This window comes from Lissotriton helveticus, chromosome 2_2, assembly GCF_964261635.1.
Source record: "Lissotriton helveticus chromosome 2_2, aLisHel1.1, whole genome shotgun sequence".
Taxonomy (NCBI): Eukaryota; Metazoa; Chordata; class Amphibia; order Caudata; family Salamandridae; genus Lissotriton; species Lissotriton helveticus.
The window spans coordinates 360,740,913-360,813,001 of NC_136060.1; the positions used below are offsets into that span (position 1 = coordinate 360,740,913).

The 72,089-nt window shown below is 42.3% G+C and overlaps 3 pseudogenes; all 3 read right to left on the reverse strand.

Annotated features, from left to right (window-relative positions):
- Positions 1-17,533: 17,533 nt before the first annotated feature.
- On the reverse strand, positions 17,534-21,560 carry LOC144821837 (uncharacterized; annotated as a pseudogene).
- A 7,867-nt stretch (positions 21,561-29,427) lies between these two features.
- Positions 29,428-33,418, reverse strand: LOC144821668 (uncharacterized; annotated as a pseudogene).
- A 7,887-nt stretch (positions 33,419-41,305) lies between these two features.
- Positions 41,306-45,031, reverse strand: LOC144821838 (uncharacterized; annotated as a pseudogene).
- Positions 45,032-72,089: the final 27,058 nt, after the last annotated feature.

The window sequence follows — 72,089 nt, forward strand, 5'->3', positions numbered from 1 at the left end:
GCAGATTCCGTAACACATCCTCAATACTAGTATTAGCCCTATAGGCTCTGTCCTTAATGTCATAAAGAACCTGGGGCGCCGTTCCACCATAACCCTGCTCCCACAACACTATCAGCGTCGTTGACATATGCCATAAAGCATGCTGCTGCTTTAGAGGCTCATAATCCTTCATTGTGGACCAGATGTCTTCCAGTACGTAAATAGGACTCCTAGCCCACTGGCTAGCCTGATTAGCCACTATCGTTTTTTCATGCAACCCAACAGTAGAGCGTGTAAGCAATTTACGTACTTGGGTAAGTATCCCCCTTCCGGCACCCCGAGTCGGGGTCGTCAACTCACCTTTGGGGGTAGCGCTAGCAGAAACAGTGGGAAGCGCAGAAGAGATGACAGAGGGGGCAGGTGGGCTCGCCGCAAAGAAAGGAACCAAGGGCGCGGTCACGGAAGAGGTGACCGAAGATAATGCTTGTTCAACATCTCTCAACAAAGTAGGGGCCGAAACAGAGGAAGTGGGGGTGCCAAACAAGGGAAGAGCAACCGTTTGTGGAACTGAAACCACCGCAGGGGAAGCAGAACCGGTCAACACGGGGTACAATGATTGCGGAGCATACAGGGGAGGGGGCCGAACATTCAAAATGTCCTCCATCTCATATTGCTCTTCCTCTCTTACTACATAGCTTTTATCCATCTGTAACCTATGAAGTCTGTCTGCGCGCTCAATCTGTTTCTCATTCTCTTTCTTAGTATGTTTTCTCGCCTTTTGTGCCATCGTCTGCGCTGCTCTCTTCTGAGCCACCTTCTCCTCTCTCATCTGTCGTTCCCTTACTTCTTTTTGCCACATCCTCAAGGAATCAAACATACTCTGCCGGCTACGCTTAGCAAATAATCTGTCCTGCAAATAATCTAGTTTTGCCACATCGAAAGAACCAATCAACGGCCATTGCAAGTCAACATTATCCTTGGTATACTTGTGCCACAAAGTATTAAACAAAATTGGAGTCAATCCATGTTTAACATACATCTCGAAATTAGGTGAGCCCTCCACTAGGACGGGTTCGCTTTGAGCCAATCTAGTGTCCGAGACGCGGCAGCAGCACCCGAGGCACCGTAGCTTACTGAAACACTGCATCTTCACCCACTCAATCACACACCAACACACAATTCACACTCACCCTCTCACGAACGCCCAGACCACACAATCACTACTAAACACACACACATATATTCACGCTTCCTATGCATCAAATCCCTGCCAAACACGTGTTACCAAAATGGGACAAGGCCCGTCGACCAAGTCCTGGGGAACCTGGACCCTACCGCAGACCGAACAGTACACTCACTGTTCTGAGATTGGGGAACACATCCGCCACCCGGACCGCACTACAGATCGCTGCGCACTTTACCACGGGAGACCTGGGACCCACTCCCAACAAACCACACTCACTAGGGGTTCGGGTGAGTCCCAGAATCCGCCCGCAATGTGCCAAGCCTCGACCGCTGTACCACCCGGTCAGATGACCACAAACAAACGTCCACCCAACCTCCGTCAAGTCTGTCAGAGCACCACTCGCACTCTGAGTTCCCCGGAGCACACTAGCCCCAGGAGCACACGGGCTCCTCCAACCACTAGAGACACGCTGGTCTCGGAGACACACCAGCCTCTTGGAGCATCCCAGCTCCCTCAATCAACACTCAGACCACTCACCTTCTATACGCAGTACCGACCTCTACCGTTCTCCACCACCGGATGCTGGGACCAACACGGTCAGCTCCAAAGTTCCGCCTTCCGGACCCCGGCGCAGGATCATGAACCGGGACCTCTCCCGATCAGCAGGGTGGGGCAGCGCTGCGAGAACCAAGCTCGGCATCAAATGGGTACACGGACCCACCGTGCCGACCAGAGGGTCCCTGGCCTTCTGCTACCCACTTATGGGTGAGAAAGATCCTTATCGCGGGGTCCCTGTTCGGGCGCCATCTGATAAGCGTGGCTCAAATCCACCCGAGTGACTTACTGCACTCACCTATAATTACCAAGTAAGAAGTCAGCCGGACAGTGGAGAAGAATAAACAAAGTATTTTATTAGGCCACAAACTCCCATATGAGAGGGCCCTGTCCGACCTCACCGCTAGGAGTGCGCCGAGAGGACTGACTCATCTCATCACAGCAATAAATTATAACATGGTATAGCAAAGTAAAACACGTCCATACTGGAAAAATACTGGACCCCGGAGAGGGTGAATAATGGCCTCACACAAGAGGCATCTGCACCTGCAATAGCAACATTTGGTTATCTCTGCCCAAGGCCACGGAGCCGGGCCTCAGCATCTTCAGCGCATGAGAACATTAATGATTAGGGGTTTTGTTATTAGTTTCGGTCACAGTTAGCTAAGAAATGAAAACTGCGGCGTTCAGGGTTTTTCCTATTCCTACGGGAGGGGGAATGAGCGAGTGCGACTCACACACAGAGAGAAGCACCCCAAAATGGTGGCACACAAGCTAAGCTAAGAAAACTGAATAACATCACACGCATAAATGAATAATGAGAAGGAGAATATAAACGTAAATGCATAAATGAATACATCATTAGTTAGACACATTATGCTAACTCATAAATGTAAATGTAGTGGCCGGGGCATCGGAAAATGAAACTTATCATGGTCTAAATGTTTCTTTGTTGTACGGATTTAGATCAGTCTGGTTCAAAATGTCTTTAATTTCAGCATCCAACCTCAGAGTCTCATTTTTCCTTTTATCCCATGCATTGTCTGTAGATGGACCCAAATGTTCCAACTACTGTCTGTTTATCTTTGATTATATTTGTTGCTTGTCATGGGTGCTTTTAAATAAAATCAGATATGAGGCATTGAGAGCTATAGAACGACTGTTCTTACCCTTGTAAAACAGGTTCTGCACGTTGTAGCATATGTTTAGATTGCGATGCTGTGAATATTGAATAATAGCTTACTCTAGCTTGGGATGATCCCCACCATCACGCATAAGGAAATCTACAATTACAAAGTTTACAAGGTTTGGTGGCAGCAGCTCATCATCGTTGAGAATATTAGGTATACCTTCTATAAACCTGATATGTAGGAAACTTTTGGCTAGTTCGGTATAAATATCTTGCAAGCAAGAATAAAGCCACACATTGTTGTTGAGTGTTTGGGATAAAGCGCCAGCAGCATTTTCTAAGAGATTTTTTTATATAGTAGCTTTTACCGCAGTTGAGGGCCCTGCTAAAACACTGGAAAATGGATGGTGTAATCGTGTGCCCATAGTATACAAGTCAGTTGCTCTAATACATCTAATAACCACACAAGTGTTTTATTGTCCTCAGTCCGGACCCTTTAATCAAAAACAACGCATAACATTTTATGTAGGTGAGTTGTAATTTCCCACTTTTCGGATCGGACTATGCATGGTTGATTAACAACCATGGTTTTATCATTTTCAGGGTCGTCCGATGCCGCGTATTCATGCACCAGATCCTTCAGAATTTCAGAATTGATTTTTAGGCTGGTGTTGACATTTAATGTTATACCTTTGACCTTCATACATACTTTGTTGGTGTTTGTTTTGTAAGAATAGGTCTTAGGTCCGGATGAGGAGAAGTCGACTATATATTCATCCTTATCAAGTTCACTGGTCAAATTGCCTAGATAATCACCAAGAGGGAGGTCTTCATCCCTGGTTTTACTCAAAAAAATAACTGAGTCATGATACAAACAACAGTCCAGGAGTTTATCCATCACCCCATAAAGCTCTAAAGGCACGTGAGGGGTCATGCAGCATGCTATGAAGATACTTGTTACACGTTGTGGGGTACTCTTGTGTATTTCCAGCACAAAGCCGCAGACTCGTCATCAATAAACTCTCAGCTGGACACTTCATAACAAGGGACAAAAAGGTACCTAAACAGCTCATATGGATCTGTTATAATGGTTGTATTTGACATGCTTGTATGCTGAGTGAATTTTTCCTACAAGTTCAGAATAAGGGTGGGCGTAGTTCGCGAAGTAGCGCTACGTGAAGCTACGCGAAGTGCACTTCGCACTACGCGAACTTCACGTAGCGCTACGCGAGCTGCGTAGTTGCATGTTCGCACTGTGCAAGATGCATTTTCAATGATTGCACAGTGCCGGATGCTTGTTCGCAGTGTGCAATCATTGAAAACGGCATCTTGCACAGTGCGAGCTGTAGTTTTCTGCCGCTCGAGTAGATTTTTACTCGAGCAGCAGCTTTCTCAACGCGAACTGGTAGTTTCTCACGGCGAGCGGTCACGAGCATGCATGACCACTTGCAATGAGAAACCTGAACTCCCCGCATTGAGAGTCTCGCCGTGATGTCATTTTGCTTGCTCGCGGTCGCGAACATGACGTTGAGGACCGCGAACAAGCAAAAAATGACTGCTGCACTATGCTACGCTACGCTACGCTACGCTGCGCTATGCGTGTTCGCACTGTGCTACGTGCGCTTGCGTAGTGCGAAGTTGCGCAAACTTCGCAAACTACGCGAGCGTAGCGTAGTGCTTCGCCGAAGGGTTAGTTCAGAAGTAGTTTGGCTAACTGTCGTCTGGCGGAGTTGACCTCTATGAGAGGGGGTTGTAGGCGTATGCCCTTGTGAGCGTATTAGCCTTTAGAATATTTTTGCTTTGCATCCCGGCTAGTACACCGTTTGGAATATCCTGAGGCCTCCTATTTGTCTCTGAGAAACAAATTAATATACAGAGAAAAGAGGTGTGTTCTGGTCCTCTTAAAATGCCACACTTTGTGTACTCTGCCAAGCCTGTAGACTTTCTCTAAGGCCGCCTAGACCTCTCAGCTGCACCATGTCCCTGTGAGCATCCTTTGTTCTTCAGTGTCTCTACACACACTACCCTCTTTACTCACAACGCATGTTCGACAGAGGGGAAACATTAGCTTACCATTGACTCTGTATGGTAGCACCAGACAATAAAGATGCCTTGGAGGAGACATTTTTGGCATTTAACTAAACCAAAGTATTCAAATATGGGTTTAAAATCTTTATATTTGATGGTGGGATGCCCTAAGAGGTATACCTTCATCGTGTTCACAAACTAGTACAGACTAGTGAAATCATAGTAGAGTATTTTCTCACCCTCACCAGCGGCCCTATACAGCTGTATAGCGTTTATAAGTCCCCCAAATAAGGCATCGCAGGGCTCCAGAGGCTCTGGTAAATCACACCTTTTAAGGAAAGAGCAGAGTTCTGTATTGGATGCTAGCATATCTAACCACTCATGCTCCCAAAGAGACCTCATAGCCAAGCCAAATTTTTCAACATACTGGGTCTTCAACAGAGTACGTCTGTTGTAAGTGTTCAAATTTGGTACCCATCAGTTTGTTAAACTCGTGGGGTTTGTGACATTAAGGGCAGCCGTGGTAAAAGCAGTCAAGGACAGCCGTGGGGAAAGCGGCCATTATACTCAAAGGCTGTTGGCACGTTCTTAATTACAGCGTAGCCATCCAGGTAATAAGGTCCCAGGTGGTATTTACCACCCTGTAAGGCCTGTTGAATATGTATGTCTTCCTTCTTGGAGACGTACAGGGGCCATTTGATAGAGGAGTTTGAATAACGTTTCTGTTTATCGTTAGAGAGGTCTGGCGGGTCTAGAGCGATACTTTTAGGTCTCAAAAACATGTGTTTGTAGATAAACATACACATGGAAGCCAAAGTGGTTTTTTAAAAAGGGTCTATGTATTCAACGGTTTTTGTCATTTGAGGGGTCTTTGACTTCAAAACCTTACTTTCTTAGTCATAGATACCAAAACATATCTGAAGAGGTTGTAGGCTTTTCATAGGATCATCATGAAATCAGCCTGACAATAAACTTTCAACTCTGTTTGAACAATGAAAAGAGGGAGGTCTTCATCCATGGTTTTACTCACAAAAATAACTGAGTTGGTATCATGATGCAAACAACAGTCCTGGAGTATATCCATAACCCCATAAAGCTCTAAAGGCACTTGAGGGGTCATGCAGCATGCTATGAAAATGTTTGTTACACGTTGTGGGGTACTCTTGTGTATTTCCAGCACAAAGCCGCGGACTCGTCATCAATAAACTTGCAGCTGGACGCTTCATAACCAGGGACAAAAAGGTACTTAAACAGCTCATCAGGATTTGTTATAATGGTTGTATTTGACATGCTTGTATGCTGAGCGAATTGTACCCATAAGTTCAGAAATAGTTTGGCTAACTGTCATCTGGCAGAGTTGACCTCTATGAGAGGGGGTTGTAGGCGTATGCCCTTGTGAGCGTAGTAGTCTTCAGAATATTATTGCTTTGCATCGCAGCTAGTACACCGTTTGGAATATCCTGAGGCCTCCTGTTTGTCTCTGAGAAACAAATTAATATACTGAGAAAAGAGGCGTGTTCTAGTCCTCTTAAAATGCCACACTTTGTGTACTCTGCCAAGCCTGTAGCCTTTCTTTAAGGCTGCCTGGACCTCTGAGCTGCACATTGTCACAGAGACATGCACCATGTCTCTGTGAGCATCCTTTGTTCTTCAGTGTGTCTACACATATTACCCTCTTTACTCACAACGCATGTTCGACAGAGGGGAAACATTAGCTTACCGTTGACTCTGTATGGTAGCACCGGCCAGTAAAGATGCCTTGGAGGAGACATTTTTGGCATTTAACTAAACCAAAGTATTCAAATATGGGTTTAAAATCTCTATATTTGATGGTGGGATGCCCTAAGAGGTACTCCTTCATCACAAACTGGTACAGACTAGTGAAATCATAGTAGTGTGTTTTCTCACCCTCACCAGCGGCCCTATACAGGTGTATAGCATTTATAAGTCCCCCAAATAAGGCATCACAGGGCTCCAGAGGCTCTGGTAACTCACACCTTTTAAGGAAACAGCTCAGTTCTGTATTGGATGCTAGCATAGCTAACCACTCATATTCCACAAAAATGTAAAGATCCAAAAGTAACCAGAATAACCTTCCATGGAAGCAAATCTAACTCGCAGGAATGAAGAGTACCGAGATAAGAAGCAACAGCTTAAATAGAGACTAAAACAGCAATACAAAAATAAATATTTAGCGTGTGGACTGGACAAACCTGTTGCAGCACACAAAAGCCATCCAGTAATAGGCAAAGAATGCAGGAAGGGTGACAAATGGGGCACTTCTCCAGAAATTGTCAAACTGTCAACACCAAGGCAGCTTAAACAAGTGAAGTGAAGTGGAGGAAGGAGTGCAAGAGTAGAGGAACATATCAAATAAATTAAAACATGTTAAAATGCGCGCAGCCTTCAAACAACAAGCATTGGGGGGTGAGGGGAGCCAGCCGAGTAAAGGTGCCAGCGGGAGATGACCCTAGTTCCTATGTGCATTTTCTGCTCACCATAAAGACGTACATTTATGTAGGATTCGGCACCAGGATGGGAGATACACATTTATAGAGGACTACTTAAGGAGAGGGAAGACCGTGGATTGTAAGCAGGAACAACATGGTTTACTTAACGCACTTAAACTGGTCGGCAGTGCAGGAATCCAAGGCTGATACATGCTCAGACAAGCGTGATGGTCACTTATTTTCACTTAAGAATGTATGCTGCTTCCAGCCTTTCCAGGCAGTCTGGCAAAATCTGTTGATATCCCTTCCTGTGGCATCGATGGGCGAGTGAGGGGGAAACAATGGCACAAGGAGGAAGTGTCCACATATTTCTTTAATCAACACAATGCCCACTTCATGAACCACGAAGCCCAGCATGCGCGCGGGGGTGGGGGTCACAGAGCATATTTAAAAGAGTTAGTAAAACACGCAAAGAAGAAATGGAAGGTGTGGCGGCGCTGGTTAAAAAAACAAGAGAGATAAAGGAATGCGACCCTCACCGGGGCTTGATTGCTAAGAAAGAAAACAAGCACATTTACCTGGTCTGTCTCCTGCGGCGGGCTCCGGCTGCTCCCTGGACCTCAGGCCCTACAGCGCACCCTTGGACTTCAAGAGAGCCGCGCCACCCGGGAGATCTCCGGCAGGTCCCAGGACCACGCGGCAAGGTTGCCAGCTGGAAAAAGCAGCGGCTTAAACGAAATAGTACATGCTCCGTGTAACAAGCAAGTAAAGGGTCCAGTAACCATGGAAGGATACACATGACGACATGGCTGTACTAAGGAGGGACTAACAAGCCTCATAATAAATCAGAAGACATCATTTACAAAGGACAAACATACAAGCCAATGAAAATTAGGGCTGGGGAGCGGGCGAAGCTTCTCTTAGTACTGAACTACCACAGCTCTTCGCAGAGCAGTGCTTGCGGGCTGGCTCATGCTCGACCTAAAAACACACCTGTTATAGGTCCTTTCACTGCTCCTTTTTCATCAGAGATCCCTATTTAGATGCTAAAGCCTTCCTTTTGAGTGGCCCTTTTTTGGCTCGCTGAGCTGCCTCCTGCACATCCCCGCCGACCTTGCATGCCTCCATGGGACCTGCAAAAAAGTCACATTTACAGTATAAGCCAAGCCTTAGCAGTCCCTTCTGAGAAGCCCTCCTACAGTTCACCACTATGGTTTTTAGACTAGCACAGCATAAGTCTTAGACAGTTTTTAGAGTCTAGTACTTTTTTATTTACCTGTAAGTGCCGGCTTGTTTTGCGTGTTGTGTGCCGCATTTTGACCCTCCCAGAATTGCTGTAGAGCGTCAACTGCTAGTTGTACTTTGGCGTCATCATAACCTGTCAAATCATAGATACACAGGATTACAATTTGAAAAGCAGAGTTTCTGAGACACCATTGTACAAAACCTACTCAGAACTATAGAACTCTAAATACCTATACCTTGCTGAAAGCTAAGAAAATCTTCCACGCTGATAGTTATTTCCTGGAGATCCAGAGGGGTAGATCCAACATGGGGCTGTTTTAAAACTAACTCTCAAACATAGCATTACTGCTTGTTATGTTCACCTTAGAAAATGTAAAAACATATTACATAGAGACAATCATCCTCACGTGACATGCGTAAATCAGCGTATAGGAAATTCAACATAGGCCTGTGAGATGTAGGAACCTAGTTAAAGTTTGGAGAAGCATAAAGTCACAATTGAAAACGGTACTATGTTGTTGTTATTTTTTAATAATAAACTATGATTTCTACCCTGCATGACCATCATTGTACCATGTTAATTTATGCTCGGTTTACACTTTCAGCCTCCATTTAACAACCTCAGCTCTGTCAGGGCTTTTAACTTATAAAATGCATGTAACAAGCTGATGTCTGAAACCAGTAACCCCACTGTGGCATCCTGGTTATGCAACCTGTTGCCAGGTTGCCACATGCATTGGAATACTCTGTACAGATTCTGTGGTTGTGATGTTTAGAGTATCCAGGCAGTTGATCTTAGACCTGACTACTGATAACTGCTTATCCTGTGGATGGGATCCTATACTATAATAAATATTTATTTCACCCATAATTCACCTTTGGACTTCTTTACATTGGCGACGGGACGGGATTTGTGAAGAATAGAAGAAAGGATCTCAACAAGGATACAAGGATATCTCCTTTACCTCATTTTGAAACTTATAAAAGGTACTGTTATTTTAAATGTTCAACTCTGAATGGATATGGGAGTTTTATTTCCTTTTGATCTATATTGTGTCCGATTTCCTGGACACACTTTCATATAGAAAGCTGCTTAGGGCTGATTGCGTACTTTGAAAAGCACTTTGCTTCTTTTAACAATTTTAACACTGATTGATTGTTGTTTGGCAGTCTGCACGGCGCTGTTGAGGATTTTTGTCTTGGAGGCACTCTTTTCCCACTGCTGTACATCGTGCACAACCTTGTTGGTGATGATCTTTACTTTGAAAGCGCTCCTTTCATCACATCTTACTTTGTGAGCGCAGCGCATTTCTGACTTATCCAGCGTAGCGCACTTCAACCTGCCAGCGTTTTATTTCTACATTCAACCTGCCTTTAAACAACAACCTCAGCCCAACATAGGCAACCGCTCGGCAGCCGCATCTTTTAAAAGGCTCACCGTGATTTCTTCTTGAGCGCAACATTCGCTCACTCACGAACGCCTCAGTTCCACCGCAACACTTCAGACATCAACAATTACTTTCACGAAGGAGCATCATAACACGCTCGCCAAGAAGGAGCGTCATGACGCGGTTGCCATAACGACACGGCGGCCACATTTTTTCTTCGAGACCACAGATTCATTATAAACAACTTTCACTTATTTCAAGAAACAGCAGATTCGTCAAATTTTTCATTTATCTCGTTTTCAAGCGTTTCAACTGTTTTTCCCTCAGGAAAATTTGCGCAACAACAGGTATTGAACTGGATATTTTATCATATTTTTAATCAACAAAAGAGACACTGAGACTGTAATTATTTTATTTAAAAAAAGGAGGAAAAATAGAACATTTTGTTTTTCTAACTCAAATGTGATAATCTTCTTTTAAAAATACATTCTTAAATCTTCTTTTAAAAATACATTCTTAATTCTACATTTTATTTCCAGGTTTAAAGTTGCTGTAGCAATTCATTGTTTTGGTCTGAGAAAACGTTTCTTAATGCTAACTTAATCTGCTTACATTCTCTTTCTTGTATATTTTCTGTACCATTGTTTCTGTACACATAATGCAGAATGTCACTGCTCCACCGTTCTTTTTGCAAAATCCAGGTGATCCTCCCATAAGGTGGAAAAAGTGGTGCAAAGTTTTTGAAAGATATGCAAAAGTTTGTGGGGCCAACTTAAGTGCAGAAAGGAAAACAGCTTTGTTATTACACTGTTTAGGGACAGAGGGCCAGGAAGTATTCGATCACCTCCCAGAGATACAAGATAGGAATCTTAATGAATATGAAATTTGTATAGCTATGTTAGATAAACATTACCTTCCGAAAGTTTCTACTATCTTAGAAAGGTATCATTTTGGTCGCAGATTACAACTTGAAGAAGAAAGCATAGAGAATTATATAACTGCGCTAAGAAAATTAGCATCATCCTGCAAGTTTGCTGCCTCTACTGATGAAAGAATAAGGGATCAGTTCATGCTAGGTTGTAGCATTGAACGTGTTAGAGAGGAATTATGGCAAAAAGATGAACCTGATTTAGATGATGTGATTACCATAGCCAAAAGAATTGAACATTCTATTAAATGTGTAGAAGTCATAAAGAAGAATGGTGAAAGTAAGAACAGTAGTACTATTAATCTTGTCAAGACTCCGAATACAACTAAAGAAAATGCTAGCCAGAGAAGTAATATGAGAGATATAACCACTAGCAAACCTCTCAATGCTAAACCAGATAAGAAATTTGATTTTACGCAAGTGAAATGCTTTAGATGTGGCAAAATAGGAAATTTTGCAAATGATAGACAATGCCCTGGATGGAAAGCTACCTGTGGCAAGTGCAAAAGAAAGGGACATTTTACTACTGTTTGCAAAGGGAAGGAGTACAAAGGCAAAGTTAATGAAATTTATTATGATTTTGATGACACAAATGATTATGATGAGAATGTTGATTGTGGCCAAGTTTTGGTTCAAGTAGTTTTCGGTCCACAACCAAAGAATTGTCCTATTGATGAGATTTTGGTCAATGGTCACCCTGTTAAAGTATTGTTTGATTCAGGTGCCAAAATCACCATTGTTGCAAAAGAATTTTATCTAAAGTATTTACAAGGTAAAATTAAGATGTTTCGTCCAGATATAAAACCACTTGCATATGGTAGGAAACCTATAGAAATTTTAGGATACTTCCTGGGAAACATTAATTATAAAGAGAGACATACCAACTCAAAAATCTATATTTCACAAATAGGGGACAATATTTTGAGTTGGTTTGTTCAAAAAGATTTGGGAGTAATGTTGGATCCGAATTCCTCTCCCCCCATCATCTTAAAGGATTTGCCCTTTATTAACACTGATTCGATCAATATAAACTAGAATTGTGATGAGTCCTTTTCAGATAACTTAAAAAAGAATTTTCCCACTGTCTTTACTGAAAAGTTAGGTTGTTTGAAGAATTATGATCATCACATTAAGTTGAAGAAGGACGCTGTACCTGTTTGTTGTAAAGTACGTAGTGTCCCCATTACTGTTAAGGATCAAGTTAAAATGGAGTTGGAGAGGAGGGTATCATAGAAGAAGTTGAAGCTACCCAATGGGTCGCTCCAATTGTAGCCGCCAAGAAATCGGATGGCTCTCTTCGTTTATGCATAGACCTTAGAGAGTTGAATAAAAATGTGGTGGTAGATCACTACCCTTTACCTAAAATTGCAGACATGTTAATGTTATTAAAAGGGGCGAAGGTCTTTAGCACGGTGGATTTAAGATCTGCCTACCACCAAATAAGACTTGATGAAGACTCCAAAGATCTAACTGCATTTGTAACACCATTTGGGACTTTTCGCTTTGTGAGGCTTCCATTTGGGCTAGTATCAGCTGCCTCAGTTTTTCAAAGAGCGTTGGAGGGTGTCTTGAAGAGTTTGGAAGGTGTGAGAGTGTATCAGGATGACATCCTGATTTTTGGAAGTTGTGATAAGGAGCATGATCTGAGACTGACTGGTGTTTTGCAACGTTTGTGTGAATGTGGTCTAACAGTAAAATTGGAAAAATGCAAATTTAAGAAAAACTCCATAGATTATCCGGGGCACACAATCTCAGAAGATGGTATTTCACCGAAAGCTGGTCTGATTAACACTATGATGAAGATGTCTTCCCCTAAGAACAAGGAGGAATTGATTAGCTTTCTAGGTATGGCGGAGTACTATAACAAGTTTATATGTGGTTTTGCTTCGTTGTGTGTTAGCATGAGATCGTTATTAAAAAAAGGATCTGACTTTGTATGGAGTGATGAATGTGAAAAAGAATTCATTACACTTAAAGGAAAATTGAACAATGCCCCTAAGTTGAATAGTTTTGACCCTGAGAGGAAATCTATTCTAATAACAGATGCAAGTCAAAAAGGGTTAGGGGCAGTCTTAACACAGAAGATTGAAGGGAGCGAGGTATTCATTTTGTTTTTGTCAAGAAGTTTGAGGGGTCCAGAACTAAGATATTCTGTAGTAGAGCGTGAAGCGCTAGCGGTCTTTTGGGCCGTAAAGAAATTGAAAAACTTTTTGTGGGGTAGTACTTTTGAAGTGAGGACTGACCACAAACCGTTATGTGAGATCTTAAAAACCAAAGGGATTGATGCTGTTTGCAGTAGAATCACAAGATGGGTTGTAGGTTTACAAGATTATAACTTTGAGGTTAAATATCTACCGGGTATTGAAAATAAAGTAGCTGATGCCTTATCTCGTCTTGTCTCTCAGGAAGATTTAGATCTGGAGGATGATTTGGAAGGTGAGGATGAAATGGTTTGTTCAGTTAGTGATAGTATCATTGATAAGTGCAAATGGTTGGAGGCTTCACGGGAAGATTTAGCCCTTATGGAAATTTGGAGATTGATCAAGATTGGATGGAAGGTCAAGCCAAAAGATGGTGACGTTTTGGAAAAACTTTGGCATGTTAAGGATCAATTATCTGAACATGACGGTTTACTTGTAAGAGGTACTAGGTTGGTTCCTCCAGCATCTATTAGGAGTGAGCTCATTTCTCTGGCTCATAGTGGGCATATGGGTATTTCAAAGACAAAAGAAAATCTGAGGATGTCGTACTGGTGGCCCAGCATGGATTTGGAAATCGAGAGAAAAGTTAGAGACTGCATGGAGTGTGCTTTGAGTGAGAAGGTAGCGAAACCAAAAATCCAGCCCATGATTATTAGAACACTTCCAAACAGCCCTTGGGAAGAAGTTGGCCTGGACATCCTTGGGCATATATACTCTGCAGGGTCTGAATGGTATGTTCTAGTTTTGGTAGATTTCTTTTCTAGGTGGCCAGAGATTGCCATCACTCGTGGCATAGAATCCATGCATGTGATACTCTTTTTGCAGAAACTTTTTGCTAGGGAAGGTATTCCCAGCATCATTTTGACGGACAATGGAAGTCAACTTGTCTCTAGGGAGATGGAATTATTCTTGTCTAAACATGGTGTGAAACAAAAAAAATCTTCTCTGTACCACCCAGAGACGAATGGCACCGTGGAGAGATTTAACCGTGTGCTCAAGGAGACAATTAGAATGTCTAAATCTGCAGGTTCAGATTGGAGATCAGATGTTTTTGAAAAGGTTAGGCTTTACAGGTTATCACCACATGCCACTACAGGGAAAACACCCTTTGAACTCTTCAGATGTAGGTGTCCCAACACTATAGTTACCCCGCCTTGGGTTAATGATTTACATCTGAAAGGTTCAACTGATAATGGGGAGTGGAAAGCGGCTCAAAAAAAAAAATACAAGCTAGGAAAAGGATTCATGATTTGAGGAATTCTGTGAAACACACAGTGGTACATGTGGGTGATTGGGTTCTCATAAGAAATCCATGTAAAAAGAACAAGATGTTATCTGCTTCATTTTTGAAACCTATTCAAGTCATCAAGGTTTTAGACAATGCTGTCAAAACAACAGATCATTGCATTTGGAACTTGAACAGGGTTGTAGTGATCAAGAAAGACTTTGTTGACAATTCCAAATCTCCTATGTCAAGTTCTTCACCTACAGATACATCATCTCATCGCCCCGGGATTGTCCCTCTCATCTCAAGGAAACCTTCAACAGCTACTTCATCTCATCGGGCTGTGGTTGGTCTTGTCATCGTGAGGAGATCTTCAAGAATTACACGTATACCTACTCGTTTTAATGACTTTGTAAAGTAATGTTTTCTGTTTATTCTTATTTGTTATAAGGAGGGAGATGTGTGGCATCCTGGTTATGCAACCTGTTGCCAGGTTGCCACATGCATTGGAATACTCTGTACAGATTCTGTGGTTGTGATGTTTAGAGTATCCAGGCAATTCATCTTAGACCTGACTACTGATAACTGCTTATCCTGTGGATGGGATCCTATACTATAATAAATATTTATTTCACCCATGATTCACCTTTGGACTTCTTTACACCCACCACGTACCCACTTTACACTAAATGCACTTTTGGGGCTGTCTTGTGCACATTCTTTGTAGCATGCATATTAAACCTCTGTGGTATTTAATGATCAGTCAAAGTAGCCACCAGACAAAATATTTGTCTCTCTCCAGAAAGATCATTAATCTCAGGAGTTATCTGGACAGTTTTTTAAATATATCTATCTTATATATATTTTTGCCTGGAAACTGGGAAACAATGATTGTGGCAGCAGTTGGTTTAAAAATAAATAAGCAAGCCTGAGCTCCTTGAAAGGTAGCATCCGGCTAATGAGTGTAGGGAGAGGGCGAGCTACAGCGTGAGAAGTGCTCTCCCTGTCCCTGCTTGGATGTATACAGGCCTTCACTTTTTTTTTTTTACAGCCAGGGGCTCTGCTTACACTGCCCCTGGCTGTAAGGGGCCCAACAGTTTCCTCTTGGGAATCCCTGCATTGGGCTCTTTGCCTCCGCTGTGAAGCCATGCCCCCCCACACTCCTCCGGTACCTCACAAACACTCCAGATGTTACAGCCCCTATTTTGGGCCCTGGTTAGCAGCAGCCACCATGGACTAACGCGCGCCTGTGTTTGCAAAATAATCCGCGACGAAGAGGCATCCCCTGCAGTGATTTCCCTGATGTTGCAGGGCACCGAAGGCATTTCAGGTTCTCAGCGGGCCTTCAGCTTCCTCGGCTAAGGCAGGGTACGCCCACCGTGACTTCTACGGTGACTCCCTCGACATCAGGGTGGGCGTGGCCGGCCTTAGCGAGGAAGCGGAGGTCTTCCTGAAAGTCTACGGCCTCAATGCGTTGACCCACCCTACAGCTGACTCAGAGCACAACACTATGGACGTGTGCTCTGGTTCGTAACCACCATTTTTGGGCCACTAGATCCAGTGCGACCCCCACTGCATGCCCGCCTGGTTCCGGAGCACCTTCATGGGTACCCTGGTCAAAAAGGAAGATCATCCTGGAGCCATCCTGAAGCCATCTGATGACTTCAGCTGAGCTATTCCTGTAATTAACTGGGGACGTCATCCCAGACTATCCTGAAGTATGCCCACAGGGTAAAATATTTAAATCAGATGACTCTTACTGTAATCACAAAAACTATTCTAGGATGGTGTTCTGATGACTTCCACTGGCAGGGAGTGATTCCCTTTTACAACTCCACCAATACTAATTGACAACTTCAGAATGAGTGAGAATTATTCCAGGATGGGTTCTAGATAAGTTAAGGATGACGTGCAGATTACTTTAGGATGATTCTACAACTGTTTCAGGATGACTGTCGATTATTCCTGAATGATCCTATAACCGCTTCAGGATGGAAGTTTATTACTCTGGAATGAGCCCATGACAATTTCAGGATGAGTGTGGATTATTCTTGGATGATCCTATGACCGCTTCAGGATGGCTGTTGATTACTTAAGAATTGCCCAATGATATTTTCAGTATGAATATAGATTACTCTAGGATGATTTTATGACAGCTCTAAATTGAGCCTGGATTACTCAGGATTATTTAAGGACAACTACAGAATGAGTGTGGATTACTAAATCATGACTGCATCATGGATCACTAATAAATAATTACGGGTGGATTACACCTTGACAATCCCATGTTAGTAGAATGTTAGCCGACTGCCAGTATTCCCTTGCAGGGTCCCACTAGTAGTTTAGGACTATCGATTTGCTGGTAGGAAAACATTTGTTGGACCACCTCTTAGATGTACTTTCCTGTTGAAAACAGGCCACTTGGATGTAATATGCCATATTTACACTACACCAAGAATTGTTTGTAATGCCACGAGTTCTACTAAAGTAAGGCCCAGATTTACAAAACTGTCACTGAACGCAGTGCAGCAGCCTAGTTGGCTGTGTTGCATAACAGGGAGAGAGCTGAGAAGTGTCAAGGCTATCCCTCTCTCTAGCACCACTGCACTATAATGCAATGTTGTCTGAGAGTCTAAAATACTATGTCTAGACAAATGTGCAATCTTTCCTATTTCGGATGAGTGTTGTACCAAATACTAATTAGCCGGGATTTGAAAATCCTGAAAAGGATTTTGATTCAGGTATGTGTTTTAAAACTTAAGCAAACCTAACACAAAATTTCTCTAAATCTGGTCCTAATAATTTTATTAATTTTCTCCTGCTTTGGAAAGAGTACTTTTTAAATTCTACAGTGAGAGGTAGATACCTGTATAAAATAAATCTGAGAAATGCTATTTTTTGCTAGGTTTGTGCTGCAGAAATACCAGAAGCACCTTCATATAAAAGAAGTGGTCTGCAACAATGTTCTACTTTGCATTCAGATAAGCTTAACAAAGTGTGCTGCTACTACCATACTCCTGACTCACTTGGACTTGCCTTATTTTGAGGTACAGAGCATTATCTGAAGCTGTTTGCCATGGTGACCAGTGGCAAGAGACTAAACAAAACAGTGCTTAAAGGAAAAATGTTCAAATAGTATGTGTCAACATGTCATTTTATTTATCAAAAGCACATATTTGGCCCCATACAGGCCAGGATACCAAACATGAGAAAAAATCCAGAAACAAAATTCCAGGGGAAAAAAAGGGAAAAAAGGCCAGACTATTTCAACCAGAACAAATGGCTTAACGAAAACCAGCAACTTTGTTGTTTGATTCTAGATTCGGAGTTTTCTTTAGTCCTCTCCTAGCATTGCAAATCTTTAATGCCAGCTTCCTTCTCATACTTCTGTTGTCCAGTGATGGCCAGCCGTTGGTCCTGCACACAGACTTCATAAACTCTGGAAAAACAAAATAACATACATCAGTATCATGTTACCACCACTATTTTTGGATTTTAATATGACTGGGCTGCCTTTCAAAAGTTTCAGTTCCATTATTTCATAACGACTGCCAGATGAGATATGGTTAGGGTTACAAGGGTTCAAACGTGAAACATTAAGTGCACTTGGTCAAAGAAGCAGAGGTGAGAGCAAGGCATTGATGAAGAGGGGGCAGAATGTGAAGAAAGAAAAAGTTTGTTTATGAACTTAAGAGTGAAGCAGCAAGTTCAGGATTCAGGAAATCTGTTGGAGTTTCAGGAAGAGGACAGAAATGTCCACCTTCAACAAATGTCTAAACTTTTGTGCAATGGGAAGCCTGATGATAAAAGGCTGGGTTCCCATAAAAACTTCAGATACAACTTAGGGCAGCAGGAGTGGGCATGGCTCAGAGCATGGGTACTCTTCTGTAGCTCAAAGTCTGCACTAAATGTGAGAATTATAAAAGAGCAAACGTGACTGACAACAGAAATTGAACACAAAGCGCCACCACACAACTGTTGTTTAGCCCCTGGTCCCTAATGACCGTTATAGCCCCAAGTAGCATTTTTTAAAACAGTCGAAGAAACTAGCTTAGTGAACCGAAATCAAAATTGAAGCTTACAACCAAGAGCTAGGAACAGGACCAACTAATCTAATTATTAGGAGAGTTGAACAAGTCTAAATAAAAGCTGCACACACAGTATTGTAGAAGTTCAGTTTGCTATCATGCATTCATCCAGTTTGCGCCCCTCACTTGGACCTCCAGATTTAGAAATAAAATCCCAACTCAAGGCTTTGTGCCAGATTTACATGCCATTTGTAGCACAAACTCAGCACAAATTGTTAATAAATTTAAACCACCCCCACTGTTCGTCTTGCAGACATCTGTTGAGTAATGATGGAGTCATCGTACAATTATATGATACAAGACCACATATGCAAAGCTTTAAAACAAAGTATATTAATGAATTTTCACAATCCAAGATCGGTTGAATGTTAATTTGAACATTTGAAATATCTTACCAAATAATGCATCAACCTTCTCCTCATCAAGGACAGCTGTTCCAGCACGAGCCTTCTTTACACATTTTGCAGATGCAAGTTCTTTTGGAGAAAAAAAGTATTTCGCTGATACCAATGAGAAGAAAACCTGCACTGTACCGAGCTGCCTTTGCTTCCTCCAAGAGAGTGTGCAATTTTCTCTTTGGAACAAGAACATCTTTGAACTGTGAAGGATCTTTCGAGTCCTTCACCAACTGCTGCATATCAGTCTGCAAAAAAACACAATTATTAACTATTTGCCATCATGTTAGGATGCATTCTAAAATATATATATATAGGAAGATAGTGTTTTGTTGATTTGGCATCTATACACGGCTACCAATGTAATATTAGCTAGGTTTGCTCCAGGAGTATAAACCAGCCATATTTCAAAACATTGCATGCAGAAAGATTTCAAAGTCGTCATGCAGGAAATCTACACTGTTTGTCCTATATAAACTTTAACTGTGCTAAAGAGTGGCAAAGACAACAAGTACCTTTTGTACAGTGAAGGATTGACTGCATATTGTTGATGCTGCTGTATGTGTTAAGTACCTTGAGTTGGTCAAAGCAGACATGGCAGCTTGCAAATACTCTAAAGCCAACTCCTTATTGCAAGTGCCTTGCAACTGTGCTATAATCAAATAAATGCAGTTGTTAAAGGCAGAAGATAAATACAATATTCACATAACAAGCATACTTTTGGCAATGCATGTGTTTTGGTGGAAAAAAAGATTATTAATGGGAATTTGTTACAGTTTACTTGGGAAGGTAGAATATCAAGCATGCACCTTTTAAGTGTTCGTCTTCAGCTTGTAACCGTACACACTCCTCACAGGAACCAGGGCCAACAGGATAACTTACATTTTGATTAATTATATCCAAGGAGTTATATACCATTTCCTTAGAGAGAAAGCAAATCATAATTAGGCCATACAAGTGGAAATGCAATTTCGTAGGTACCTTTAAAAAATAAAACATTATCCCAGTGTTGAATGATGGACTTTCCTCCGTCATCAAATGAAATGATTCTTCATTGTCCTGAGGGGGGAAAAAGAAACGAAACCATTAGGCCCTCATTTATACTGATAATGTCAAACAGGTTTCCATTTGTTTATTCATATTTCAACAGGTAGGTATATGTGCCTTATTGTTGAGGGACTGAATACACCATATCAATTCTATGTTTTAATAAGTATCCATGCTTTTTGCAGAGATAACATGAAGAAGTTGTGGTTTTGGCACCCAAAGGCATGTTACGTTAACCAAAGGAAAAAAGGCTGGCATACAGGCTTAACAGTATGCACATGTGTATAATGGCAGCACTCATTCATCTCTGCTTACATTATGGTCAAAGCTTTAGTTGCTTACAAACGGGTCATCATGGCAAGGCGTACAGTTCACACCCACAGGAGTTACTGCAGATGAAAAGTCACTGTAGGCCACGCTGTGTGACTGTGACCCGTGAGCTACAAAACCTTGTGGTGTAAAAATATGTGGTGCCGAGGGTACCATAAATTTGGGATCTTGTTTGCAGGGTCTAGTAGGCGTTAATGGATTGCTCTAAACAGCCAGCTCTTGTGCAGGAAATAGTTTTTTCCGTATTAACTGGTGACGTGGAGAAAATGAGGCATGTTTTTGTCCATGATATTTGGATTTAAGCGGGGACTCCAAGACAAGTTCATTTTCACGTTCTACTGCATCATTTTTACTTGTGGATTTTGGCTGAAGCACACTAGCCATCCCTGCTAAAAGGGCCAGGTTTTCAAGTTTCTGCAAATTCATACGTGAACTCGCATCACCAGGCTGAGAAGCTGTGCTTTCTGCACGAGCTTGGTTACCAACTCGTATATAATCCAGCCCACACTGCTTGACTTTTTTGTCCTTGCGTCTTTTCTCTGCAATTTCTTCCTCTTGGAGTTCACGTAACACCCTCTTAAGTTTTCCAGCGCTTCCCCGATGGCTACAGTCCATTATCAACTGCTTTTCCTCCTGTTCCCCCTTGAAGTAGCACCTGTTTTAGACCCTCTGTTGTTCCAGAATAGCTTGTAATTAAGTCTTCAAAAATATTTTTAATCGCAAGACACTGTTTCTTCACTAAAAAAATAAGAAAAAGAATTTTTATATAAACTTCAAAACAGAGATAACACATTGATCACTTACAATATATCTTTGCACACTAGCCAGAATATATAAATCAACAGGTATTGATATTAAAGGACAAATGTGCAATCTATCCATAACAAAGTAATTTTCCTTATGAGACAGTACACATTGTAAGCCTGAACTTTAACCTCCTGAAAAAAGTTTCTTAAATAAAATAGTTTATCCACAAATGGCTGCCTTATAGTAGTGCCACAAGCTAAACGTTTCAGCCCTTTTAATAAGTGTTACATTTGTTCTTGGAATATGTGAGGAGATGCATGTTAATTTTTACTGACCATTATTGGATTAATTTATTCTCAAATGTAGGTTTTTACTGAACTAGGTTGGTAATTTGTTCCATTATCCTGCAGTTGCAAACTTAAATATAAAGCTTTACTTATTGTGCTTACCAGATGATTGGAAAATAATCATAGCTTTAAAATCTCTCTCTTCAGTGATAGGCCGACCAGTTCCATCAATATTTTCGACCAGCCATTTACAAAGAACTTCACCGGGATTGTCCAAAAGCAGAAAGTCACCATCATTTCTTACACACACAGAGCGATCGCAAGTGAAAAATAGGACGTTGAATGAAACCATGATTCTGTCCTGCTAGATATAAAAATCAGCAATTAGTTTGTGTCTGGTTTAAGTTTCAGAGGTATAATACAAAGCATATCAAACTGATTCACAGATTATTTAATTTGAGAAAAGAGTCCCAAAAAGTACACTGACCTTGTGCAATTTACATCTAATATGAGTAGATTTTTTACTACAAAGAAGTTTTTAAGCATCCAATGAAGGCCATTGAGGAAATTGCATGATAATCCTGTATGTGCTAAAGGGATTACAATTCATATGATATAATGTTATAATGGTATAATGTTTCCTGTAAGGAGGTCACGAAAGATGGAGGGACGGAAAATTTAACAGCCAGCAGATTATGTAATTTGGTGTTTCTATTCATTCGTTCGTTCCCTGTATGCCAAACACGTGAGTATGGGGACTGGTATGGCAGCTGTTTGAAATCTTGGCATAACAATGTTCCATGCTCCTGATGTCCAATTAATAAACTTGTGTTTTGTACCTTAGTCCTGAGGGTAGAGTTTGTCAAGTTCCCCGTAGCAAGGAGGAACAGTGCAGCGAGTTGGCCAACAGCAACAAAAGTCTTTGTTTTGAGAGTGGTGTGGGTCCCGAGGATCACACCTGTGGCCCAGCTTTCCCTCAGGGTACTTGCACTGATGAACCGCTTGACCACCACTGTTACTCGATAGTCTGTGGAACCGCCTGACCACCGCTGTTACTAGATAGTCTGTGGAACAAATCAGTTCTCTCCTCTAGCAGCAGCATGACAGAAGTCTGCCACACTGGGTGTGCGCTGCATTTCAACACCCACTTCAGGTGATGCCTGCTGTGCTTAACTGTGCAAAGTATACATTAAAATAGGTCTACACCCAACATGGGTATTACTGGAAAAGCACTGATTTGGGACAACCGGTCAACATATGTTTTCTGAACTAGTCAGCCTAATGACGGAAGTGAGAGTTGGTACAGTAAACAAAGTGTATTAAAATAATTATACTGCCATACGAATGGTTAGGCAGTGTTAATTAATGTATCAGTCACCCCTACAAGATTTTGAAATCTCCAGGCGCCCCAAACAAAAAGCAGCTTCAGTGGGTGAAAACGTTTGAGATGCATTTGGTGCCATTGGTGGCACATTTTACAGGGAGGCCAGAACTAAGGCATTACTATTCAACTGCAGTGGAGCTGGAAGAAGGAGGCTATTTGAACAGATTTATAATGGAGAAAGTAGATTTAAAAGTTTGAGTTGAATTGGAAAAACACATTATAATGCATTTTGATGTACCTATGATTTTTATCAGGGTCAGACAAAAAACAGGCCCGGGCCCCATTATAAAAGTGTCCCTCAACAGAGAACTAAGGGCCAGATGTAGGTAAAATAAGTTTTCAGAATCTTAAATACCGACTCATACCGAATCGGTATTTCAGAATCGGAAAACGGGATGTAGGAAAATAATCGGTAAAATGCACCGATTCGGTAACACTCGGAATATGTAATCGGTATTTACCGAATCAGTATTTTCCAAATCGGTAAATACCGAATCTGTAATACCCATTCATTCCTATGGGCCTCCTGGCCCATAGGAATGAATGGGATTTACCGAATTGGTATTTACCGATTCGGTAAATACCGATTCGGTAATTACAAAAATACCTCATGTGAGCCTGTGAACCAATCAGGAACACCCACCACACCCCACAACAAAGCCACAGAGGCAACCATCCCTCCCCAGGACCTGGGAGTGGCCACACCCATGCAGGTGCAGAGAAACTGAACTGCTTTGAGACCAGGATGAAATACAGAGGAGCAGGCTTCCCAGAGCATACCTGAGTAGCAGAATGGAGACCCAGGATGACCAGAAGGATGCAGCTGAGCGCAGGAGGAAAATCAAGTTCAGCCTAGCAGAACTGCAGGTCCTGGTTGAGGAGGTGGTTAAACACCACACCCAAATTTTTGGAAAACAGTCACTGCATGTTGCAGAGTCTGTGAAACGAACCACCTGGCTTGACATCCAGTCCAAGGTAAATGCCATTGGGGGTCACCCACAGGGACATAGATAACCTCACAAAAAGATGGTACGATCTGCGGATCATCACAAAGAAAAACCTTGCCGCACAGAAAAAAGAAGCAACAGCCACAGGTGGAGGTAAAAACAGATCACCAAGACTGAAAGACCTTAAGGAGCTGGTTGAATCCACCTTGGAGCCGATTTGGTAAATAAGAATTCGGTAACTAAGGATTAGGTAAATATCGATTCGGAAAAATACCGACTCATATTTTCCGAATAGGTAGATTTTTTACTCCTACATCTCATTTACAATATACCGGTCGGTAACGCCGAAATTACTGAATTGCGGCGGTTACCGACCGGTATTAGGCTACCTACATCTGGCCCTAGATAGCTAAATAGGTGGCCCAGGTTTACAAACTGTGGCAGTTTTGAACATACAAAGACACACTGTGTGTTTGGCAAGGTACCGCAGACTGCATGGATGAGCTGTTTGTTTTAATAGTAAGGAAATCAAAAATAAAACCGGCCTTGCAGACAATAAAACAGGCCAACAAACAGCCCATACACTGACCTGTCAGGCCAGCCTGTAGGGAACTGCCCGCTTGCCCTAAAGATTTGTTCAACCCTGATTTGCATCATGGAAAGACTAGTTCCCCTTTAGCTACCAAAGACTGGGGAATCCGAAGAAACATGAGCTACTACTCAAAGAAAGGTGGGTACTACATGCATGTTTCAAAACGCTGGCAAAAATGATCACATAGAAATGCACTGCAGTGTGTGCCAAATCTCAAGCAAGACTGATGATTTTACTGTGAATTGAAAAAGCAATAGTTCTCATTAGAGGAGAGGAATATTCCACAAAAATGTAAAGATCCAGAAGTAACCAGAATAACCTGCCATGGAAGCAAATCTAACTTGCAGAAATGAAGAGTACCGCGATAAGAATCAACAGCTTAAATAGGGACTAAAACAGATATACAAAAATAAATATTTAGCAATGTGGACTAGACAAACCTGTTGCAACACACACAAGCCATCCAGTAATAGGCAAAGAATTCAGGAAGTGTGACAAATGGGGCACTTCTCCAGAAATTGTCAAACACCAAGACAGCTTAAACAAGTGAAGTGAAGTGAAGTGGAGGAAGGAGTGCAAGAGTAGAGGAACACATCAAATAAATTAAAACATGTTAAAATGCGCTCAGCCTTCAAACAACAAGCATTGGGGGGGGGTGAGGGGAGCCAGCCGAGTGAAGGTGCAAGCGGGAGATGACCCTAGTTCCTGTGTGCATTTCCTGATCACCATAAAGACGTACATGCATGGTAGGATTCGGCACCAGGATGGGAGATACACATTTATAGAGGACTACTTACGGAGAGGGAAGACCGTTAAATGTGAGCAGGAACAACATGGTTTACTTAACCCACTCAAACTGGTCGGCAGTGCAGGAATCCAACGCTGATACAGGCTCAGACAAGTGTGATGGTCACTCATTTTCACTTAAGAATGTATGCTGCTTCCAGCCTTTCCAGTCAGTCTGGCAAAATCTGTTGAAATCCCTTCCTGTGGCATCTATGGGGGAGTGAGGGGGAAACAATGGCACAAGGAGGAAGAGTCCACATATTTCTTTAACCAACACAATGCCCACTTCATGAACCATGAAGCCCAGCATGCGTGCGGGGGTGGGGGGTCACAGAGCATATTTAAAAGAGTTAGTAAAACATGCAAATAAGAAATGGAAGGTGTGGCAGCGCTGGTTAAAAAAACAAGAGAGATAAAGGAATGCGACCCTCACCGGGGCTTGATTGCTAAGAAAGAAAACAAGCACATTTACCTGGTCTGTCTCCTGCGGCGGGCTCCGGCTGCTCCCTGGGCCTCAGGCCCTACAGCGCACCCTTGGACTTCAAGAGAGCCGCGCCACCCGGAAGTTCTCCGGCCGGTCCCAGGACCAGGCGGCAAGGCTGCCAGCTGGAAAAAGCAGCGGCTTAAATGAAATAGTACATGCTCAGTGTAACAAACAAGTAAAGGAGCCAGTAACCATGGAAGGATACACATGACGACATGGCTGTACTAAGGAGGGACTAACAAGCCTCATAATAAATCAGAAGACAGCATTTACAAAGGACAAACATACAAGCCAATGAAAATAAGGGCTGGGGAGTGGGTGAAGCTTCTCTTAGTACTGAACTACCACAGCTCTTGGCAGAGCAGTGCTTGCGGGCTGGCTCATGCTCGACCTAAAACACACCTGTTAGAGGTCCTTTCACTGCTCCTTTTTCATCAGAGATCCCTCTTTAGATGCTAAAGCCTTCCTTTTGAGTGGCCCTTTTTTGGGTCGCTGAGCTGCCTTCTGCACATCTCCGCCGACCTTGAATGCCTCCATGGGACCTGCAAAAAAGTCACATTTACAGTATAAGCCAAGCCTTAGCAGTCCCTTTTGAGAAGCCCTCCTACAGTTCACCACTATGGTTTTTAGACTAGCACAGCATAAGTCTTAGACAGTTTTTAGAGTCTAGTCCTTTTTTATTTACATTAAAGTGCCGGCTTGTTTTGCGTGTTATGTGCCGCATCTTGACTCTCCCAGAATTGCTGTAGAGCGTCAACTGCTAGTTGTACTTCGGTGTCATCATAACCTGTCAAATCATAAATACACAGGATTACAATTAGAAAAGCAGAGTTTCTGAGACACCATTGTACAAAACCTACTCAGAACTATAGAACTCTAAATACCTATACCTTGCTGAAAGCTAAGCAGATCTTCCTCGCTGATAGTTATTTCCTGGAGATCCAGAGGGGTAGATCCAACATGAGGCTGTTTTAAAACTAACTCTCAAACATAGCATTACTGCTTGTTATGTTCACCTTAGAAAATGTAAAAACATATTACATAGAGACAATCATCCTCACGTGACATGCGTAAATCAGCGTTTAGGAAATTTAACATAGACCTGTGAGATGTAGGAACAACCTGTCAGACCTACTGGTACACAACCTAGTTAAAGTTTGGAGAAGCATAAAGTCACAATTGAAAACTGTACTATGTTGTTGTTATTTTTTAATAATAAACTATGATTTCTACCCTGCATGACCATCATTGTACCATGTTAATTTATGCTCGGTTTACACTAAGCAGTATGCCTTTTGTTTTCAGCCTCCATTTAACAACCTCAGCTCTGTCAGGGCTTTTAACTTATAAACTGCATGTAAAAAGCTGATGTCTGAAACCAGTAACCCCACCACATACCCACTTTACACTAAATGAACTTTTGGGGCTGCCTCGTGCACATTCTTTGCAGCATGCATATTAAACCTCTGTGGTATTTAATGATCAGTCAAAGTAGCCACCAGACAAAATACTTGTCTCTCTCCAGAAAAATCATTAATCTCAGGAGTTATCTGGACAGTTTTTTTAAATGTATCTATTTTATTTATATTTTTGCCTGGAAACTGGGAAACAATGATTGTGGCAGCAGTTGGTTTAAAATTAAATAAGCAAGCCTGAGCCCCTTGAAGGGTAGCATCCGGCTTATGAGTGTAGGGAGAGGGCGAGCTACAGCATGAGAAGTGCTCTCCCTGTCCCTGCTTGGATGTGTAGAGGCCTTCACTTTTCTTATTTACAGCCAGGGGCTCTGCTTACACTGCCCCTGGCTATAAGGGGCCCAACAGTTTCCTCTTGGGAATCCCTGCATTGGGCACTTTGCCTCCGCTGTGAAGCCATGCACCCCCACACTCCTCTGGTTCCTCACAAACACTGCAGATGTTACAGCCCTTATTTTGTGCCCTGGTTAGCAGCAGCCACCATGGACTAACGCACGCCTGTGTTTGCAAAATAACCCCCTGCAGTGACTTCCCTGATGTTGCAGGGCACCGAAGGCATTTCAGGTTCTCAGCAGGCCTTCAGCTTCCTCGGCTAAGGCCGGGTAGCCCACCGTGACTTCTACAGTGACTCCCTCGACATCAGGGTGGGCGTGGCCGGCCTTAGCGAGGAAGCGGAAGGCCTTCCTGAAAGTCTACGGCCTCAATGCGTTGACCCAGCCTACAGCTGACTCAGAGCACAACACTATGGAAGTGTGCTCTGGTTCGTAACCACCATTTTTGGGCCGCTGGATCCAGTGCGACCCCCACTGCATGCCCGCCTGGTTCCAGAGCACCTTCATGGGTACCCTGGTCAAAGAGGAAGATCATCCTGGAGCCATCCTGAAGCCATCTGATGACTTCAGCTGAGCTATTCCTGTAATTTACTGGGGACGTCATCCCAGACCATCCTGAAGTATGCCCACAGGGTAAAATATTTAAATCGGATGACTCTTACTGTAATCACAAAAAGTATTCTTGGATGGTGTTCTGATGACTTCCACTGGCAGGGAGTGATTTACAACTCCACGAATACTAATTGACAACGTCAGAATGAGTGAGAATTATTCCAGGATGGGTTCTAGATAATTTAAGGATGACGTGCAGATTACTTTAGGATGATTCTACAACTGTTTCCGGATGACTGTCGATTATTCCTGAATGATCCTATAACCGCTTCAGGATGGAAGTTTATTACTCTGGAATGAGCCCATGACAATTTCAGGATGAGTGTGGATTATTCTTGGATGATCCTATGACCGCTTCAGGATGGCTGTTGATTACTTAAGAATTGCCCAATGATATTTTCAGTATGAATATAGATTACTCTAGGATGATTTTATGGCAGCTCTAAAATGAGCTTGGATTACTCAGGATTATTTAAGGACAACTACAGAATGAGTGTGGATTACTAAATCATGACTGCATAAGAACTTTCAAATGATTGTGGATCACTAATAAATCATTACGGGTGGATTACACCTTGACAATCCCATGTTATTAGCATGTTAGCCGACTGCCAGTATTCCCTTGCAGGGTCCCACTAGTAGTTTAGGACTATCGATTTGCTGGTAGGAAAACATTTGTTGGACCACCTCTTAGATGTACTTTCCTGTTGAAAACAGGCCACTTGGATGTAATATGCCATATTTACACTACACCAAGAATTGTTTGTAATGCCATGAGTTCTACTAAAGTGAGGCCCAGATTTACAAAACTGTCACTGAACGCAGTGCAGCAGCCTAGTTGGCTGTGTTGCATAACAGGGAGAGAGCTGAGAAGTGTCAAGGCTATCCCTCTCTCTAGCACCACTGCACTATAATACAATGTTGTCTGAGAGTCTAGCCTAGTTTTTGTACTGGTACCAAAAAAATACTATGTCTAGACAAATGTGCAACCTTTCCTATTTCGGATGAGTGTTGTACCAAATACTAATTAGCCGGGATTTGAAAATCCTGAAAAGGATTTTGATTCAGGTCTGTGTTTTAAAACTTTAGCAAACCTAACACAAAATTTCTCTAAATCTGGTCCTAATAATTTTATTAATTTTCTCCTGCTTTGGAAAGAGTACTTTTTAAATTCTACAGTGAGAGGTAGATACCTGTATAAAATAAATCTGAGAAATGCTATTTTTTGCTAGGTTTGTGCTGCAGAAATACCAAAAGCACCTTCATATAAAAGAAGTAGTCTGCAACAATGTTCTACTTTGCATTCAGATAAGCTTAACAAAGTGTGCTGCTACTACCATACTCCTGACTCACTGGGACTTGCCTTATTTTGAGGTACAGAGCATTATCTGAAGCTGTTTGCCGTGGTGACCAGAGGCAAAAGACTAAACAAAACAGTGCTTAAAGGAAAAATGTTCAAATAGTATGTGTCAACATGTAATTTTATTTATCAAAAGCACATATTTGGCCCCATAGAGGCCAGGATACCAAACATGAGAAAAAATCCAGAAACAAAATTCCAGGAAAAAAAAGGGAAAAAAGGCCAGACTATTTCAAAGAGAACAAATGGCTTAAAGAAAACCAGCAACTTTGTTGTTTGATTCTAGATTTGGAGTTTTCTTTAGTCCTCTCCTAGCATTGCAAATCTTTAAAGCCAGCTTCCTTCTCATACTTCTGTTGTCCAGTGATGGCCAGCCATTGGTCCTGCACACAGACTTCATAAACTCTGGAAAAACAAAATAACATACATCAGTATCATGTTACAACCACTATTTTTGGATTTTAATATGACTGGGCTGCCTTTCAAAAGTTTCAGTTCAATTATTTCATAAAGAGTGCCAGATGAGATATGGTTAGGGTTACAAGGGTTCATACGTGAAACATTAAGTGCACTTGGTCAAAGAAGCAGAGGTGAGAGCAAGGCATTGATGAAGAGGGGGCAGAATGTGAAGAAAGAAAAAGTTTGTTTATGAACTTAAGAGTGAAGCAGCAAGTTCAGGATTCAGGAAATCTGTTGGAGTTTCAGGAAGAGGACAGAAATGTCCACCTTAAACAAATGTCTTAACTTTTGTGCAATGGGAAGCCTGATGATAAAAGGCTGGGTTCCCATACAAACTTCAGATACAACATAGGGCAGCAGGAGTGGGCATGGCTCAGAGCATGGGTACTCTTCTGTAGCTCAAAATCTGCACTAAATGTGAGAATTATAAAAGAGCAAACGTGACTGACAACAGAAATTGAACACAAAGCGCCACCACACAACTGTTGTTTAGCCCCTGGTCCCTAATGACCGTTTTAGCCCCAAGTAGCATTTTTTAAAACAGTCAAAGAAACTAGCTTATTGAACCGAAATCAAAATTGGAGCTTACAACCAAGAGCTAGTAACAGGACCAACTAATCTAATTATTAGGAGAGTTGAACAAGTCTAAATAAAAGCTGCAAACACAGTATTGTAGAAGTTCAGTTTGCTATCATGCATTCATCCAGTTTGCGCCCCTCACTTGGACCTCCAGATTTAGAAATAAAATCCCAACTCAAGGCTTTGTGCCAGATTTTTATGCCATTTGTAGCACAAACTCTGCACAAATTGTTAATAAATTTTAACCACCCCCATTGTTCATCTTGCAGACATCTGTTGAGTAATGATGGAGTCATCGTACAATTATGATACAAGACCACATATGCAAAGCTTTAAAACAAAGTATAATAATGAATTTTCACAATCCAAGATCGGTTGAATGTTAATTTAAACATTTGAAATATCTTACCAAATAATGCATCAACCTTCTTCTCATCAAGGACAGCTGTTCCAGCACGAGCCTTCTTTACATCTTTTGCAGATGCAAGTTCTTTTGGAGAAAAAAGTATTTCGCTGATACCATTGAGAAGAAATCCTGCACTGTCCCGAGCTGCCTTGGCTTCCTCCAAGAGAGTGTGCAATTTTCTCTTTGGAACAAGAACATCTTTGAACTGTGAAGGATCATTTGAGTCCTTCACCAACTGCTGCATATCAGTCTGCAAAAAAACACAATTATTAACTATTTGCCATCATGTTAGGATGCATTCTAAAATATATATATATATATATATATATATATATATATATATATATATATATAGGAAGATAGTGGTTTTTTGATTTGGCATCTATACACGGCTACCAATGTAATATTAGCTAGGTTTGCTCCAGGAGTATAAACCAGCCATATTTCAAAACATTGCATGCAGAAAGATTTCAAAGTCGTCATGCAGGAAATCTACAATGTTTGTCCTATATAAACTTTAACTGTGCTAAAGAGTGGCAAAGACAACAAGTACCTTTTGTACATTGAAGGATTGACTGCATATCGTTGATGCTGCTGTATGTGTTAAGTTCCTTGAGTTGGTCAAAGCAGACATGGCAGCTTGCAAATACTCTAAAGCCAACTCCTTATTGCAAGTGCCTTGCAACTGTGCTATAATCAAATAAATGCAGTTGTTAAAGGCAGCAGATAAATACAATATTCACATAACAAGCATAATTTTGGCAATGCATGTGTTTTGGTGGAAAAAAGGATTATTAAAGGGAATTTGTTAGTTTACTTGGGAAGGTAGAATATCAAGCATGCACCTTTTAAGTGTTCGTTTTCAGCTTGAAACGGTACACACTCCTCACAGGAACCAGGGCCAACAGGATAACTTTCATTTTGATTAATTATATCCAAGGAGTTATATACCATTTCCTTAGAGAGAAAGCAAATCATAATTAGGCCATACAAGTGGAAATGCAATTTCGTAGGTACCTTTAAAAAATAAAACATTATCCCAGTGTTGAATGATGGACTTTCCTCCGTCATCAAATGAAATGATTCTTCATTGTCCTGAGGGGGGAAAAAGAAACGAAACCATTAGGCCCTCATTTATACTGATAATGTCAAACAGGTTTCCATTTGTTTATTCATATTTCAACAGGTAGGTATATGTATATATATTGAGGGACTCAATACACCATATCAATTCTATGTTTTATTAAGTATCCATGCTTTTTGCAGAGATAACATGTAGAAGTTGTGGTTTTGGCACCAAAAGGCATGTTACGTTAACCAAAGGAAAAAAGGCCGGCATACAGGCTTAACAGTATGCACATGTGTATAATGGCAGCACTCATTCATCTCTGCTTACATTATGGTCAAAGCTTTAGTTGCTTGCAAACGGGTTATCATGGCAAGGCGTACGGTTCACACCCACAGGAGTCACTGCAGATGAAAAGTCACTGTAGGCCAGGCAGTGTGACTGTGACCCGTGAGCTACAAAACCCTGTGGTGTAAAAATATGTGGTGCCGAGGGTACCATAAATTTGGGATCTTGTTTGCAGGGTCTAGTAGGCGTTACTGGAATGCTCTAAACAGCCAGCTCTTGTGCAGGAAATAGTTTTTTCTGTATTAACTGGTGACGTGGAGAAAATGAGGCATGTTTTTGTCCATGATATTTGTATTTAAGCGGGGACTCCAAGACAAGTTCATTTTCACGTTCTACTGCATCATTTTTACTTGTGGATTTTGGCTGAAGCACACTAGCCATCCCTGCTAAAAGGGCCAGGTTTTCAAGTTTCTGCAAATTCATACGTGAACTCGCATCACCAGGCTGAGAAGCTGTGCTTTCTGCACGAGCTTGGTTACCAACTCGTATATAATCCAGCCCACACTGCTTGACTTTTTTGTCCTTGCGTCTTTTCTCTGCAATTTCTTCCTTTTGGAGTTCACGTAACACCCTCTTAAGTTTTCCAGCGCTTCCCCGATGGCTACAGTCCATTATCAACTGCTTTTCCTCCTGTTCCCCCTTGAAGTAGCACCTGTTTTAGACCTTCTGTTGTTCCAGAATAGCTTGCAATTAAGTCTTCAAAAATATTTTTAATCGCAAGACACTGTTTCTTCACTAAAAAAATAAGATAAAGAATTTTTATATAAACTTCAAAACAGAGATAACACATTGATCACTTACAATATATCTTTGCACACTAGCCAGAATATATAAATCAACAGGTATTGATATTAAAGGACAAATGTACAATCTATCCATAACAAAGTAATTTTCCTTATGAGACAGTACACATTGTAAGCTTGAACTTTAACCTCCTGAAAAAAGTTTCTTAAATAAAATAGTTTATCCACAAATGGCTGCCTTATAGTAGTGCCACAAGCTAAACGTTTCAGCCCTTTTAATAAGTGTTACATTTGTTCCTGGAATATGTGAGGAGATGCATGTTAATTTTTACTGACCATTATTGGATTCATTTATTCTCAAATGTAGGTTTTTACTGAACCAGGTTGGTAATTTGTTCCATTATCCTGCAGTTGCAAATTTAAATATAAAGCTTTACTTATTGTGCTTACCAGATGATTGGAAAAGAATCATAGCTTTAAAATCTCTCTCTTCAGTGATTGGCCGACCAGTTTCATCAATATTTTCGACCAGCCATTTACAAAGAACTTCACCGGGATTGTCCAAAAGCAGAAAGTCACTATCATTTCTTACACACACAGAGCGATCGCAAGTGAAAAATAGGACGTTGAATGAAACCATGATTCTGTCCTGCTAGATATAAAAATCAGGAATTAGTTTGTGTCTGGTTTAAGTTTCAGAGGTATAATACAAAGCATATCAAACTGATTCACAGATTATTTAAGTTGAGAAAAGAGTCCTAAAAAGTACACTGACCTTGTGCAACTTACATCTAATATGGGTAGATTTTTTACTACAAAGAAGTTTTTAAGCAACCAATGAAGGCCATTGAGGAAATTGCATGATAATCCTGTATGTGATAAAGGGATTACAATTCATATCATATAATGTTATAATGGTATAATGTTTCCTGTAAGGAGGTCACGAAAGATGGAGGGACGGAAAAGTTAACAGCCAGCAGATTATGTAATTTGGTGTTTCTATTCATTTGTTTGTTCCCTGTATGCCGAACACGTGAGTATGGGTACTGGTATGGCAGGTGTTTGAAATCTTGGCATAACAATGTTCCATGCTCCTGATGTCCAATTAATAAACTTGTGTTTTGTACCTTAGTCCTGAGGGTAAAGTTTGTCAAGTTCCCCGTAGCAAGGAGGAACAGTGCAGCGAGTTGGCCAACAGCAACAAAAGTCTTTGTTTTGAGAGTGGTGTGGGTCCTGAAGATCACATCTGTGGCCCAGCTGTCCCTCAGGGTACTTGCACTGATGTACCGCTTGACCACCACTGTTACTAGATAGTCTGTGGAACCGCCTGACCACCGCTGTTACTAGATAGTCTGTGGAACAAATCAGTTCTCCCCCATAGCAGCAGCATGACAGAAGTCTGCCACACTGGGTGTGTGCTGCATTTCGACACCCACTCCAGGTGGTGCCTGCTGTGCTTAACTGTGCAAAGTATACATTAAAATAGGTCTACACCGAACATGGGTATTACTGGAAAAGCACTGATTTGGGACAAACGGTCAACATATGTTTTCTGAACTACTCAGCCTAATGACGGAAGTGAGAGTTGTTACAGTAAACAAAGTGTATTAAAATAATTATACTGCCATACGAATGGTTAGGCAGTGTTAATTAATGTGTCAGTCCCCCCTACAAGATTTTGAAATCTCCAGGCGCCCCAAACAAAAAGCAGCTTCAGTGGGTGAAAACGTTTGAGATGCATTTGGTGCCATTGATGGCACATTTTACACGGAGGCCAGAACTAAGGCATTACTATTCAACTGCAGTGGAGCTGGAAGAAGGAGGCTATTTGAACAGATTTATAATGGAGAAAGTAGATTTAAAAGTTTGAGTTGAATTGGAAAAACACATTATAATGCATTTTGATGTACCTATGATTTTTATCAGGGTCAGACAAAAAACAGGCCCGGGCCCCAAAGTAAAAGTGTCCCTCAACAGAGAACTAAGGGCCAGATGTAGGTAAAATAAGTTTTCAGAATCTTAAATACCGACTCATACCGAATCGGTATTTCAGAATCGGAAAACGGGATGTAGGAAAATAATCGATAAAATGTACCGATTCGGTAACACTCGGAATATGTAATCGGTATTTACCGAATCAGTATTTTCCAAATCGGTAAATACCGAATCTGTAATACCCATTCATTCCTATGGGCCTCCTGGCCCATAGGAATGAATGGGATTTACCGAATTGGTATTTACCGATTCGGTAAATGCCGATTCGGTAATTACAAAAATACCTCATGTGAGCCTGTGAACCAATCAGGAACACCCACCACACCCCACAACAAAGCCACAGAGGCAACCATCCCTCCCCAGGACCTGGGAGTGGCCACACCCATGCAGGTGCAGAGAAACTGAACTGCTTTGAGAACAGGATGAAATACAGAGGAGCAGGCTTCCCAGAGTATACCTGAGTAGCAGAATGGAGACCCAGGATGACCAGAAGGATGCAGCTGAGCGCAGGAGGAAAATCAAGTTCAGCCTAGCAGAACTGCAGGTCCTGGTTGAGGAGGTGGTTAAACACCACACCCACATTTTTGGAAAACAGTCACTGCATGTTGCAGAGTCTGTGAAACGAACCACCTGGCTTGACATCCAGTCCAAGGTAAATGCCATTGGGGGTCACCCACAGGGACATAGATAACCTCACAAAAAGATGGTACGATCTGCGGATCATCACAAAGAAAAACCTTGCCGCACAGAAAAAAGACGCTTCAGCCACAGGTGGAGGTAAAAACAGATCACCAAGACTGAAAGACCTTGAGGAGCTGGTTGAATCCACCTTGGAGCCGATTCAGTAAATAAGAATTCGGTAACTAAGGATTAGCTAAATATCGATTCGGAAAAATACCGACTCATATTTTCCGAATAGGTAGATTTTTTACTTCTACATCTCATTTACAATATACCGGTCGGTAACGCCGAAATTACTGAATTGCGGCGGTTACCGACCGGTATTAGGCTACCTACATCTGGCCCTAGATAGCTAAATAGGTGGCCCAGGTTTACAAACTGGGGCAGTTTTGAACATACAAAGACACACTGTGTGTTTGGCAAGGTACCGCAGACTGCATGGATGAGCTGTTTGTTTTAATAGTAAGGAAATCAAAAATAAAACCGGCCTTGCAGACAATAAAACAGGCCAACAAACAGCCCAACAAACAGCCCATACACTGACCTGTCAGGCCAGCCTGTAGGGAACTGCCCGCTTGCCCTATAGATTTGTTCAACCCTGATTTGCATCATGGAAAGACTAGTTCCCCTTTAGCTACCAAAGACTGGGGAATCCGAAGAAACATGGGCTACTACTCAAAGAAAGGTGGGTACTACATGCATGTTTCAAGACGCTGGCAAAAATGATCACATAGCAATGCACTGCAGTGTGTGCCAAATCTCAAGCAAGACTGATGATTTTACTGTGAATGCAAAAAGCAATAGTTCTCATTAGAGGAGAGGAATATTCCACAAAAATGTAAAGATCCAGAAGGAACCAGAATAACCTGCCATGGAAGCAAATCTAACTTGCAGAAATGAAGAGTACCGAGATAAGAATCAACAGCTTAAATAGAGACTAAAACAGATATACAAAAATAAATATTTAGCAATGTGGACTAGACAAACCTGTTGCAACACACACAAGCCATCCAGTAATAGGCAAAGAATTCAGGAAGTGTGACAAATGGGGCACTTCTCCAGAAATTGTCAAACTGTCAACACCAAGACAGCTTAAACAAGTGAAGTGAAGTGAGGTGGAGGAAGGAGTGCAAGAGTAGAGGAACACATCAAATAAATTAAAACATGTTAAAATGCGCTCAGCCTTCAAACAACAAGCATTGGGGGGGTGAGTGGAGCCAGCCGAGTAAAGGTGCAAGCGGGAGATGACCCTAGATCCTATGTGCATTTCCTGCTCACCATAAAGACGTACATGCATGGTAGGATTCGGCACCAGGATGGGAGATACACATTTATAGAGGACTACTTACGGAGAGGGAAGACCGTTAAATGTGAGCAGGAGCAACATGGTTTACTTCACGCACTCAAACTGGTCGGCAGTGCAGGAATCCAACACTGATACAGGCTCAGACTATGTGATGGTCACTCATTTTCACTTAAGAATGTATGCTGCTTCCAGCCTTTCCAGTCAGTCTGGTAAAATCTGTTGATATCCCTTCCTGTGGCATCTATGGGGGGGGAGTGAGGGGGAAACAATGGCACAAGGAGGAAGTGTCCACATATTTCTTTAACCAACACAATGTCCACTTCATGAACCATGAAGTCCAGCATGCGTGCGGGGGTGGGGGTCACAGAGCATATTTAAAAGAGTTAGTAAAACACGCAAATAAGAAATGGAAGGTGTGGTGGCGCTGGTTAAAAAAACAAGAGAGATAAAGGAATGCGACCCTCACCGGGGCTTGATTGCTAAGAAAGAAAACAAGCACATTTACCTGGTCTGTCTCCTGCGGCTGGCTCCGGCTGCTCCCTGGGCCTCAGGCCCTACAGCGCACCCTTGGACTTCAAGAGAGCCGCGCCACCCGGAAGATCTCCGGCAGGTCCCAGGACCAGGCGGCAAGGCTGCCAGCTGGAAAAAGCAGCGGCTTAAACGAAATAGTACATGCTCCGTGTAACAAACAAGTAAAGGAGCCAGTAACCATGGAAGGATACACATGACGACATGGCTGTACTAAGGAGGGACTAAGAAGCCTCAAAATAAATCAGAAGACAGCATTTACAAAGGACAAACATACAAGCCAATGAAAATAAGGGCTGGGGAGTGGGTGAAGCTTCTCTTAGTACTGAACTACCACAGCTCTTGGCAGAGCAGTGCTTGCGGGCTGGCTCATGCTCGACCTAAAAACACACCTGTTAGAGGTCCTTTCACTGCTCCTTTTTCATCAGAGATCCCTCTTTAGATGCTAAAGCATTCCTTTTGAGTGGCCCTTTTTTGGCTCGCTGAGCTGCCTTCTGCACATCCCCGCCGACCTTGCATGCCTCCATGGGACCTGCAAAAAAGTCACATTTACTGTATAAGCCAAGCCTTAGCAGTCCCTTCTGAGAAGCCCTCCTACAGTTCACCACTATGGTTTTTAGACTAGCACAGCATAAGACTTAGACAGTTTTTAGAGTCTAGTCCTTTTTTATTTACCTGTAAGTGCCGGCTTGTTTTGCGTGTTATGTGCCGCATCTTGACCCTCCCAGAATTGCTGTAGAGCGTCAACTGCTAGTTGTACTTCGGTGTCATCATAACCTGTCAAATCATAGATACACAGGATTACAGTTAGAAAAGCAGAGTTTCTGAGACACCATTGTACAAAACCTACTCAGAACTATAGAACTCTAAATACCTATACCTTGCTGAAAGCTAAGCAGATCTTCCTCGCTGATAGTTATTTCCTGGAGATCCAGAGGGGTAGATCCAACATGAGGCTGTTTTAAAACTAACTCTCAAACATAGCATTACTGCTTGTTATGTTCACCTTAGAAAATGTAAAAACATATTACATAGAGACAATCATCCTCACGTGACATGCGTAAATCAGCGTATAGGAAATTTAACATAGACCTGTGAGATGTAGGAACAACCTGTCAGACCTACTGGTACACAACCTAGTTAAAGTTTGGAGAAGCATAAAGTCACAATTGAAAACTGTACTATGTTGTTGTTATTTTTTAATAATAAACTATGATTTCTACCCTGCATGACCATCATTGTACCATGTTAATTTATGCTCGGTTTACACTAAGCAGTATGCGTTTTGTTTTCAGCCTCCATTTAACAACCTCAGCTCTGTCATGTAACAAGCTGATGTCTGAAACCAGTAACCCCACCACGTACCCACTTTACACTAAATGCACTTTTGGGGCTGCCTCGTGCACATTCTTTGCAGCATGCATATTAAACCTCTGTGGTATTTAATGATCAGTCAAAGTAGCCACTAGACAAAATACTTGTCTCTCTCCAGAAAGATCATTAATCTCAGGAGTTATCTGGACAGTTTTTTTAAATGTATCTATTTTATTTATAGTTTTGCCTGGAAACTGGGAAACAATGATTGTGGCAGCAGTTGGTTTCAAATTAAATAAGCAAGCCTGAGCCCCTTGAAAGGTAGCATCTGGCTTATGAGTGTAGGGAGAGGGCGAGCTACAGTGTGAGAAGTGCTCTCCCTGTCCCTGCTTGGATGTGTACAGGCCTTCACTTTTTTTATTTACAGCCAGGGGCTCTGCTTACACTGCCCCTGGCTGAAGGGGCCCAACAGTTTCCTCTTGGGAATCCCTGCATTGGGCACTTTGCCTCCGCTGTGAAGCCATGCACCCCACACTCCTCCGGTACCTCACAAACACTGCAGATGTTACAGCCCTTATTTTGGGCCCTGGTTAGCAGCAGCCACCATGGACTAACGCGCGCCTCTGTTTGCAAAATAACCCTCGAAGAAGAGGCATCCCTTGCAGTGATTTCCCTGATGTTGCAGGGCACCAAAGGCATTTCAGGTTCTCAGCAGGCCTTCAGCTTCCTCGGCTAAGGCCGGGTACGCCCACCGTGACTTTTACAGTGGCTCCCTCGACATCAGGGTGGGCGTGGCCGGCCTTAGCGAGGAAGCGGAAGGCCTTCCTGAAAGTCTACGGCCTCAATGCGTTGACTCAGCCTACAGCTGACTCAGAGCACCACACTATGGAAGTGTGCTCTGGTTCGTAACCACCATTTTTGGGCCGCTGGATCCAGTGCGACACCCACTGCATGCCCGCCTGGTTCCGGAGCACCTTTATGGGTACCCTGGTCAAAAAGGAAGATCATCCTGGAGCCATCCTGAAGCCATCTGATGACTTCAGCTGAGCTATTCCTGTAATTAACTGGGGACGTCATCCCAGACCATCCTGAAGTATGCCCACAGGGTAAAATATTTAAATCGGATGACTCTTACTGTAATCACAAAAACTATTCTAGGATGGTGTTCTGATGACTTCCACTGGCAGGGAGTGATTACCTTTTACAACTCCACGAATACTAATTGACAACTTCAGAATGAGTGAGAATTATTCCAGGAAGGGTTCTAGATAATTTAAGGATGACGTGCAGATTACTTTAGGATGATTCTACAACTGTTTCAGGATGACTGTCTATTATTCCTGAATGATCCTATAACCGCTTCAGGATGGAAGTTTATTACTCTGGAAAGAGCCCGTGACAATTTCAGGATGAGTGTGGATTATTCTTGGATGATCCTATGACCGCTTCAGGATGGCTGATGATTACTTTAGAATTGCCCGATGATATTTTCAGTATGAGTATAGATTACTCTAGGATGATTTTATGACAGCTCTAAAATGAGCCTGGATTACTCAGGATTATTTAAGGACAACTACAGAATGAGTGTGGATTACTAAATCATGACTGCATAAGAATTTTAAAATGATTGTGGATCACTAATAAATCATTACTGGTGGATTACACCTTGACAATCCCATGTTATTAGCATGTTAGCCGACTGCCAGTATTCCCTTGCAGGGTCCCACTAGTAGTTTAGGACTATCGATTTGCTGGTAGGAAAACATTTGTTGGACCACCTCTTAGATGTACTTTCCTGTTGAAAACAGGCCACTTGGATGTAATATACCATATTTACACTACACCAAGAATTGTTTGTAATGCCACGAGTTCTACTAAAGTAAGGCCCAGATTTACAAAACTGTCACTGAACGCAGTGCAGCAACCTAGTTGGCTGTGTTGCATAACAGGGAGAGAGCTGAGAAGTGTCAAGGCTATCCCTCTCTCTAGCACCACTGCACTATAATGCAATGTTGTCTGAGAGTTTAGCCTAGTTTTTGTAATGGTACCAAAAGAATACTAAGTCTAGACAAATGTGCAACCTTTCCTATTTCGGAAGAGTGTTGTACCAAATACTAATTAGCTGGGATTTGAAAATCCTGAAAAGGATTTTGATTCACGTCTGTGTTATAAAACTTAAGCAAACCAAACACAAACATTCTCTAAATCTGGTCCTAATAATTTTATTAATTTTCTCCTGCTTTGGAAAGAGTACTTTTTAAATTTTACAGTGAGAGGTAGATACCTGTATAAAATAAATCTGAGAAATGCTATTTTTTGCTAGGTTTGTGCTTCAGAAATACCACAAGCACTTTCATATAAAAGAAGTGGTCTGCAACAATGTTCTACTTTGCATTCAGATAAGCTTAACAAAGTGTGCTGCTACTCCCATACTCCTGACTCACTGGGACTTGCCTTATTTTGAGGTACAGAGCATTATCTGAAGCTGTTTGCCATGGTGACCAGTGGCAAAAGACTAAACAAAACTGCACTTAAAGGAAAAATGTTCAAATAGTATGTGCCAACATGTAATTGTATTTATCAAAAGCACATACTTGGCCCCATAGAGGCCAGCATACCAAACATGAGAAAAAATCCAGAAAAAAAATTCCAGGAAAAAAAGGAGGGAAACAAGGCCAAACTATTTCAACCAGGACAAATGGCTTAACGAAAACCAGCAACTTTGTTGTTTGATTCTAGATTCTGAGTTTTCTTTAGTCCTCTCCTAGCATTGCAAATCTTTATAGCCAGCTTCCTTCTCATACTTCTGTTGTCCAGTGATGGCCAGCCGTTGGTCCTGCACACAGACTTCATAAACTCTGTAAAAACCAAATAACATACATCAGTATCATGTTACCACCACTATTTTTGGATTTTAATATGGCTGGGCCGCCTTTCAAAAGTTTCAGTTTCATTATTTCATAAAGAGTGCCAGATGAGATATGGTTAGGGTTACAAGGGTTCATACGTGAAACATTAAGTGGACTTGGTCAAAGAGGCACAGGTGAGAGCAAGGCATTGAAGAAGAGGGGGCACATTGTGAAGAAAGAAAAAGTTTGTTTATGAACTTAAGAGTGAAGCAGCAAGTTCTGGATTCAGGAAATCTGTTGGAGTCTGCACTAAATGTGAGAATTATAAAAGAGCAAACGTGACTGACAACAGAAATTTAAAACAAAGCGCCACCACACAACTGTTGTTTAGCCCCTGGTCCCTAATGACCGTTATAGCCCCAAGTAGCATTTTTTAAAACAGTCGAAGAAACTAGCTTAGTGAACCGGAATCAAAATTGGAGCTTACAACCAAGAGCTAGGAACAGGACCAACTGATCTAATTGTTAGGAGAGTTGAACAAGTCTAAATAAAAGCTGCAAACACAGTATTGTAGAAGTTCAGTTTGCTATCATGCATTCATCCAGTTTGAGCCCCTCACTTGGACTTCCAGATTTTGAAATAAAATCCCAACTCAAGGCTTTGTGCCAGATTTACATGCCATTTGTAGCACAAACTCAGCACAAATTGTTAATAAATGTAAGCCTCCCCCATTGTTCGTCTTGCAGACATCTGTTGAGTAATGATGGAGTCATCGTACAATTATATGATACAAGACCACATATGCAAAGCTTTAAAACAAAGTATAATAAGGAATTTTCACAATCCAAGATCGGTTGAATGTTAATTTGAACATTTATAATATCTTACCAAATAATGCACGAGCCTTCTTTACACCTTTTGCAGATGCAAGTTCTTTTGGAGAAAAAAGTATTTAGCTGATACCATTGAGAAGAAAACCTGCACTGTCCCGAGCTGCCTTGGCTTCCTCCAAGAGAGTGTGCAATTTTCTCTTTGGAACAAGAACATCTTTGAACTGTGAAGGATCATTTGAGTCCTTCACCAACTGCTGCATATCAGTCTGCAAAATAACACAATTATTAACTATTTGACATCATGTTAGGATACATTCTAAAATATATATATATATAGGAAGATAGTGGTTTTTTGATTTGGCATCTATACACGGCTACCAATGTAATATTTGCTAGGTTTGCTCCAGGAGTATAAACCAGCCATATTTCAAAACATTGCATGCAGAAAGATTTCAAAGTCGTCATGCAGGAAATCTACAATGTTTGTCCTATATAAACTTTAACTGTGCTAAAGAGTGGCAAAGAAAACAAGTACCTTTTGTACAGTGAAGGATTGACTGCATATTTTTGATGCTGCTGTATCTGTTAAGTTACTTGAGTTTTTCAAAGCAGACATGGCAGCTTGCAAATACTCTAAAGCCAACTCCCTATTGCAAGTGCCTTGCAACTGTGCTATAATCAAATAAATACAGTTGTTAAAGGCAGCAGATAAATACAATATTCACATAACAAGCATACTTTTGGCAATGCATGTGTTTTGGTGGAAAAAAGGATTATTAATGGGAATTTGTTACAGTTTACTTGGAAAGGTAGAATATCAAGCATGCACCTTTTAAGTGTTCGTTTTCAGCTAGTAACCGTACACACTCCTCACAGGAACCAGGGCCAACAGGATAACTTTCATTTTGATTAATTATATCCAAGGAGTTATATACCATTTCCTTAGAGAGAAAGCAAATCGTAATTAGGCCATACAAGTGGAAATGCAATTTCGTAGGTACCTAAAAAAAAAAGTACATTATCCCAGTGTTGAATGATGGACTTTCCTCCGTCATCAAATGAAATGATTCTTCATTGTCCTGAGGGGGGAAAAAGAAACGAAACCATTAGGCCCTCATTTATACTGATAATGTCAAACAGGTTTCCATTTGTTTATTCATATTTCAACAGGTAGGTATATGTGCCTTATTGTTGAGGGAATGAATACACCATATCAATTCTATGTTTTAATAAGTATCCATGCTTTTTGCAGAGATAACATGTAGATTTTGTGGTTTTGGCACCAAAAGGCATGTTACGTTCACCAAAGGAAAAAAGGCTGGCATACAGGCTTAACAGTATGCACATGTGTATAATGGCAGCTTTCGTTGCTTGCAAACGGTTCATCATGGCAAGGGGTACGGTTCACACCCACAGGAGTTACTGCAGATGAAAAGTCACTGTAGGCCACGCTGTGTGACTGTGACCCGTGAGCTACAAAACCTTGTGTTGTAAAAATATGTGGTGCCGAGGGTACCATAAATTTGGGATCTTGTTTGCAGGGTCTAGTAGGCGTTACTGGATTGCTCTAAACAGCCAGCTCTTGTGCAAGAAATAGTTTTTTCCGTATTAACTTGTGACGTGAAGAAAATGAGGCATGTTTTTGTCCATGATATTTGGATTTAAGCGGGGACTCCAAAACAAGTTCATTTTCACGTTCTACTGCATCATTTTTACTTGTGGATTTTGTCTGAAGCACACTAGCCATCCCTGCTAAAGGGCCAGGTTTTCAAGTTTCTGCAAATTCATACGTGAACTCGCATCACCAGGCTGAGAAGCTGTGCTTTCTGCACGAGCTTGGTTACCAACTCGTATATAATTCAGCCCACACTGCTTGACTTTTTTGTCCTTGCATCTTTTCTCTGCAATTTCTTCCTCTTGGAGTTCACGTAACACCCTCTTAAGTTTTCCAGCGCTTCCCCGATGGCTACAGTCCATTATCAACTGCTTTTCCTCCTGTGCCCTTTGAAGTAACACCTGTTTTAGACCCTCTGTTGTTCCAGAATAGCTTGCAATTAAGTCTTCAAAAATATTTTTAATCGCAAGACACTGTTTCTTCACTAAAAAATTGAGAAAAAGAATTTTTATATAAACTTCAAAACAGAGATAACACATTGATCACTTACAATATATCTTTGCACACTAGCCAGAAAATATAAATCAACAGGTATTGATATTAAAGGACAAATGTACAATCTATCCATAACAAAGTAATTTTCCTTATGAGACAGTACATATTGTAAGCCTGAACTTTAACCTCCTGAAAAAAGTTTCTTACATAAAATAGTTTATCCACAAATGGCTGCCTTATAGTAGTGCCACAAGCTAAACGTTTCAGCCCTTTTCATAAGTGTTACATTTGTTCCTGGAATATGTGAGGACATGCATGTTCATTTTTACTGACCATTATTGGATTAATTTATTCTCAAATGTAGGTTTTTACTGAACCAGGTTGGTAATTTGTTCCATTATCCTGCAGTTGCAAACTTAAATATAAAGCTTTACTTATTGTGCTTACCAGATGATTGGAAAAAAATCATACCTTTAAAATCTCTCTCTTCAGTGATTGGCCGACCAGTTTCATCAATATTTTCGACCAGCCATTTACAAAGAACTTCACCGGGATTGTCCAAAAGCAGAAAGTCACCATCTTTTCTTACACACACAGAGCGATCGCAAGTGAAAAATAGGACGTTGAATGAAACCATGATTCTGTCCTGCTAGATATAAAAATCAGGAATTAGTTTGTGTCTAGTTTAAGTTTCAGAGGTATAATACAAAGCATATCAAACTGATTCACAGATTATTTATTTGAGAAAAGAGTCCCAAAAAGTACACTGACCTGGTGCAATTTACATCTAATATGCGTAGATTTTTTACTACATAGAAGTTTTTAAGCATCCAATGAAGGCCATTGAGGAAATTGTATGATAATCCAGTATGTGCTAAAGTGATTACAATTCATATGATATAATGGTAGGCAGATCCCTATGGAGCTGCAGAAATCTGTCTGAATATGCCTCTTCACTCTGTATGTAATTATTCCGCCTTCTGTCACAACGCGGTCGTAGCAATGCATACCATTATTCCGCAAGTCATTTCAACGACTTGCGGAGGGGGGGCGCGGGATGTTGGAATAGTAAAATGTACTATTCCAACTCCAGTCTGTGCGGACTTTAGGAAAGATGTTGGATTTTAAATCCAACATCTTCTCCCCCCCTCCACAAGTCGTTGTAACGACTTGCGGAGTAATGGTACGCATTGTCACAACGAGGTTGTTTTAACAACCGCGTTGAGACAGCATGCAGGGTCACGGATTCGGAGTGAAGGTGCTTTACCAATCTGACTCATTGCCTGGATGCAGAAAGCAATGAAATTGGTGGTGCTTGGTAGCGCAATACAGCTGTGCACAGCATAAACCATGCCCCATCTCATCCATTCTATCACATGCTTCTAAGAGTAGAAAGAGACCACTGTGAGCCCTACAGGACTACGGGAAAAGACTTCTGATGCTGTTTGCTGTGTAAACAAGCATTGGCATAGCCAATAGGTCTCTCCTTTGGGACCGTATACGTTTTAAGTTATGCTTTACAATATTATAGAACTGAATTGAGAAGTACTTATGTAAATTTTATTTTGTACTTGTAAACCGCAGGATATATATGTATAATACAGGGTAGCAAATTAAAGTTGCAGTGTTGGTGTTGTCTTTTACAGTTGTATATGTGTGTATTTGTTCTATGTCATGTCACCATATGCTGTTCTGTATAACGAACTGAAAATTACAGCACAAATGACATCCCCTTCCAGGATGCCCTGGTGGACATGAAATCCTTATCGTAGCTTTCTTCCAAAAGACCCATAGCTCATCACTGATGGATTAGGGAATCCACATAGATATCCTGTCTCACCACAGCTGTGTAAGAGATAACAATTGACCAAAACCCAGTATGACATTATTTTCAGTTCTGCATCAGTCTCTGCCGAATCTCATGCTACCTTGCTTGGGATGTTTTAGAGGTTTCTCCCCAATGCACCTCATTGCAGCCTTCTGTTGCCTCGTCCTTTGTTTTTAATCCACGCTGAGTTGATCATCTATTGCCAAGCTCCTCGTGTCCTTCTTGCAAATGCCTGGGAAGATGTGGCCAGCATAGACTAGCCAGTGTTATGAATTTTTAACACATTACATCTTCTGAATGGCAGTTACTCTGCCCACTGCCTTTTAAACTAATTAAGTGCCCACCCTATAAACTATTTCTTGTCATTCATCAAAATGTCTAAAAAAGCTTTGCAGTACTAGGAGTGAGAGATGCTTAATCAGAAAGAAGACTTGAAGGTTTCCCAGTCTAGGCAACTAGAAAATTACTATTAGTCAATCTCTTTGAGACTATTGAAGAGAACATGACCTTGAAGGAGAAGATTTAGGCCGGAATGTCAGGATCTTTGAAGAATTGAAGAACAGAGTCTGGTGTGAAGCAGTTGTAGTTTTCAGCCAGCAGGCTATTGCCAAGTGTTTGTTTCCCTACTGCATCCTTGGCTGCTAATAAAATAGGTTAAATAGTGGACATATCACACATTTGTAACATTGTGGCTATAAACTTTAGTCGTTGAGAAGCTGTGCCCAGATTCAAAAGTCAACAAGGTTACATTGATTACAGATTTGCAAAATATGCAGATCATGCAATAGCATTATACAATAGTACCCCATGTTATATTGATCGTTGCTCATTATTGAATAGTGACAACAAATATGTTCGAGGAGATACTTCTGAAGCTGAAAATCCTAGGGCCTTCTATGTTTTGCATTGTTACATTCACTTAATGTAAATGAAGAACTATTCATTTCAGTTCTGCATGGACATTGAATTAGTTTAGTATGACCACTGTGTCAAACTTTATCTCAATTCAAACTCTACTGCCATCTCCTGGTGTAAACCTGACAGCTAGGCTAGGCCTGGGTACCTCTGAAGAGAGCAGTGTACATATATAGACATTTCTATATCCAAATGGCGTGTAGTCGTACTTCAGGCAAGAGCATGCCAATGGTAAATGCAAGAACTAACTACAGATAATCCCAGTAAACACCAACTGACCCAGGATCCAGGGAAATTGCTCTCACATAGAGCGTTTCGTTAATCCTAAATTATTCAAATTTGGATAGTTTTTAAGGCACGTTAGTCTGCTGATCTGATTTTGATTCACCTGTCAACCTGGAGCTATTTAGAATGATTGGATAAACTTTCTGCTAATAAAAAAAACATATCTTAACTGTGGGCATTATCTCTTGTCCTGCAGGTTATAGCTAAGTATTTAACTAGACATTTCATCTACTATGGCTATTGATGACTAAGACCAGTAGCATAATTTGTTGCACAATTTCACTTCCAGGAGCAGTTCGTAGATGCTCAAGACAAAAGTATTGTTCATGTGCTGGTATGGAAACTCACCTCCAGGAGATCGACATCTTCTATTCTCTTATTACCCCTCTCAGCTTCTCACTCATGTACAGCTTCTTTAAGAAATGGGCCACAGTCACACCTGATGTTTACAGATGACATGGCGAGCATCTTAAGACTGTTATGCATATTTTTACCTTCCTCTCGTCAAATGTTAAAGAAAGCAAACCTAAAAACAAAAAAAATGCTTAAACTTAGATCTCACAAACATTAAAGGCAGTGTAGAAAGTTGTAGCAAATATTAAATAAAGAAGAGGACAGTTGTGGACAGCGGATTTATTGAGTAAGTGTAATAGTCCGAAATAATAAATCATACTACTTGAGCCTGATTGAGTTGTTCTGGCATAACACATTAGCTCACTTCAGATTACTTGAAGACCTTCCATTGCCACTTTGAGAAATGGAGCTGTTAGTTGACGGGTACTGTGCCCTTCTCAAGCAACAGCCACAACCCTTGTGACGGTGAACCACAAAAAATAACTAAATTAACCCCCCTGTTTAACCCTCTGGTAGCTTGGCACAAAAGCAGTCCGGCATAACTTAGAGGCAATGTGTAAAATATTTATGCAGCACTCAAACAGTAAAAAGGTGAAAACACAATGCAATTTAGAAAAATGGAGTAAACGTTTATGTATTATGACACCAACACAACAAAAATCTAATCATTACAATAGGAGTTCTGAAGTGAAAAATAGCACGTAAATGATCAAAGTGCCAATGGTGGAAATCTAGTCCTACAAAACTGGGGCAAAGTAGAAAGTTATAGCTTTCTGTGGTAGGGAGTGGTTTAAATATGCGAAGTGGGTTGGGCCCAGTCTCTGCTTACCCTTCAATTTAGAGGACATTTGAAGAAAAATGTTTGAGAAGATAAAGGTCAGTGGGGCAAGGCAGTAGTCGGGGAGCTACTGGGTAAATTTGTGGTAATGATTTCTATGCTTAGACTTAGTCTCTTTTATGAAAGTCGAAAGTTTCTAGAGGGACGTACCTGCAGGCTATAAGTGATGAGAGCTCCACAAGGCTGCATACCCCTTCTGCGAGGAGCAGCTGAACAGTATTTGCTGCTGTGAAGAAGAAAGTAGTGTTAGCTTCTTCAAAGTCAGCTGACAGGTGATGCACCTTGAGCATATTGGCGAGCAGGTAGGTCAGTGTTTCTTCGTTTCTCAGAGCACTTTTTGGCTAAAAACATTTCTGAGGGGAACCTTTAACACAACTTCTAGGACACAAGACTGGAAGGGCACCACCTGGAGGGTCACTACAAAGAGGATCAGGGTTCACTCAGGCTGGGTCCATGTGTGGGTTAAAAATATTTTTAGCCTTTTCTGTCCCTGAGGCTATGATCAGGAGGTCAGCTAACTAACCCTTTGAGTCATTGTGGAAGTCCCGGGTTCAAGCAGAAAAACAAGCAGCAGGTCCGTCCTCGGTGGGCACAAGGCAGGCTTGAGAAAGCAGGGCAGTCTTGGTGCAGCAGGGCAATCCTCTGCAGTACACAGTGGACCACAGGCAGCAAGGCAGTGTTCAGAGTCCTTCTTCAGGTCCGTAAGTGAATTGAAGTGTTTGTCTGAGTCGTCCACAATTCATACCTTATTTCAGGTTTGAAGTGGAAGAAACATCTGGCGTTTTCCCCTCCACAGATGGTTCTTGTTGGATCTGGGGGTCTCTAGTTGGCAATGGTTATCACCTTTGTCAAAATAGGGACCCTTACTTCTAAGTCAGGACAAGGGGATTACTCTCTTTAATAACCCCTGCTCACCCCCTTGGTAGCTTGGCATGAGAGACAGGCTTATCTCAGAGGCAATGTGTTAAGCATTTGTGAATATACACAGTAATACAGTGATAACACTACAGATAGACACAACACAGGTTTTATAAAAATAAGTATTCTTTATATAGACTTAAACACAAGACCACAAACGACAAAAATCCACAATACTATACCAAAGGTTACTTAAAAGATGATAAAAGTCTCTTAATTCAAGTTGATGGTAAATGCGACAAAGTTCTCAACAAAGTTTTTGGATGCGACACGGAAAGTGAACAAAAAGGCTCGCAAAAGGTGAGATGCGTTGGTTCTGTGACCCGGGGGAACGGTTGCGTCCTTCCTCAATGCTTGCGCAGAGTAGGTGACTCGTCGTGAGCCTTACCAGTGCGGAGGTGATGCGTAGATTCTCGACCTGTTGCGGTGCGCAAGATGGCGCCTTGGTGCGATGAGATGCCGATGCGATGATCCAGTTGCGATGCGAGAAGATGGCGCCCTTGATGCGGCGATGCGATGATGCCTTGGCAGCCTTGCGACGACTCTGTACTTTGGAGCCACGACAGGCCCTGCGATGCGCTTCTCCCATGATGCGATGACAGCTCTCTCGATGCGTCGCGCTTCTCCGGCGGTGTGACAGCAGACAGCTTCGATGAACACACGCTTCCAGTGAGATGCGACGAACTCTCGCTTCTCCGGTGTTGCGATGATTTCAGCTGCCGCGGCAACACACTACTTCTCGATGTGTCACGCTTCCAGCTCCCAGCGGCACGCAAGTGACTGGAGTCAGAATTCCCAGCAAGGAAATTCAGGAGGGAGCTGGAGATGAAGTCTTTTGGCCCTGAGACTTCAGCAGGAGGCAAGCACAGTTCAAGCCCTTGGAGAATATTCTGTAGATGAAAGTCCTTACAAAGTTCCTTCTCCGTTCCCTTGGCAAGGAAGCAACCACTGCAGGCCAACCCCGCAACAGCACACTGGCAGAGGGGCAGTCCAAACTCCTGCAGCTTCCTTGGTTCTTCTCCTTGGCAGAAAGGTTTCCTGTTCCAGAAGTGATCTAAAGTCTGTGGGACTGGGTCCCAATATTTATACGAAACAATCCTTTGTTCTCTGAAGGCAGAGAGGACTATGCCTAGTTTAAACCAGTTCCTGAGCACTGTGTTTACATGACTCTTCTCTTCCTTTCACTGTGCAGGGCAGAAACATCAGACGCCCCACAGGATGTGGAACCAGCACCGGGGAGGGAAGATGCAGCTCTGGAGTACTCTGTTGACAAGATTCCCCTTGTCCTTTCACTGTGCAGGGCAGAGACATCAGACAAGCCACAGGGGATGGAGCTAGCATTGTAGAGGGAAGGCCCAGCCCTATTCAGGTCCCAGGTGCACTCTCCCCTCCCATCTGGAGGTAAATCTCCCTAATCACCACTGGGCTGTCCCAGACTGTCTTCAGGAATTTCCCGAACCCTGTCACACACAAACCCAGACAAGGAATACACAAGTCAGCAGAGGCAGGCTCAAATGGTTAGGCAAGCAAATACCTACTTTCTAAAAGTGGTATTTGCAAACACAGAATATTAAAATAAACTGTACTAAAAGATGTATTTTATTATTCTGAGTTCAGGCATACTAGACTTGAATTTCTACCATGTTCCCTGAGTCAGTTAGGATTGTAGGGATGTAACAATCTTCACTGCCCATTCTAATCTATAAGAACAGGTAGCCTTCAATAGTGAAAAACGAAAATGGCTGTCATTCACTAGAAGAACATGCTACACACATCAGAGCATGTTCTACCTTATACTTACAATACACCCTGCCCTTGGGCCTACCATAGGGGTGTCTAATATGAAGCAAAGGGAAGGTTTAGAGACTGGCAAGTGGGTGCACTTGGCAAGTCGACTTGGTAGTCACAGACTACACACAGGCCTTGCAATGGCAGGCCTGAGACACACTTTACAAGCTGCTTCTGTGGGTGGCACAACCAGTGCTGCAGGCCCACCAGCAGCATTTGCTCTACAAGCTCTGGGCACACATGGTGCACTGTACTAGGGGCTGACAGTAGATCAAATAAGCCAATCATGGAATCCAATCAGTATATCAATTTAACATAGGGAGCACTTGCACTGTGGCACTGATTAGCAGTGGCACAGGGCCCAAAACATACAACCAGCAAAAATATGTCTAAACAGAGGAGGCAATCCGTCAAAAATGGAAGGGAGACTCACGCCAATGATGTCAGGTCTAACAGTTCTGAAATGAGTTGCGAGTGTGCTAAGACAGCTCTTTTGAAATGTAAGTGGGGCAGGGAACCGCTCTGCCCGTCCCTTTCAGTCTGGATGGCCCTCTCCCAGCTACATCCAGGTCCTACTGTTCACTGTTTTGACCCAATACACATTCCTAATGAGGGAGTAATTAACGTGTACAGGCTGCTAGAAACTCCCAGATTGCCTCTAAAGGTGGAGTGCACCAAAATGCTAACTTCCTAACATTGAACAAAGCCTGGGCACGTGAGTCGCGCTCCTCGCTGATGCACTGCCGGAAATGGGATTCATCACCCAAGAGCATCCAGTTAATCAAAGTACTCCTCAAGTAGTTCATTGAAACTTTAATTCCTTTCCTTGTTTTAATTCTTCTTTTTCGACTTAATTCATCACTCCGGAGACAATAGGATTACATCTGTATTTTTTATTATTCAACTTTTCTTCACCGAATGTATGCTTTATCAGGCTTTGTACACCGGTTCGTCTCTTACAAATGCATCAATAATGGAGTAAACAAACCCAATGCATTTCGAACCTACGAGGTTCTTTGTCAGGGGTTTCTGTAACAAGATCGAGAAATAATCTTAACTGACCAATACATTAAAGTAACCCAAAGTGAAATAACATAATATTGACAAATGAATAGCAAAATCATAAATGTCAACTGAAATGTGTCGACCCATAACTCCACTGTGTCCAGCCCACAACTGAAACCGACACTTGTGTTTGACTCCCTTTCACCGACTGTCACCTCCCGCTTCATTGCCACCTCAAGCAGCACCCAATGTGAACATCGTCCCCACGGCAAAAACCTTACGTAAACCACCTTAAACCTCCCTCGTACCCGTGCCGTATCTTTCCTTTCTGCGCTCATTACATTTTGCGCGCCGCCATTTGCAGCATCTCATGCTGTTCTCCACCACAAACATCTTTCCTGAATATCCGCCCATAACGTCAATTCCTACTTCTCTACGTGCTTAAATAATCAAATCCCCCAAGTGTTAAACTTACAATAAACCCACCCTCTGACCAATAACTCCATATCCCATAATGCACTAAACCAACCCGCCCTTCATAACCAAAAAATGTAAAGTGCGCAACTGCCGTTTATACCTCAATGGACCTCAACAGCACTCAAGATTTCAGAACTACTGCCGGGTCCCACAAAAATGTAAAGGTTAGTAAAAAATAGTTATAGACACTTTCTTAGACCGTAAATATAGATATACTTTGGGCCATATATATGGCTATATTTTGAAATTTGCTACAGGTTGTAACTAGATTACAACCAAATAGACTCCTGTTCAGGAAAATGTTCAAGACCTGGCTATTCCTCAAATGAATGTGTCCTCATGTAACGCAACTGGTGCTTGTGTAAAGCGCTCTGATACCGGATACCTTTGGGTCAGGTTCGCGCTATATAAAACTCAGTAAAAAAAACTCCTGACATGGAAGACGGCGACCACTATAACATGATCAAAAATGGAAATCTAAAAGCCAAAATATGTTTTAGGCAACACTTGGCTGCAAATGGGAACATGGTTGTATTCTCTGTATTCGACAACGTCATTCTGATCAACCACGCCTGGTAGATTTTGGTTGACTATCTTTAAAATATTGTGAACTGGACACTATTCAGATTTAGGATTTCAAAGCCATCATAAATACACTAAGAAATACTTTTTAGGTGTTTTCCAAGCAACACTCTGCCTCGTGAATTAGGGTCCATAAGACCCCAAATGCTTGTTTTTAACATAGATACACACTACAAGGAAGGAATTCACTGGGCGACCCTGTGTTTGGATCAAGACATGGTTACAGTGTTTCACAACGCAGCGGCGTTGCCCGAAAATAGCATCTATCCAAAACCTATATTCAAGCTGTTGTGAGGGTGGATTAGTACAAATTGCAGGTATAGGATTCTCTCGCCCTCGCATGCGGGAGCATTGTATATATTTTATTAGTAAAATGTTAGAGGGTATGACATTTAGAATTTTTTTAATCTATTTTCAAATGATCTAGTTAACAATGACCGTGTTATAAAATATGTGAAAAAACTTGTGGTCTACATCAAGAATTGTTAAAACAGAAAACACAGATTTTCAAAAGTGCTAGGTCGTGTAACGTTTCTTATGGGTAATTATAGATGTCTAAAATAAAAAAATAAAAGAATTTGAATACAGACTCTATATCTTTATTCTGGCTTCAGGGCACACGTTCAAACTGGTTTAAAAGATGACAGACACACTTTAAAAAGTTAAAAGCTGTATTTGCAATGCAGTTTTTTCATGGTACAAGCAAAAACTGATAAATTAGTAAACAAATAAAAGAAAATAAAGAAAAATGTTAACTATGGCAAAAATATGCACACACACACACACACATATACATAGGTTCAAAAGTTAGATGAAACATCTGACCTTTAACCACGTGTTCATTTTGGACAATGTCTATTCTTTTAGGTTCCAGAGGCAGAGCCTCGGTGTTCTAAGAGAGGGATAGCTGAGGAAAAAAAGCAGATGCTGACATCTTAGGAAGGGTGTTAAAATCAACAGTTGTTGGAGTACTTCTAGGGCTGTAAGTCAGACCTTTAAAAATGTCAAGCACCCACCTGTGTTCAGCATTACCAACAATCTTCAAAGAATGTTGAATTCCACAGAGGCTCGCAGAAACAGTTTCCACCCTCTAGGTGCTTTCTGGAGCGATAGTGTTTTGGGGTACGTAAGACCTTTGACTAGGTTGTACATGTGGCAGCCAACAACAGACTGATCTTTGTAGTGGAATACACATCTCTCATACCATGTGGCCAGGTCATTAGAAATTAGCAACATTTGTTCGGACCCACTTTACCTTTGAGTTATATTTTTTTTTAAGTTCTTCGCCAAAATTTCTGAAGATTCTGGTGGTTCTGTAGGCATTGAAGAGGGTGGTAGAGGCTGGATAGTCAGGAGCATAAAAAGTCAACCGTTTTTTTTTCAACAGCCCCCTGCCTGTAATATGTTTTAAAGTTTTGAAAAGCGCTGGTTTAAAGTCCTTCTCTGTCGTAAGGTTTTAAATCGGTGTGGTTCAAAATGTCTTTAATCTCGACATCCAGATGCTGCATCTATTTTTTCCAGATATCCCAGGTATTGTCCGTACATGTTCCATCTGCTGCTGTGGTACCAAGTATATCTTTTGAGCAGGCTTCATCTTTTCCCACTTAGGAGGCTGGTAATTAGCGGTATAGCTTTGTCCAACAAAGAACCTATAAAACCTCTTGACTGCCTTACCAGTCTTTTCAGAAATGTTTATTACTGAGCTTCTTGATAAGGTGGTGCTTCTTCAAAACACAAAACTGGTGCTGTGGTATAGGAACATTACCTTTTAGGGTGTTTAGGGGATTTCTGAAATGGCAGCCTCAAAATTGTCTAAAGCCACACACAGGATGGCCTTGCTTTGCTTGGGGAAAGCTGTGACTAGCATTTTTAGGAGGGCTAGATTATGCATACACATGCCAAAATAGTCAATACTGGGTATTATAAAGTCTAGAATCTAAATGTTACCATGGTGTCTTTAAAGATTGTTTGTATAGCCTTTGGGCTTGGTTTTAAGTGTGTAAGCGATGGTGAGATCGGGTGCGAAAATTCCGGCATGCAGTTTGTATTCTTCTAGAGTATTGGGTTTTAAGTCTACCAGGAAGTAACCATGTGGGGTTTCTCTGTAGCATCATTAAAGACTTCCAAGAAAATGCTGCGCCTAAGGCAAGCCCATCTGCGCCCATCAGTGCCGGGACCATGCACAGTGCCAGTCCCCCCTGGTCCCCGCGAGCACCACAACACCAAATGCCGCTACGACGCCAACCTACTCTACATACTCAATGCTGCCCATTCATCTACCTGCCTCCAGGCCACCCCGAGGCACACCTACGGACCCTTCACCTACTGAAACTGCAGCTTCAGCAGCCAGAGTACACCAGCATGACCTGCCCCTCCCACCAGAACAGGCCTAAACCATCTCAGATGCATACAGATCAATACCCGCTCCATTCTCAAGCACGCCGTCGAACTCTGGGACCTTCTCGACTCATCCTCCCTCGACGTCGCCTTCCTGACAGAAACCTGACTGAACCCCTCATCCAGGATGGCTACAAGACCACCCGCAGGGACAGCACCAACAGACCTGGAGGAGGAATCTCCATCGTCCACAAGAATACCCTCAGAATCATGACCAGCACCAAAGACACTCTCCGCACCCCCGGACAGCTGCACTTCCAGATCCACATCGATCCCAGTACCACCCTCAGTGGAACCCTCATTTACAGACCCCCAGGACCCCTGCCACAGTTCAGAGACTCCATCACCAACATAGTCAGCTTGAACGCCTTGGCCTCCATAGACACCATCCACTCTGGCTCACCCTCAGACCCCTGCCCTCACCACATGTTCAACAAAGCAAGCTCCATCATTGCACCCCAACTCCAGAAGATCTTCAACAGCCCCTTTGAGACTGCTACCTTCCCAGAGAGCTGGAAACACACTGAGATCAACACCCTACTCAAGAAACCTAAGGCGGACCCAAAGGACCTCAAGAATTTCCGCCCTATCTCCCTGCTCCCGTTCCCGGCGAAAGTCATCGAGAAGATCGCCAACAGACAACTGACCCGCTTCCTTGAAGAGAACAACACCCTGGATCCGTCCCAATCCAGATTCCACAGCAACCACAGCACTGAAACCGCCATCATTGCTGCCACCAACGACATTAGGACCCTGCGGGACAACTAAGAAACCGCCGCCCTCATCCTCCTAGACCCCTCAGCTGCCTTCGACACTGTCTGCCACCCCACCCTCCGACAAGCCTCCACAATGCCGGGATCCGTGACCAAGCCCTGGACTGGATCAACTCCTTCCTCACCGACAGAACCTAGAGAGTCTGCCTCCCTCCATTCCGATCCGAAAGCCACTAAGATCACCTGTGGCATACCTCAAGGATCATCCCTCAGCCCAACCCTTTTCAACATCTACATGGAACCGCTCCCCAACATCGTCCGATCGCATGACCTCAACATCGTCTCATATGCCGACGACACCCAGCTGATCCTCTCCCTCACCAAGGACCCCGCCACCGCCAAAACCAACTTTCATGAAGGAATGAAGACTGTCGCTGAATGGATGAAGAACAGTCGCCTGAAACTGAACTCAGACAAGACGTAGGTCCTCATCCTCAGCCCCACCCCCTCCGCCTGGGACGACTCCTGGTGGACTGTCTCTCTGGGAGCTGCACTGACACCCACCGACCATGCATGCACACAACCAGGGGGGCCTTCCTGGACTCTTCACTGTCAATGACCCAGCAGGTCAACGCCGTCTCCTCCTCCTGCTTCAACACTCTCTGCATGCTTCGCAAGATCTACAGATGGATCCCCACTGGAACGAGAAGGACGGTCGCCCAGGTGTCATCACAAGCAGACTGGACTACGGCAATGCCCTCAACGCAGAAACCACTGCCAAACTCCAGAAAAGACTTCAACGCATACAGAACGCCTCCGCATGCCTCGTCCATGACATCCCACGCCACATCACTACCTACCTGAGAGACCAGCACTGGCTCTATATCAACAAAATGATCACCTTCAAGCTCCTCACCCATGCTCACAAAGCACTCTACGACGCCAAACCTTACTACCACAACAAAAGACTACCCTTCTACACTCCCAACCACCAGCTTCGCTCCGCTAACCTCGCCCCCGCCACCGTTCCACGCATACACCGAATGACCATTTGTGGCATATCCTTCTCCCACCTCGCCCCCAAGACACGGAACACCCTCCCCATCCACCTACGGCAGACCAAGGACCTGCTGACCTTCAGGAGACTCCATAAAACCTGGCTGTTCAAGCAGTAGCAGCCCGCCCCCCTTAGCGCCTTAAGACCCTTGCAGGCGAGTAGTGCGCTCTACATATAACTGATTGGTTTGATTATGAAAGAAATGCTCTTTTCCTTTTAAAACAAGTTCTGTAGGACAGAAAATATGCTTAGATGGTGAGATAGTGTGAATATTGAATAAAAGCGCTCTCTATCTCAGTGTGATCCCCACCTTCACTCATAAGGTCATCTACAATCACCATGTTTACAAGGCCTGTAGGTAACAATGCATCGTCGTTGAGATTATTTGGTATGCCTTTTTGTAAATTTGATGTGTGTAAACCTTAGAGCCTGTTCTTTATAAAGATTTTGCTGGCACAAATAAAGCTAAACAATGTTGTTAGGGGTTTGTGATAAAACACTAGGAGCATTTTGTATTTGTTACTTTATAAAATATCTTTTACCGCAAAATGAGGGGCCTGCTAGAATGCGAGAGAATGGGTATTGCAACCTGGTGTCCATAGTCGGGGTTGTGAGACTCTAATGCACCTTCAACAGCCATACGGTAGGGTTTTGTGGTGTTCTATCAAAATTGATTTTGACAGTACATACTGCATTGTTTCAGGTTCACTAAGAATAGGTCTTAGGGTCAGATGATGTGAACTAAACTATGTACTCAGCCTTTTCTAGCTTGCTGGTCAAATCACTTACATAATCAATGAGCTAGGGGGGATCATTATCCCCTAATTTGCTCATAAAAATAACAGTCAGTATTGTGATACAGACACCATTCCTAAAGTTTATACTTCAAATTGTAAACCTCTAAAAGATCATGAGCAGTTGTGAAACAAGCTATAAAAATGTTTATATTGTTACAAATTGTTGGGTTCTCTTTTTTGTATTTCTTTTCTCTTTTTGGTCTTCATATAACCTTTTAAGTCTCTGTGGGTCTTATGAAGCCGCTGTTACGATCTCTGGGCCTCCTGGCTTACCGCACTCGCTTAGGTCACCCGACCAATCCCTTTTGTGAGGGAACTCGGTGTAATCATAGGACCAGCTATATTAATCGTAAGTTACGACCCTAACTCATAAAAGGATGCCAGATGTTTACTGGCTTATCCTCTACACCTTCATATTCGGGCCATAGCAAACAAGGCTTTAAGCTAGTCCTCCCTTTTTGGTGAGAAGGGGTCTTTCCATTTCTTGCAGATCTCTCTCCACGCTAATAAAACCAAATATAAAAGAAGACCTCTATGCGACTGTGGGGCCATCTGACAAAATGAGCCATCATCACCAAAAAGGACTAGTGGGAGATTAACATCAATATTGGTTTTAAAAATATCCTGGAGTGAGTCGCCCACCTCTTTCCAAAAAATGTCCAGTTCCGAACACTCAAAAAAGACATGTATGTCATTGGTTAGAGGTGTGAGGCATCCTGGGCATTTGGGATATGGTACTGGAGTGAACTTGGCTATCTTTACAGGAGCGTAGTAGAGTCTATTAATAACAAAAAAATTATTCTTTTTCAAACAGGTTGGTTTGATGTACTTGTATAATATCTTTAATGAGGGCTCAAAAATGGACTCTATTGAGGGTCCAAGAGGGTTTTGATTCCACACCGCCTCTGAGGGACGAATCTCAAGATCTTCAGCTTCTAGTAGATGGTGATACCACACTGAGATTTCCTTTCTTATTGGGAGAGTGGATTGACACAACCTTTCGATCTCCCCATTCCCTATTACTTCACCTTTTTCTGCGTCATACCATGACACTAACTGTAGATATTTAAATCTAGATAACCCTGTACCAATCCTACCTCTCAGATATTCCCAGGGGTGAACCCCCTTGGAATCCACCAGCTCGGTCCACCAGCTTGGTCCAAGTGGTAATACCTGCCCTCTTTATAGGCAACGCCAAACTATCTCTTAGGCAGTGCGGGGTTCCGGGTGCGTCCCAAACGGGTGCGAGGTCAGAATAGTAGCCTATCCCTCAGCTGAGTCTCACCCTGTGCCACAACTCAAAAGCTGCCCTCAGAACCTTCAGGCGTACCCACATAAAGAATTTTGGAGACCAAAACTTATATAGAAAGGCCTCCCTTCCTCCACCTCCTTCAGCTCTCGCCATCTCTCCCAGCAACCTACCCTAAACTGACTCCTATGGTTTCACAAGTACCATCCGAAAGCTTTTAAACTGGAATGCTACTGCATACAGACTAATATCTGAAAGGGCCATCCCACCTTTGTTTAGTCTGCATCTAAGTTTCTTCCAGGCCAGTCGGACCCCCTTCTCCCCCACACAAAACCCCCGATCTTACTCTGCACTTTGCTAATGCTCTTTTTCGGAAAAGTTAGAGGTACAGTGGTGAATAGGTAGGAAAGCTTAGGAATTTACTAGATTGATTTTCCCGTAAATGGTTAAGGAGAGATTCCTCCATCTACTAAAAAGGCGATCTATTTCTTTGGACACTGTTAAGATTCATCTGGGGAATTTTTTCCAGATCTTTAACAATGTCAATCCCCAAATATCTAAACTCTATACTAACTGGTCCTGTCCATTGGTCCAACTTCCAACACATTACCTCTGTCTTTGATTTATTGACTGAGTAACCAGACATGGACCCAAATCCGACCAATAGCTCCTCAACCCGGGGAATTACCACCTCAAGATCACTCGTATATAATATCACGTCCTCTGCATAGAGATTTAATTCAGAGGAACCTGGCGGCCGCTAGCAGAACGGGGCTTTCAATTGCAGGCGCCGTGGAGAGCAGACCGGGCGAAGCTGGCGGAGCCGGCAACTCGAGCTGCGGCTGGTGCCGGCGTTGGGAGGAAGTAGCTCGATCACAAAGGAGATGCGACTTGGCTCTGTTCCTGTTCCGGGTCACGGGGGGCAGAGTCAGTGGCAGTGTTGGCTCGCCTGCGACAGCGAGGGAGAGTGTGAGTTTTAGTGGGGCCTGTGCAGTGGATTCCAGCATTAAGGTAGGGAGTCATCATCCCTTATTCCTTCCTCCCCTTGAGGGCACCATTTTCAGGAAGAAACATAAGGAAGAGCAAACCCACCCTGGTGAATCGACTTCACATGAAGGAACTGGGGTGACAATCACTAAGGCATCAGGCAAATGTTTGGATACAGAAGGAGCGCTCAGTAATGGCAGTCTTAGTGGCACAGCAGTAGCAGTGTTAAAAGAGACCCAGGCTCCTAAGGTAAATAGATACACCCTTCGTACTAGGTCAGTTTTTGACCCTACTAATGAAAAACTGGTCTACATTCCACGTGTTTCTCCTCCAGTTTCTGAAGTAAGGGCTCATACCAGATGAGGTAAAACTAAAGGGAGAAACTCTGATGAGTGCATTGAGTCTAAAGCCGAAAAGGGAGATACTGGCATGAGAAAGGGAAGGGGCAAGAAGGGGTCTCCTCCTAAAATGAAGGTTACTCCATCGCTCAAAACATTTTATAAAGTTATGTCTACTACTACAAGTTCTACATCTTCCTTCCAGCCAGCCCCCGTAGGCAATATTGTAGAAAATACGAGCCAGGGTGACTCTCCGGGGGCTCCTAGCATTTCAAGTCCTTTAAAGCAAAGGACTCTAGATACGCAAGTAGACACAGTTCCGGTCATGATGCATCCAGTGGTAAGCCTGTCAAATAGGTACTCTGCATTGGCAAGCAATGATCCTGAAATTCCTTCTATGGAGTCATCTGATGCTTTTAACCCAGCACAACCTGGCATAACAGATGACAATGTTACCACTAACAATGCAGGCACATCAGACATAGCTGGTAAACCTGACACAACATCACACTCTTTTGGCGTATATACTTCTAGTGATGAAGAATGAAATAGCCTGTAGATTCACGGTGTCCGAAACCAATCAAGCAGTCATGACTAATAGATTCCTAATCTCTGAGGCTGATCAGGCAGCAATTCAAGCCTCTTGTGAAGTATTAACTAAAAGATTGGATGAGGTCACACTAAGAACTGAGGCAATCGAGATGGAAATCCCCAAGATTAAGGACTCCATGCGTTCCACCGAAGCGGAGTTAGCCAAACTATATGCTCAGAATAAAGAACTGAAAGAGGACCTTGAATGCTTAGAAAATCATTCTCGGCGAAACAACTTATGGCTTTTAAATGTCCCTGAAGCCCTGGAAGGGTCTGACAACAAGGGGTTTGTAATATCTGTGTTAATGGGAACGGTTCTAAAAGGAGCGCCAGAAGTTGATCTTGTGCATGAAATACAAAGGGTGCACCGAGATACCTTTAGGAGGAACCTCGCTAAACAAAAACCAAGAAAGATTTTGGTTAATTACTTAACATATTCAGTTAAGGAACAGATTTTGTCCTCTGCCTTAAAAGAAGGCTCCATATCTTTCAACAGCTCTAACCCCTTTTCTTTTCAAATCAGATCGGATATTTCTCACATGACCGCAACTAGACTGTGGCAGTTCAGGAAAAGGTTGGAGGAGTTGAATAGTATTGTGGTCAAGGCACAGTTGAAGTTTCCAGCACTACTTCGTGTGATGTGGAACAATCATATGTATCAGATAAAATCGGGCGAGGAAGCTGACACCCTTATTGTAAAGATTAAGGATGAGCGGGGGGGGGAGTAGTGGAGATGGTGAATAAAGGGAGAAGTTTCCGATTTCACAGAAAAATATGTTTCTAGCAAGAATTCAGTCAATTTAGTTTGTGTATCCCAGGAGGGAGAGAGGGGCCGAATAGGCTTAGCCTGTTTGAAGGGAGGGTTACTCCTGGGGAGAGGGGGCACTGGGGGTTTGGGGAGGGGGTGGGTGGGCACTTGGGTGGGGAGCAGTGGGAAAGAAAGAAAAAACCAACTTCATCTCACCTTAGCTGTAAGAGTATCCCACCAAGTAGGGGTGATAGCTATACAGGTAAATCAGGAAAATGGCAGGAAACCAAGGCCTAAGGGATAGAAGGACCATCTTTATTTCTTGGAATGTGAATGGGCTGAGGTGTTCCCGGAGGCAAAGGTTAATTTTTAAATATCTGGAACTCTCTACTGCCCAAGTTTTTTTTATTACAAGAGACGCACCTGAGCTTCAGAGAAAGTTGTCTAAACTTCTCCAAGGTTCCTTGGATAAAATGTGTTAGTGTGTCACAACAAATGTCTCATAGAGGTGTGGCAATCTTGGTTAAGCATGGCGTCCTTTGTTCCATAATAAAATCACAATCAGACTCTTCTGGGAGGTGGATAGTGGCTCAAATGGCATTAGAGAACGTAGACTTAGTGTGTGCCTCGTTTTATGGCCCAAATGTAGACGATCCAACCTAAAACTGCAATCAGTACTGACCCTGGAGTCCCATCCTTATTTCATGGGTGGGGATTTTAATGTCCTGTTGGATCCTTCAAAAGACAGGTCTAATTTGAGTCATTATATAGGAGCCCAAAAGATACTTTGTGCATTATTGAATATGATACAAGATTTAGACCTGATCAATGTATGGAGGGCCCAGAAGGGAGATCAACAGGGTTTTAGGTTCTATAGCAAACAATATAGCCACTCCTCTAGGATTGATTATATATTTACGGACAGATCGATCTTGAATGACCTAGAGGGGATTTCGGTTATGCCAAGCCACCTCTCAGATCATGCACCAGTTCAACTTTCATATCAGAACAAAGGGTTGCAGTTGCAGCCAAGATGGACGTTGAATAGGGCCAAGCTTCTTGACCCGGAAGTTATTGAGGCTGTGAAGTCTTCCTCTTTAGAATTCTTTTCTTTAAATATGGGATCCACAACTATGGATTTTATTTGGGATGCATATAAAGCCAGCCTAAGGGGGAGGTTCCATGGCATTATTTGCTCGAAGAGCAGAGTAAAGGTTGGGGCACTAAAAAGCATTGAGGGGAACATAAGTCAGTTGGGGAAGGAGAGGATTGGATTAAGTAATGGGGACTCTGAGCGTCTCTCGCAAGTCCTGAAGGATTTGGATGAGGCAAGACAGTAGTGTAGAGGGAAATTAGACTTAAGGTGCAGAGTGCAATGAACTCTCGAAATATACAAAACTTTGAAAACGGGGAGAAAACTGGAGCTTTAATTGGCCTGGAAAGCCAGAGCAGATCGCACTAGGAATAACATCAAAGAACTGATAGTAAATAGCAATGGGGAGACATCAAGCAGTATTGAGGACTTGCAAACTTGTCTTCTTTCGCTTTTCTTGGGCCACTATAAAGAGGATTTGGCTCCATCCCCGAGTTCAATTCGTTCTTGGTTGAGCAATAAATTGCTGCCCTCCCTGTCGGAGGAGAGTAGGAACAACTTAGAGGCTCCCTTCACTTTGGAGGAAATAACTGAGCAAATTAAAAAATCTAAGAACAAAAAAGCTGCAGGCTCGGATTTACTTACGAGTTAAGTATATAAACTTCTTGCAAAGGAGTTGATCCCTGTATTGGGTACTATCTTTAACTCAGTTTATTGTCTCACTGGCAGAGTTCCCGAGTCTTGGAAAGAGGCAACAATTGTTCTGATTTTTAAGCCAGGCAAGGACCCCTGATTCATATCGTCCAATCTCCCTACTAAATGCAGATTATAAGATCTTTATGGGCATAGTGGAGGGGAGATTGGCAAAACTCGTCCCCTAGTTGGTACATACAGATCTGAAGGGTTTTGTGTCAGAAAGGTACATCCAGGAGCAAACACAACTGTTAATAGGCAACATCGACCTAGCCATTCAGAGATCCGATCCCCTGGCTGTAGTTGCTTTGGATGCGGCCAAAGCATTCGATATAGTCTTCTGGGTGTACCTTTGGGAAGTTTTGGAGGTAATGGGATTCGGTCCCATTTTTATCTAAACCCTGCGGAACTGTTACCAGGGAGCCTCTGCTTGGATTCTTTTATATGGTTTTATTAACCTTGAGTTTCAATATTCAGAGAGGAACCAGACAGAGTTGCCCGATTTCGCCGCTTTTATTCAATATCTACATAGAACCTCTGGCACAAACCATGAGATTGGATGAATCAATCTATCCCTTTAGGTCTGAACATTATAGTTCTAAAATATCCCTCTTTTTTGTATTTCTAACCCAGCGCTGTGGTTGTATCATCTATAAACTTGCAGCTGGACACCTCGTAACAATGTACAAAAAGATACTTAAACAGGTTGTCAGGCTCTGTGATGATGGTTGTGTTTGACAAGTTTGTACGCTGTATGAATTATCACCATAAGGAATTGACGGTTGTCGTGCGGGGTTGACTTTGATGAAATCAGGTCTCAAGCATATAACCTTGTGAGCACAGTAATCATTGATGGATTTTTGCTTTGAGGCCTCGTTAATACACCATTCTGAAAACCCTGATGCCACCTGCTTGTCTCAGAGAAATAAATTAATAAACTCAGAAAAGAGTTAAGTTGTAGTCCCCTCAAAGTGGCAAATTTAATTTATTTTTCCAAGTCGGCATCCTTTCTCTAGGACTGCCTGCACCTCATTGCTACACCATGTCCCAGTGAGCACCCTTCCATTGTCAGTCTGTCTGCACTTGCTAGTCTCCTTTACTTTCAGCGCGTGTTTGACAAAGGGGAAACATTTGCTTACCATCAGCTCTGTCGGGAAGTACTGGGAAGTAAAGCCTCCGGGGCTGGTAGACTTGACATTTGACTAGCCCAAAGTATTAGTCTATCGCATTAAAGTATACGACGCTTGGGTGACCGATGAGGTATACCTTCATCTTGTTCACAAATGGATACAGACTCATGAAATCTTAGTAATGTATTTTCTCACCCTCTCCCACAGCTCTGAACAACTGTATTGCATGTGAAAGATCCCCTAATAACACGTTGCGGGGCTCCAAAGGTTCAGTTAACTCATTGCTCTTAATGAAGGAGCAAAGTTCCGCATCTGATAACATGCTAGCGACTCATGTTCCCAGAAAGATCTCATAACAAAACCACATTTTTCAACATAATCTTACACAGAGTATGTCTGTGCAAGTGTTCAAATTTGGTACCCAACAGCTTATTAAACTTGTGTGGTTTGTATCAGTGGGGACAACCATGGTTAAAGTAAGCATTGTAGTCAAAGGCCATTGGCACACAAATAATTATAGCATACCCATCTAGGAAAAAAGGGTCCACAAGGTGGTCACTACCCTGCAAGGCATGTTGGATGAAGCTGTTTTTCTTGTCAGAGATGTAAATGACCATTGCATTGAGGCAGTAGAATAATGCTTCTGTTTACCATTATGGAGCAGCACAAGAGCTATGCTTTTAAGTTATAAAAACATGTCCTTGTAGATAGACAGAAACTTGAAAGCCAGCATGACATGTTAAAAAGGGACGATGTACTCTAAGGGTTTAGTCATCTTGGTGGTATTGAGTTTCAGAACCTTTTCTTGTTTTGTCATCTCTACAACATCTCTGAAGAAATGGCCAGCTTTTCTCAAGATCATTACATCTTCCTGACAGATAGCTATCAAGCTGGTTTCAAAATGGCACTTCTCTTTATGGTTTTCACCATACTACTGTAAAAACTCTTTCTCCTCTCTCTGGCATCAAATACACAACACCGTAGCTGTCGGGCAGCTTCATGGGACCCTCATAATTCTCATTCACCCATTTGTTAAAAAAGTGTGGAAAATAACCTTTGTAACCTGTAATCCCAACGGCTTTTAGCAACTTGCTCAATTTCATGGGCAAAAAATTCAAAGTATAAATAAGCTTTATATGTAAATGTACAGCTGTCAGTTTGTAGCTCTGGGTGATGAGTTCTTCAGGCATCTTTTCATAAATTATATTTTACAAAAAGATGAACCAGTCATACACTTTTTAGTTATGGGGAGCCGCCGCGCCGATTGGGAAAGCTGCATTTGACCCTGCCAGCACTACGAGTCCCAGGGGGCCAGGAGAGGCTCGCACCTGAGACTGCTTTGCCCTGCCCTCAGCACCTTCATTACGGCTTGCCGCTCCCACCTCGCGGGAGCCGCCGCGCCAATTGGGAAAGCTGCATTTGACCCTGCCAGCACTACGAGTCCCAGGGGGCCAGGAGAGGCTCGCACCTGAGATTGCTCTATACTGCCCTTAGCATTATTGTTTGGTATTTAACTATTTGCTTCCCCCGATACGCGGGACGCGCGTGGGAAAGCGCCGGGCGAAGTCCAGGCCCGTCTGTGCCGTCTGTGCCCGGAAGAGGCTGGGCTGGACCCCCTCTCTGAGAACTGACTCCCGAAACACATTTCATGAGATCGGACTTTTTGTGTGAGTACTTTGCGAGTGTAGTGTAGAATACAACTCCATAATTGTATTCTTAAGATGTATAAACGCAAATTGAGTAATGTAACATCTAAGCAGAAGGGGACAGGGCAGCAATCACTTTTGACCTACCTCACAGGGGCTATGGGAGCTATTGAAGAACAAATCCACATGGTCGAAGAAACATTAACAAAGGGGGGGAGATGTAGATGCGGTGGAGAAATTGGATACTACTAGTCCTATAGTGAAACGAAAGGAGGGTAACTGTAGGGGTCCTCAGAATGGATGCATACAGAATATGGACGACCAAATAATTTTAAGTGATCACAGTGAGATGGGAGAGGATCCACACCCTCCCTCTAAAGGTAGTAAGATTTCTGCATGTTTGGAGGGATGTCGGGCAATTGAAGTAGCTGACCCAGAATCGGTCCCTGGCCATACTGATAAGGGCGGCAAAAAGAAAAAAAGCACTAAGAAACAAACTGCTCTAAAAATCTATACGAAGAAAAATCAATATAGTGTGGGAAATAACTCTATTGCCACGATACTGGAGGGCCAGAAAAGGATAAAGGACGGCCTCCAGAACACCATGGATTCCCTAAAATTACGCATTACACAGGCCCTGGGGGTACTATCAGACAGAGTGACTAATATAGAAACTATTATATGTGGCACTACAGGTACTTTTAAAGAGGGGACATGTAGCAGCACTGGGGGCTTGAAGGATCCTAGTATAAATACTCCCTTTAATATAATGAATACCACAGCTGTGGCTAGAGACTCTAATAATATTATCCCAGTGCAAAGATTGAGTGGAGAATGTGAACAAGGGAAAAATCACAGGGAACAGAGGAAACCCATTGACAGAAATACAGGCTCACGTGTGATTGTACCTCGGGGGGACCAAAGACCAGATCAATTTATGAGAGGGCAATCCTGTCTTGATTTACCCCCAGCAGCTACCCCTTATGTGGTCATTTTAGATAACGTCCCAGAACTGGTACACCCTGTCCAAGAAACATGGAGGGAGCTGCGCAATAAATCATTACATTGGCTGGGAAATCGGACCGGCCTTTGTGATCCTTTATTTAGGCATTTCAAAATGGCCAGACGAGTCCCATGGGTTGGGAAAAGGCAAAAAGAGCTCAAGGGGGACTGCATAGTCTTGACTTTTAGCGATCCCAGATTAATTAGGGAGATCTTGAATATGGCAGGGAACAATCGTTATGATTTTCTTGATATTAATATATTGCCTTTAGGATTTTTCTACCCACCAGCACAGACAGGAACACATTTTGAATTGAGATGTCCTTTTAATGCACCCTCTGGGAGGAGATCAGTTAGGGACCTTCAAGATGCACAACCCACAAGCACAAACTGGATACATCCAAATCGCTTCGAATCCTTGACACGGTTGGATGGCCAGGATTAACAGTGTGATACCCATGTGAGGAAGGAAACTCATGGGAACTCTGTTATGTCTTTAGGGATGGAGGATAGCAGGGGAAATAGTGAGTTGAACACTGGTAACAGCTTACGCATCGAAGAGATTATTCCAATGCGGGTGAAAAATAGTAGCCAGCCTGATGATGTTTTCACCCACCGACCCCAACTATTTTGGAGAAGATAGATATTACTGGTCAGACAAGGACCTCACAGGGATCATCTGATAATGTAAAAGAGAAGGGGGACAAAGCGAGCCCTTGTAAAATTCTGAGCTGGAACATTGCAGGCCTTGCAGCCAATGTACATGATCCTGAGTGGCTATTATTCGTGGATAAGTACAATATATTATGTTTCCAAGAAACATGGTTAGAGAGGGAAACCCATATTCAGGGCTTTAGTACATTTCGTACTCCAGCAATTGTTACCAATCATGGCCATAATAAGGGGGGGGTTTTGTACCTACATTTCAGTAGAGGCTGGACTATCAAATGTTAAGACCAAATATTGGTCCGAGTTCTATCAGATCTTGAATCTGAAGTTAAGATGGCCTAAGAAAAGTGGTTTTAGTGAATTTCTATAATAATGTCCCAACAGACCGAAAAGAGACTGTCTTTAGGGAACTAAGTAATGTCTTTAAAACCATAGAGGAAAACATGACAGGAGATATGTCTCTAATATAGGTAGGGGTTTTCAATTGTCCACTCTGAGCACACAGTGAACAGGGCATTTGCGGACTAGGCGAAGATAACGCGGATATTTCTTCACACTTTACTCATAATAAAAGTGGGGAGTTGCTTAACGATATATTACATCAATTTGACCTGGGCTTTGCAAATGAGTTGTGTTTAAGTCCTATAGCTTTCCATTCAACTTTTAATGGGAGAGGCTGCAACTCTATTTTTGACTTTGTCATATTGTCCAAGAGATATATTTGCCTCTAGCGTCTTGGAGTGTATAACAGAGGTAATCTCAATGAGTGATCACTACCCAATTAGTCTAAAACTTCTCGTTTTGAAAAACTATAAAAATAGAAAGAGGCAGGCTCCTTATGAGTATGGGGTACGTCTAGCTACCACTAATGGTTGTTCCCTAAAATGGGATAGAGTTGACCCTGAGGCTTTTTTGCATAATTTAATTAATAAAACCCAGTCTGAAATGGAAACATGTCTCACACAGGGGAGAGCTACTGAGGATGTTTATTCTGTCTTTTTAAAGATATCAGAGGAGGCTGATAGACTCCTAAGGAGGGAAAATAGTTGTGGAAGATTTAAACCGAAGGGTTGGTTTGATAGAGATTGTTCTAGAGCCCATACCCACCTCAAAAGGATGCTGCATACTGTACCAAAATGTAAGGAGGATATTAGACAGGCAAGGATTGCCTATCGCCTTGCCCTGAAGAAATGTAAGTCAGTTAAAGAAGGAAGCCTGGGAAGTTTTACATCACGCATGTGTAATAAAGGACAATATCGTTTTTTGGAAAGCCGTAAATGCTCCTTTTTTATCAAAATAGAGAGGTAGATATCATAGACGTGGCTATTACGGGAGAAAGGTGGGTGGAATACTTTGGGGACCTCTACAAATCCAAAGGAGTTGTCGCCGATATGCGAGTAGTTAGTGACCAGGGAGTTTTCCCCCTTGATTTGAACATCACTTTAGAGGAGGTGACAAGGGCCATCAGGGAATGTGCGCCAGGGAAAGCACCAGGCCCGGACGGGGTTCCAGTGGATGTCTACAGATCGAATATAGATCTGTGGGCTCCACTATTAACGATGGTACTAAATAGTAGCACTAACTTTAAAATTATCCCTACCTGGTCAGATGCAATAGTGGTACCTATCTTTAAGAAGGGGCACAGGAACGACCCTAGTTGTTATCGGCCCATTTCTCTCTTGGACGCTCTAATGAAAAGTGTGGGGAGAATAATTTTAAATAGACTTGAAATTTGGGGGACTGTGGCAGGGTTTTTTAACAACTTTACAATATGGTTTTCGTTCAGGCATGGGAACTTTAGAGCAGGGATTGAATTTGGCTTTAATTATAGATAAATACACCAAGGCAAAGAGGGGGAAACTTTTTCTTACTTTTGTAGATTTGAGTTCAGCTTTTGATTGCGTTGACCATGGTATGTTATGGAGCACTTTAGAAGATCTCGAGGTGGACCCGGTTTTAATATTGTTTATAAGGGAAATGTATGAGAACGCAGGGGTGAGGGTGCGATATGGGAGGATGGGGGAGTGTTCTGCCAAATTCCCAATCGAATAGGGTGTCAGACAAGGGTGTATACTGGCCCCATTTCTTTTCACACTTTATATTAATAGCTTGGGCCAACACCTCAGAAGAGATCAAAATGACTACCAGACTATTGGGGCTCCCCCGTCCCTGTTTTACTTTATGCCGATGATGCGGTGATCATGTCAAGGACCCAACGGGGCCTTCAAATGGCAGTTAGCAGTTTTGTTATTTATATGAAAGAGAGGGGCCTAAGAGTGAACATAACAAAGACATTTACCATGGGCTGTGGCAAGAATAGATGCATAACATGTAATGTTTTTATCGATAACAGAAACACTGGCACCTTTTGTTATTTAGGTATTAATTTTGATAAGAAAGGAACATGGAAATCGGCAATTAAGGTCAGAAAGCTGAATTTTAGCAGAGCTATGGGGGCAGTCACAAATTTTGCTAAAAGGTTAGGAGGAAGACCTATACAAGAGTTGCTGGAAGTTTATAAGTCAAAATGTATCTCCACTGGGCTATAGGGGCAGGTTTATGGTGCATCGAAGGATCGGATATAATTCAAACCTGCGAAAATGGTTTTATTCGCTACCTCCTGGGTGTCCCTACTTCTTCTGCTACCTACAACTGCCATCAGGAACTGGGACTCTATTACATATCAGACACCATCAAGATATCTCCGTTACTACAGTGGCATAAGGTCTGAGTAACGGACGAAACAGGCTTTAATAGGGATGTAATTCGGGACTGCTTTAAACGAGATGGAGTCAAAGATATGGTGTGGCTCAATTATATAAAAAAGATAACTAATGCTATTGGACATCCTGAATATTTTATGGACCCCAGCAGCCTGGAAGACATCTCCAGAAAAGATTTGAAAGCTCGCTGTTTGAAATATTTTGAAGATCAAAGATGGTGCAAAGAGAGAGAAAAACATCCGGTAATGGCAAATCAACTGATTATGAGTGGCGTGGGCATTCAACAGTATTTGTTGACGGTACAAGACAGCTTTAGCCGTATGCTTTTGGCCTGTTTTCGATTTGGTTCCTTTTTTAGAATGGTTTTATTCCCGGTGGTAAATGATTGGTCATCTTACACACTTGTATGCCCCTGCGATGACGTTTCATTACAATCAACCCTGCACTGCACTCTATTTTGTAATTTTTTCTCAGTACCTAGAAAGAAATACCTTAAACCGATTCTTAGAAGCTGGAATATTAGATATTGTAGGGTAGCATTTCTAAGATTAGTTGTTAGAAACATCAGCGACTATTCTGGCTGTAACAACTTATTTAAAGGCGATCATTAGGTCCCGGGCCACAATGTAATGTTTTTTCTAAAAGTTTATTTCTTCTGTTTTTACCATTTGATTATGGGGATTTATTAATATTTTTGCCAAGGTTTGTATTATTACTATACTGTGATACCTTTTTATAAATGTTAGATTGTGTTTTTATAAATAGACCCTGGCATACTATTAATGAATTTTTGTCTTTTTTATGAAATGTTTTTGTGTAATCCCATGAGTATTGTCCCTCCTTTCAGATATATACCTTGTATTTGTCTATTG